At 40.6% G+C, this 72,089-nt stretch overlaps 3 protein-coding genes across 6 annotated transcripts in view; 2 read left to right on the forward strand and 1 right to left on the reverse strand.

The window, feature by feature from the left end:
• The first annotated feature begins 18,913 nt into the window (after positions 1 to 18,913).
• On the forward strand, positions 18,914 to 51,438 carry LOC122664670 (protein DENND6B). Of its 4 annotated transcripts, XR_006333368.1 has the most exons (4): positions 18,914 to 20,826; positions 21,004 to 21,196; positions 50,654 to 51,040; positions 51,143 to 51,438. XR_006333368.1 is itself a non-coding variant. In XM_043860602.1 (3 exons), the coding sequence occupies exons 1-3, from the start codon at positions 19,184 to 19,186 to the stop codon at positions 50,873 to 50,875; spliced, it is 2,058 nt and encodes a 685-aa protein (XP_043716537.1). In that variant the 5' UTR covers positions 18,914 to 19,183; the 3' UTR covers positions 50,876 to 51,438. The 4 variants fall into 4 exon arrangements, 3 of the variants coding, with proteins under 3 accessions (XP_043716537.1, XP_043716538.1, XP_043716539.1); XM_043860602.1 differs by having other exon boundaries at positions 50,654 to 51,438; XM_043860603.1 differs by having other exon boundaries at positions 50,660 to 51,438.
• Positions 51,439 to 64,418: 12,980 nt separating this feature from the next.
• LOC122665703 lies at positions 64,419 to 65,465 on the reverse strand. The gene has a single exon (XM_043861855.1). It carries the CDS (start codon positions 65,463 to 65,465, stop codon positions 64,419 to 64,421), a length of 1,047 nt encoding a protein of 348 aa, XP_043717790.1.
• A 5,418-nt stretch (positions 65,466 to 70,883) lies between these two features.
• The window catches only part of LOC122665211 (SUPPRESSOR OF GAMMA RESPONSE 1), a 12,648-nt gene continuing 11,442 nt past the window's right edge, over positions 70,884 to 72,089 (forward strand). The window contains exon 1 of the mRNA XM_043861298.1: positions 70,884 to 70,994. Coding sequence (XP_043717233.1) covers positions 70,987 to 70,994 — 8 coding nt within the window. The 5' untranslated portion in view covers positions 70,884 to 70,986. The remainder of the gene's footprint in view (positions 70,995 to 72,089) is intronic.

Consider the following 72,089-nt stretch of genomic DNA (forward strand, 5'->3'; position numbering starts at 1 on the left):
TCTGAAAACCCAGTGGTCAAATCCCAAAAACTATAGAATTAGTCGGCCTGGAACAGTTGGAATAGGGATTGGCCATAACTCACAACTGATTCCAATCCAACTAGGACAATTAGACCAAGAATTTTGAACTCAGAATTAGAGATCGAATTAGTAATTTCTGATACCAATCCAAATCTGATTGGAATTGGTGGGAACCAGTCTCAAAAACCATAGAATCGACCCTTAAAATATAATTTAATTACAAAACTTCCACATGTCATCATTACTGTATTACCAAACCTTCAATACTTGCCACTTGTCATCTTCCTGGATTTATCTTTCCTAAAACCACTAGTATGTTTAGTATAATTGATTTCTTTAATGAATATCAGAAACCAGCCATTAGTAATAACTTGTAAAAAAGTTATTTTATCTCATGTCATAGTTTATAGTTTTAATTTTTCCAATTTCAATACCAATATTAGATCAACAACTTTAGTTTATTTCATGATTGCCCTAATTGACTTTTGTATGAATAGCTTAATCAAAAGGGTCATGGTGGATTCAAACCACCATTCCTTGGAACATGTTTGAGATATGCGCATGCACCAAGTGCTCTACCAATTTGAGCTAAAGACCCATAAAATAGAGTTTGGTATTTACAAGTAATCGTGAGAATTTACCCAAAACTTGATTCAAAGAGAGTACCCACTAGCAATTTTTTTGTTTTCTTTTTTCCTTTTTTTTTTTTTTTTTTTTTTTTTTGTGTTATCCTGTGCTTACATTTCTAGAACACAACTCTAATGTGAAAATTAGGATCTACATAGCATTTCACTAAAGGCTCTACCTGTAAAGGTGCACTCCTACAGTGCTTGGAAAAATTCCCAAACCCATGACATCTAAAACACCTGACAATGTTCTCTGTCAAGGGAGAGGAGTTCCTACTGCTCAAGTCACTTGACTTTTCACTGATATGCAATCAAGCGTCCTATGACCATACTTATTGCATCTAAAACATTTCCCATTAAAACAAGTCTCAAATCTAGGTTGTGGTGTGTGCCAAGGTGTAGGGGCCATCCATTTAGGCCTCTGGTGGGTGAACCTATTGAACTTGTCATACCTAATTAGTTTCTTTTGGTATCCCCTGCCATACCTCTCATACCCACCAAATCTACCATGCTGTCCACTACCTCTGTTTTCTTCTTATATTGGAGTGTGGGAATACCCCATGACTCAAGGGCTTTCGGATCGAACTCCTCAAGTTGCTTGGTGAGTTCTTTAATCTTCTTTCTCTCCATCTTGAGATTTTTTAATGCAACCAGCTCAGACTCCTCCTTTTCATCAGATTTTCTTCATTAAATTCTGTGCAGATCAAATCTTCACCATTATTTTTTGTCTCCTTAACCTCAGATAGACTAACAATACATACTTCTAATGACCAGGTAAGGATGTCTGACACTAAATTGCCACTTGTTAACTGATCACTGTTATTATCCATATATTACTCTCTCTCTCTCTCTCTCTCTCTCTCTCTCTCTCTCTCTCTCTCTCTCTCTCTCTCTCTCTCTCTCTCTCTCTCTCTCTCTCTCACACACACACACACACACACATAGAAATTGCACACAATCTCGTAATGCCTTTGCAGAATTGCATGAGCCAAGTCTATTTTTTCCATTGTCACTCAGTCCACTCATAATTAATTCTATGACTCTCATAGAAATTGCACACTATCTTGTAATGCCTTGCATGCATGAGCCATGTCTATTTTTGTCACTATCACTCACACTCATAATTAATTCTATGACCGTGGTCTACCTTTGATTAACAAATCCTTTGAGAACAACCTTCCCCACTATATAGCTCGAGCCTTTACAAAGGTTGCCATCCTAGTCTTCAATTGTAGAAATTTTAAACCATCAAGCATTGGTGCTCTAGTAGAAGAAAATCTAGGAAATCTAATATCTACCATCTGTAAATCTCGCAATTTAAATACCCGAAGCGGTTAAGCTTTCTAGGCTTTGATACCACTTTTTATTCCCATGTTGACACTGAGAGGAGAAGTGAATCAGAGTCACAAAATTTCTCCAAAAATATTACCAACACACGTTGTAACTCACCCTTGGTATTCCCAACACCAATGGCACTTTCTCAAACAATTGAACAGTCACTGATGCAAACACATTGTCATATGCACTTCTACCTTGTCACCACAAATCGGTCAGGTCTACCAAATAGTGCACATCCATCTTGTCATCACTATAGCACTCCAGTATCAAAACAATGATAATGTAACCACAAAAACACAGTGTTTACTCTCACTAGTGATTTTTAACTATAAGCTACAACTCAGAAACATCTTATCCTGCTTCAACACATCCCTACACAAGTGGAAGGACAACAATCCCGTTTGGTATATTTTAACCACAACAACGAATCAAGAACATCGTTCTGCTTCAACCCTTAATGCAACAAAAGCAAGGACTACAATCCTAGCACTTAGACAAGTCCCAACTTGCTAGGTTTACAATGAAAGATCAAAATAATCAAATCCCCCTAATTACATCATGGTCTAGGTTTATCAACGTTGAATAGGAAATTGTGAATGTAGATTAGCTCAACCAGTATAATCCTACTAATGACTGTCTCCCTCGTGCGTAGGAATCAAACTATATGCGCCATGATCATCAAAATTATCATCTTAAACAACAAAATCCTTCAAAACCTTAAATTAGGGTTTCTCATATCTGAAACACCACTCCTGGGGTATTCCCACACTCAATAGTGTCTCTAGAGGAAAATCAATATGTTGTATCCTCCTCCATATGCACGTGGATTGAGAATTCTCAAAATATGTTCTTCTATAAAAATCGAGCTTTTTATAATATTTTCTTCATTTTTTCTCTTCACAAGGTCATTCCTCTCGTTTCTTTAAGCGTACAACAGTTCACAACTTGCAAAACAGAGTTATAATGAGTGAGATATCCCAGTTTCAGTGAACCCTACGTTCTAATTGCAAAATTGTAATTTTAAGGGTAATTCGTTATAAAAATGGAATCTTTCACGTTTCATGATGTTTTACCTAGAATTTTAAGATTTTTCTAGAAATAGAAAATTGTCAGAACACTGTGAGATACTAGAATTCACATCTGTTTGCCCAAAAAACTTCCAGTAGCTACCTTGAACTCATCCACACTCTCCCAATTTGCTCCATTTCTTCACAATCACACGGAATTCTCCATAACTCCTTCGTAAGAGATTGGAATGACATGAAACCAATTGCATTGGAACCATACCTCAATGAATGTAAAATTTCATGTAGAACACTTCTTCTAAAGCTTCCATTAAGTCTTCCAAAACTGGCTCCAAACAATTGTTACAACATGAACCTATAACATAAGTACTTTTATCAAACAAGGCCTTCATCTGCTTCTTCTACCTTCTTTTAAACACTGTATAAACATAAAATATGATGTGTAATACTGCAACCATGAACCATATATGCTCAAAAACCTTTGTAACATTACCAAACCCTATTTGCACAAAAAATGAATTATCTGCATTGCGAACTCACTGTCTGTCACTGCTAGAGCTGCCACTACTTCTGTGCATCATATATAATGTCACCGAACACAATAAAAGCCTTCCGAATATATTCAATTGCCTCTGTATTTATTCTATCTTTGTCAGATATGTATAGTATTGCCTTGTCACTATTTGCACTGCCATGACATTTGTATATCACCAAAACTATTTGTAGTTGCCAACAATGACAACCTATACTCTATTTGACTAACATAGACAATTGCAAATTATCAAAATAATCACAAAAAACACATGAATATGAAAATATATTAATTAATTTAATCAAATTAAATTGGTTTTGTGGACATACATCAAATCCAAGTAATCCAACAATCTCTCAGTTTTACATCAAAGCTAATGACCAACAATCCTCACACCAATGTTCTCAACATGTGTATTGAAAACTACAAGTATGAGTCCCTTACTTATAGGGTCAGACAATATATTCGCAAAGACAACTTTGGCAATAATAATATATATATTTTTTAACCCGAATATTCTCTTGGACCTGAGCTGGCCCCTAAGATTTTATTAAAAATTAAATAAAATCAATAAAGAGAATACAAAGTGGGGACATACCCACCTAACCCCAACACGAAAAAAAAGACTCACAAAAGCTCATTGACCAAGCTCTCTCCCTTACGATAACCCCAACAAAAGAAAGAGAGAAATTATTTCCTCAGAACTTGGAACCCAATCGATTCCTCCCGAATGATGCGCTTGAATCCAGGAGGAATATCATTTTTCAGTCTAAAAATAGTGCTTATTGCCAACATGCAAGCATAATTCACCAACCAATCTGCTACCCTGTTGCCCTCTCTAAAAGTGAAGGCAAACAAGGGATGAAGAGTATCAATCAAAGCAGCAATCTCGTTGAACTAGTACCACACCTTCCAAATGTTGCATCTTCTTATAGTCACACAATGCACCGCAAATGCCGAATCAGAATTCACATGGAACTCCCTAAATCCCATCTCAACCCAAAGCTTTAGACCGTCTCTCAATGCTCTAAATTCTGCAATAGAGTTCGTACATTCTCCATATATAGAAATTAGCGGAAGCCGCTAACACACGCCCTTCATGATTCCTTATGACTCCCCCACCCCTCCCCCTATCCCTAGTTTCCCCTTGCAAGCCCCATCAACATTTAGTTTCACTGCATTGAAGGGGGGACACCAAAAGACTGCAATAGAGAGATTAGATATTTGGCGAATCAGATTTTCCCTCAAAAATGAAAGTTTAGAGAATGAATCAAAGCATGGAACTTCTTTCAACCATTTTTTTTTTTTTTTTTCAGATGAATATTTCACCCAGTTTTTAACCGACTCAATGATCAAGTAAGATGAACTAGCTTTCCTATAGTGCCATTTGTAGTTTTCCTCTTTCCACAATTCCCAGATATTGTAGGAGAGAATTAAGCTGACAATGACCTTGCCAGAAAAGCAATCTACTCCTCACATTCTGTAAATGAATCACTTCTAATTCAAAAATTCTAGAGAAGAACCCCCATACCTTAGCAGCATTTGTTGTAAGATTTCCATAAGGTAGGCTAGCATAGTCCCACTTTATTTTAACAAAAATCGGTTTAGCTGTGTTGATGGGAGCTGCCTTAATGGTATGAGTCCAGTTACTATGTGTGGACCTAAAGTATTGTTTCCTTAATGGCATAGAAACCCTAGTTTCTATGCAGGGTTGGTCCCTACCCTCACCACTATAAATAGTTGTCACTGACCCATTAAGTGACTAACCTAAGAAAACCTAAAATTATGTGGAAGAGGACAAACCAGACCAACGCAGTTCGTGTGTGACAAGGATCGTCAAGAATTCAGCTGCCATAACCACGGATCCAGGTACGCCAAGAACACCTCTGTAATTCATTGTATGCTCATTGATCCCCATGAATGTTTCGCATGAATTTTTTTTATCAATGGTATCAGAGCCTGATCATGGTTGATCAATGCGGCTACAGTTCTTAATTTTATCATTGTTGTGTATGAATCGATCTAGCTGATGAAACAAAAAAAAAAAAAAATTTGGCATCGGTCATGGCCGACCCTATCTCAATTTTTTCAATCTGTTTTGGCAACCACAAATAAACAATCAAAAAAAAAAAGGGGGGGGCATTGCGGCCATGGTTGAAACCATGGCTGCAAAGAATCTCTGCAGAACTGTTCCCCATTGTTTTGAGAGCCAAACCGTGTGAAAGTTTTTTTTTTGTTGATTGGAATCTGGTTTATGGCCACTAGCAATATATTAATTTAACAAAAAAAATACTCTGCCACAGCCATGGCCGAAACCATGGCTATAGCTTACAGTGATAAAAAAAAAATTTATTTGATGTTTTTATTTATCACTGAAAGGAGAGGATCCTTCGCTAGGGTCATCCATGGCCGTCGTGCCCCTATCCGACCACCACAAAGGGTAGCTTAAGTTTTTTATAAAAAAAACCCAATTTTTCTTTTGGCCATCATTTTTTTTTTTTTGTTGGGGATTTTTTTGGCATTTGGCACTGAGGTTGTGGTCACCGGAGGACAGCGGACCTTCGTCAGTATTTTCCCTGGCCGTCGGTTCCCTGATTTGGCCGTCGCAAATGGCGGTGGTGGGTGGTTTTAAAAAAAACCCTAAAGAGGCAATACCTTTACATTGTGGTGTTCCAATAAGAACACTTTATGTGTTTGATTTGTACCTCGTTATGTTTCAAATTGGCACGATAGGGAAGTTTAATGCATGGTAACACTTAGTTTCGTTTCAGTTGTATTTGTTACATGTCTAAAGAGGACTTTTAAATGAAAATAAAATGAGCCCATTCGGTTTTTTGTTTTTTTTTGGTGGCTTATTATTATAAAGCCCTAAATTTGAAAATGTGTGATATGGATATAAGCCTGTATTAATTTTCTTTGTTAAAGGCTTATCATCATTTTATCCCATGTTTATCATATTGTCATATTGATTGGTCGAACCGGTGGGAGGATAAAATTATGTACTCTGAGTCGGTTATATGGTTCGACCAGTGGGACAATGTAATTTTGAACCTTGTTCATATTTTGACTCAATATATGGTTCGACCAGTGGGATAATGTAATTATAAACCTTGTTCAGATCTTGACTCAATTTTTTCTATTTTTGTTCAATTTAGGCTATGGATTATTTGTAGAAATTGTTTTTGATTGATTCTACTTACAGAAATAATATTGGTTGATATAATTCAAAGAAACTTTTCAAAGAAATTTTTTTGTTTTAGAATACTATTCATGGGAAACAATTCCATTTTGGAAACAGTTTTAGTAAAATTGATTTTTAAATTAATTTTAAGGTTGTTTTTAAGACATTTTTTAACCATTTTGATCATGAATCTTAAAGAGTACTTTGAATCGGTGGGAGCATAAAATTTAAGTCAAGGGTAATTTAATGTTCCATACACTGTCAGAAACGTGTTAAAGTATATTCTCAATTTGAGACTCCCACATAAAGGTCTGTTTGGCTGCATTAAGTATCTCTTGGCCTTTTAAGGTGTTGTTTAGATACATGAAGTAAATTTTAGTGCATATTAGTTATTTAATTGGTTAATCTTTTATGCTTTGTTTTTTCTCATGTTATGTCACATACATGTATTTTTGCAACATCACATTTTGGATTATTCTAAGTGTGGATTCAATGCCATAAGGTTGTGACATCTAATTATGTCACAAGGCAGTAAATAAAATCACATGTATATTATAATACATTAAGGAATTTGTGACATTTTGTATTGTCATGAGGTATTATAATCAATGATGTACATTTTTTGGTTATTTGTGACATTTAAGAAAACACAATCTTTAATGTCTAATATTTACAAGTTTGCCATTGAGGGGATATTGTTGTCACTTGTTCCATCATTAATTTATATCCCATAAAGTTATTTTAGACAATCTTATAAATATATGAAGACATTAAAATTTTAATTTTTGTAACTCCTGTACAAGATGGACATGATGATGTCCACATATAATTGATATTTTGGATCATTAAAGTAGTAAGCTTGGGCTTATAAAGTTACATATTAAATACTTTCATCATAGTTTTAATGAAACCTACTTGAAAAATTTTATAAATGGATTGACCATAAATTGTTTATGGAAATGAATAAAAAATCTTGCGATTTTAAGTTTGAAATAATTTCTAAATTCCAGATATGACCTTATGATTATTGAGTTTGGCTTCATTCTTAGAAATCGCTTCTGTACATTGATTCTATATATATCTTTTTCTGGACTTGAAAATTATTTATCAATACACATTACTTTCTGTGCTTACAGTTATTATTTTGGAATCTCCACAATGTCGTAATTATGAATCTATTGACTTGTTAATCCTACTATAGTGCACTAGTTTTTTCGTCATCGTATTCCATTAAGTTGGGTCGACTTAATTATCTGGCCCGTCGATTTATTTTTTGGGGCCAGTAGACCCGTTGCCAGTATGGTCTTTTGATTTTGACCGATTTTGATCTTTTTGGTTTAAGACAGAGATTCAAACTAAATTTATTAATTCAAAAGTGAACAAGTTTTAGATCTTATATGAAGTTTTCTTATGGTGTCACCATGGGAAGATAGAATTTTATCCTACTATGGGTGATAGATGGATAACACATTGATTTATATGCATTACACTTGTCTTTTATGAATTTTTAGCCAATTTGATGTTTTTCTTTACTTGCTCATTGGTGTTATACAGTCTGTGACATTCAGTTTCGTCACGAAGGATGCATGTAGCCTATTCTTGATATTGACATCCTGTGATAATTATAAACGTAACGAAAAGATTAATTTAGGTGAAATTTCTGTAAATATATTGGCTATGTGTGTTTATGATAAAAGTATTATTGATGGAGATGATTGAAATAAAATGGACATTTAATAGCAATCCAAGTCTGAGGTTCATGATTTAAGTGATTATGCTTCCACTCATTGGGCTAGTTACTTGGATTGTGAGATCATCATTGACTATTCAGATAGATTGCAGTCAAGAAAACCATATAGCGAATGATGTGCTCCAGCCACCACAGGTGAGTCATCATTTGGTCGATTTCGCTTGATGGTATAAGAGTGACGTTTTTAGGCTTCGCTACTTTGGAGGTTCTTATCTTGCCACTATAGGTGACAGAATCTTTAGAATGATGTTGTTGCAAGCGTTTCGCCTTGCTGTGAGAGATTCTACTGCGTGTTGGGCGATCTTGCCACCACAGGTGTGACCCTAATGACGCCGAATCTTTCTCCAGTTTGTGTTTTTTTACAGTTACTAAAAATAAAACTAGGATAAATTTGATTAATAAGCCCAAATTAATCAGTTTCAGTCATATTATTGGGATATAGATATGCTTTTAGTTATTGCATATTGTATGTTTTGGTAAATTTTGTGTGATCATGCTTACCAGCTTTAACTTCCCAATTATCTTCCATCAAAATCTTGAATAATTCTAATTTAAGGAATGGAACGAATTCTTTAATGTATTATGTGGCTATAATGAAAATGAATTTTTCCATTTTAAAGTTGAAAAACCTCCCAAGCCATTGGCTGACAGCTCCATTGAAGATATAGGTCTTTATGAAAAGTGGGAGGAGTCAAATCGGTTATGTCTGATAATCATAATATACATTATAGACATGACCATTAAGAAAAGTATCATTTTAATTGAGTGCTAAGAAATAGAAAATTCATTGTTCATGATGAACCCTAAAGAACACTTACATGGATTTTGTGTTGTTTACACTCAGTCCTTATAATAGTGTGAGTGTATTTGTGAGTATATTATAAATTACTATTTATGTCATACAAGTTGAGTTAAATGAAGATAAAATACTTGATATATTTTCTTGTATGGTATATTATTCAGTTATTCTTGTCTTAGTTTGACAACATTTATCTAAAGATCAGTGAGAGTTAGATAATCTTTTCTTGTATTTTATAGTGATGATATTCATGGTGCAAGTAATAATGTTACCATTTTACTTGAGGCAAAACAGTAGTAACCATTTTGATAAGAAGATCTTAGTGAAACCTCTTATGTTTAGGTATTAAGATTCACCGTAATAGAACTATATGCATGTTTGATTTATCTCAAAAGACTTCTTATGACACAAAACAGATTTACTAAGACTCAGTGAACTCAGGTGAATAATACTCTTTATGCATCTAATGTTGGTAGTTTAATGTAACCTCAAGAATACATATGGATTGATATCGCTTATTTTATTTTAAATAATCTTGGAGTAGCACATTAGTTAACTGCCAACATGACCTAAAAGACCACATAAGGATATCTGTTTAGTGATGACAAATGGTGCCATATGTTAGAAAATGTGTCTAATGGACACTGACTGCTTTTCCATATACACTCATTTTGATGTCACTGTTTAGACTCTATGGCTGAGGAATTTTTAACTCAGGGCTTTTGATATTTATGCTTTCTTGTTAGAGAGAAAATATGTGAATCATAAACTCAGTAGGGTATATTACTATAGATAGTATGATTGTTGATTCTCTCACTAAGGACTTGACTCCAAAAGCTTTTTAGGAGTATGTCAGTAATATGGAACTTGTTAGCTATTTTGATGCATTTTATTAGTGGGAGTTCTACTTATGTATATAGTGCAACTGGTTTCAAATTCTTTTTTTTTTGTGACATTTTATTCTCGAGAATATACATGCATCTTTGTTATGGTCATTTGTTTATGTGTATACACTTGATTAATTGCCTCATAAAGAATCAATTAAGATCATATATGGTGTATTTACCTCATTTGGTATACGGGGTTCCAAGCAATGCATGCACATCTAGTTATTAAGTAAATACATGCAGATTCTATTGTCTGCACTTGATTTTTTTGCCTCCTTCAGATATTTGAGGCTATGTGGTGTATTTGTCTCTTATGATATTTGAGGCCTTCAGTAAATACACGCACATTTTGTTCACTAGAAGTACCTCATTTGGTCTCGAGAACGTATACTAGTATGTTGGGACATTCGGACCCAGTCCCAACAAGCTTCCTTATGTGAAGTGTTTGCGTTTGTGCGATGTTTATGGTAAATGAGATTTTCAACATTTGTCTCATGGGGCTCATTCAGTTTTTTGAGCCTGGACCAATTTGGAAATTGCCATGTTGATCATTGTATCGTGCATTTTCCATACCACACTCTCATACTGTACAACCCAAGTCGGTAAGGCCATAAGCACTTTAACGTGTTAGGTCACATGTCTCTTTAGATGTGATGATCTACACTATTGGATGTTTGTAGTTTCATTCGGACCAAGGCATCAGGTTTATGTGTACTCCATTCAACACTATCTTTTGTAGCCACAATCAGTTTGTCTAAACCAGAGAGTCATTTTAAAAGGTTTTCAAAATCGAAACTTGCGACATATGCAACCCAAGTGGGAGATTGGAAGATTTTCATAAGGTAGGCTGACATAGTCCCACTTTATTTTAACAAAAACCGGTTTAGTTGTGTTGATGGGAGCTGCCTTAGTGGTATGAGTCCAGTTACTATGTGTGGACCTAAAGTATTGTTTCCTTAATGGAAAGGAAACCCTAACTTCTATGTAAGGTTGGTCCCTACCCTCACCACTATAAATAGTTATCACTGGCCTATTAAGTGATTAACCTAAGAAAACCTAAAGTTGTGTGGAAGAGGCTAGACCAGACCAACGCAGTTCGTGTGCAACAAGGATCATTAAGAATTCGGCTACCACAACCACGGATCCAGGTACGCCAAGAACACCTCCATAATTCATTGTATGATCATTGATCTCCATGAATGTTCCGCATGAATTTTTCTATTAGTTGTCCCCTCCACTTAGTAGTGAGAAGCTGATTCACCAGTTGGATTTCCACAGCAATAGCATTTAGACACCATAAGGATGCCCAATGCCTTCAATGCATCATCCGTGGGAATGCCTCTACTCATAATTTGCCAAGTGAAAAAGCCAATGTTAGTGGGTAATGTTAGATTCCAACACCACCTGGCGAAAGGCTTAAACTCCGAATGAGTTAATCGAATTGGTAGAGAATTTGTCGTCGCTTGCCGAAGTCCATACGAGTTTGTCTTCCTTGTTAGATAAACAAAAAGGGTTCTCAAGAATATCATCTCTAACAACCTGGGAATCAATCTGGATAAAACAGTCTTGACTCCAGGAACCATCACCATTCAAAAAATCTCTTAATCAAGCATCCAAGGCGAGGTTGAGGCCTCCATCCACATGGTCGATAAGGGACCCCCAGCCCGACCTGTTGTCAAGCCAGAACAGAATCTCACCCTTACCAGTCAGCCACCAAGAGTTAGAGATAAGGAGATCTTTGTGCAGTAAGGCTCTTCTCCAAGAAACCAAGCTTACTTTTCTCACTCTGCCCAGAGTAATGTTTTCATTTTTTTAATATTTTAGAACGAGCACCAAAGAGATTGTTCGGTCATTATTCTCCATAGCCCCTTCAATCTCAATGCTCACTGATATCTTCTAGATAATGAATCCCCAAACCTCCTCTACTTCTAGCCGAGTGCCCTTGTTCCACCCCCCAGTGATGACGCTTATCCCATTCGGACTGACCCCACAAAAAGTCTGCACAAATGGTGTTGAATTTTTAAATTACAGCCTTAGGGAGGTTCAACATGGATATAATGTGAATGGGCATCGACGAAAGAACACGGTTCAATAAAATAACTCTCCCTCCATAGACAATAATTTTCCTTTCCACCTTGCTACTTTAATGCGCATTTTAGCCAAGAAATCATCAAAAAAATTAATGTGAAGTCTACCTGCATAGAGTGGGGTACCCAAATTAGTGATCGTTAACCTTTTCTGGTGAAGCCAGTAACCCTTTCCACGATTCAACATTTTGCAGAATAGGAGAATGATCCGAGTAAGATCTATTGAGTTGCTCCACCTGAGTCATAGAAAAAGTTGAGGCTGACAGATTGTTAAACAAAGTGAAAGTACTTCCTTCAAATCCCCCATCAATCAAACTTGCAACATTCACAAAATTATCGAAATCCTCCAAAGAAATGGAACAAGCCCATCTCCCACCAATTTTTTCAGAAAGGCTAAAGATTGCATTAAAATCACCCCCTATTGCCTAGGGTAAAACGTTGGATGCAACATCTTCCAGAAGGCTATCCTAAAGGCTCCTGCGATCACCTTCCGAACAAATGGCATGCACAAAAGTGATGAGAATTTTAACTGAAGGTTGCGTGTAACATTCCAAAGAGATGTATTGAAGGTGAATTTTAACCACGGCAACTTGAACCTCATTTTTCCAAAATACCTAAATCCTATCACCGTTATTCGCGCCATTAGAGCAAACAGAATTCATTCCAAGTTTTCACATAATTCTTAAAGCATTATCAATCTGAATTTTTGGTTCAGCAATAGCCACCATATCCACCTTGGAAGTAGAGAGAATGGATTTCAAACTCCTAATGGAAGGCTTATTCCCCAATCCCTGAATATTCCAAAAGAGAATAATCATGGAGATTATAAAGAGATAGGCTTAGCAGTCCCCATGGACCTTGTTACCCGACGTGGTTACTCCACACTGCATTAGTTATCTAGGGCTGCTTTGCTTTACATTGAGCAGGACCTCCATTGGAGCTTTGCCTGTGTTCCACAACACCGTGAGAGTGATGCTATTCTTCAAGGTGAGCCGTGAATGATCTGAAAGCCTTGTTCACCACCAAGCTGGATAGATGCAGCTCCTCCACCGAAGTCTTCCAGTCCAAGCTAATAGCATCTTTGAAAGCAAAGGTGTCATCTTTCGTGAAAGCTTCCTGAGGAGCGTTAGCTCTTGGAATTTTGGGCCATAGAATAATTTCATCGTTTTTGTGAGAGCCCCAATGGTCCCCCTCTTCGTTCTCCTCTGTATATTGGTCTTCATCCGACTCCCCCTCTTCGTTCTCCTCTGAACATTGGTTTATACACGCCCTTGTTGCAACTGTTCTGGTACTCCCCTGTACTTAGACTGTATTTACTTAAATTCCCCTGTTCTTTTAAACTTTCTTTTCCGATTCCCCCAAAGAAGCAAACTTTTACTTCTTTGTTTCCCTGATACTTCAAAATGCCTAAATTACCCTTCTATTTAAATAATCCAACTCATTTTTTCACTTTAACTTAAATTGGTTCAACTTATTGGTTTGATTCAAACCAATTTACTGTTAAACCGGGGGAATCACAAAATTCGTTGGCTTCTTGCGTGTCTCACTGCTTTCTCCCACCTTAGAACAATAACAATGAAAAGAAGAAAAATCTCTCTCTCTCTCTCTCTCTCTCTATGTATTGAAAAATCAACATTGCCTTTGGATTACATTTGATAGTCTTAAAAGTCCTTATAATCATCATCATCATCATAATAATAATAATAAATAGAAAGAATTTCAATTTCTTGATAAAAAAAAAAACTATTTATTGATATATTTGAAAATTGAAAATTTTAATTTGAAATTGAAAAAGAATCCAACCAAAGACAGCTTTCATGGAGAGGGTAAATATCACAAAATCTTACCCTCCCAATTTACTTGTCTAGGTAATAGTTAGGGAAAGATAGATAATTTGATACATAAAAACAGATTTGACAGATGGCAAACTCATGTGGTCCTCTTTGACCTGACAAGATTGGCCTTCCATGATTAACTATTGAAAATAGAAAGGAAAATTTTTCAATACATGTTGGACTATTGGATCATATGGTCGAGATTATGGATAAATTTTGAAACTCAAGTGATCCAAAATACGGGTGTAAGTTTGGCCATGTAGGCCCAAGCCCGCCCTGAGCCCAAATAAGGCTTGGGATATCCTGGCCCTGAAAACAGGTCAGGATCGGTAATTTCTAGCCCTGAATTAAGGTCAAGCTTGGCCCACAATCCTGTCTTCTTCTTTTTCTCCCTGACCTGGCCCATCCCCTGCATCTCCCTTCCCCCTTCCTTAAAAGAGTTAGACCAGAAATTCATATTTCATCTTCCACCCATGCCATGCATAACGCTGAAGGCTGAGATGGACAAGGGACCATATCATGGGTATCCACTCTCCAATGGTTTTTAATTTCAATTATTTCTATTGAATTCTGATATGATACTCAAAGCGTATCATGTTCTATACGTATTTCCAGTCCCAAGGGTGGGCATGATATGCATAGATCTTTTTAATTTAATAGATGTTCGAGTACCAATATTTTTTCATTTGTAATTGGTAAATCCTTTATTTGAGTGAGTGATTTCTAATCAACCAACAAATCTGACAGCTTAGCCAGTTCAGAAGGCCCGATCAATACTCCTCATGTCTAAGGTTAGTTACTATCAGGGCCAATTAGGGTCCACCTGGCCTAACCCTGAGGGTGGGTCAGGGTTGGATTTTTCAACCCTGAGTCAGGACCGAGCCATGCCTGAGCCCAGCTAAGAGAACTCAAGATTGGACTGAGGTTTTAAAAAACCCGACCCAACCCAACTTTGTTGCAACCCAAAATCCAAAATGTGTCAAACCAATTTGGCAGTAGGATTTTCAATGAAAATCTAATTAAAGATTGGCTAAAATAGTCTTCCATTTTGTATATTTTTTTGGGGGTAAATGTTGGTTGGAATCATCTCAATCTTTTCACATAAGAATTAGGACAAAGACAAGGAAAGAAAAACATCTCTTTCTATCTTTCCATGGAAAAAGGTAAACATCCCGTAGAGGAAAGAGATTGATTTGGGTTTCTTTCAAATGGCAAGATTACCAAACCAATTAAAACATTGATGCATGATAATAAAGAATAAGATTTGCTAATCTAGAGAACCTCAATTGTTGCTCCTCCTCTAGATAATGGTTCTTCCTCCAATGAGCACACAAGTAAAGATGTTTTTGAACCTTCTTGATGCTTCCAAGGTTTTCTAAGCCAATGTAACAATCTTCTCCAAGGATGTAAATCCAAACCGTCAAAATCCTAGGGTTTCACCAAACCCTAATTCTCAAAAACCCCCCAAAAAATTGAGCAAGAGAACAAAGAGGAGAGAGAGAAAGAGAAAGAGAAAGAGATTCGGCCAGAGGGAGGAGAGCCTTGAAAACTGCATCAAGGTTAGGGCACGACACCCCCCCCCCCCTTGTCTTTAAATAGGTGGGACTCTTCTGTTCCAATCCTTGTGAGAGTCTGACTCTCTCTCTCCTTCGCCATTTGTGCATGTACTACTTCTCTTCTCCTTTTTTGCTCCATTCACCATGATCCTTGGACTCATCGATGATGCCGACGACGATGACGATGAACCCACCCCTTTTTTCAAGGTTCATTACCGCCCCGTCTTTTCCATTTTCTTTGTTTGTCTGTTTGCTGGTGTTGCTGACCCAGGTGCTGGTGGCACTGAGTTTATCGTCGACTCAGAAACTCCAGCCGCTGTTCTACCTTCACCATACCTATCCTATCGCCGAACGAATCTCCATTCACCGATCCAGCAGATCCTTGAAGATCTGTTCGAAAGTAGGTTGTGGCAACGTTCTAGATGGTTTTTTAACTATCTATCAAAGCTCCACTCGTCGATCCAGTAGAACTTTGTCTTTCTAGCAGGTCTATTTGAAAGTAGACTGTGACAGCGTAGCGGCACGCATGGGAGGTCTGGTGTTTTTGGTCTGTTCGGCGTGTATGGGCCCCTCTCTATTGGCACGTATGTGCATGCGCTTATCTTTAGCTGTGTCCACAGCTTTTTCTCTAGGGCTATGGTTATAATCCATCCCCTACTCTGGATGATCCAGTCAATGGCATGTGAGACCGGGTCAATTTCCACTCCTTGATTTTGGATACCGTATATCCATACCTTGTGTTTATTAGGCTCTCTATCTATCTTATGTATTTTGTTTTCCTTTGTTTGGCGTTGGGCGCGCATGAATGAATAACCCTCTTTTCTACCCAAAAAAAAAAATTAGGGAAGAAGCAGAATCTAAAAGCGAAAGTAAATAATTATTTATTTAAATTTTAATGGATAGTAAAATAGTTGCATCAAATCTATTAAATTAAATAAATATATTATTTAATTAACAAATCCCAAAAATACCCTTACTTAATAATACTTTATTATGTACCAATCCTCCACTAATCAACGGTGTCGTTATAAAATCTAGGGCATGTATATCAATACTGTCAAGCCACATTCCATAGTCCATGTCTACATTAGAGTGTCTGTGTACGTGATTGGAAACCGCAAAACATGATTAAACATTTTTAATCAAAACATATATATAATCTATCATTTTGTGTGAGAATAAGTTTTGCAAACCATTTCTAAAATGGGACACGATCTGGATTCTCATTCGACCATCCACATATAATTTTTCTTTGACGTTCTCCAATCAGGCTATGGAGATCTTGTTGAATGACTCTTTCACTCACAAAATGTTCACTTGTTCCCAACACATCAACTTTGGTTCTTAGTAGAAGTGAAACAGCTGGGTTGGGCCGGTGTTTTTTAAAACCCTAGCCCAACCTTGAGTCCTCTTAGCTCAATCCAAGCCCAATCCAACTATAGGTCGGGCTAAGATATCTCAGCCCAGGCCCAACCCTGTGAGGCTCAGCCCAGCCTAGCCCCGACCCTGATCGGGCTGAGTTAGCCCTGATTGACCCTAATTTTTGGCAAGGGCCGGGTTGGACCTTTGACCCTGATTTTTTCTAGGGCTTGGTTGGCCCAGACTTACCCGACTTTTTTGCTAGTTAGGTCGTCCTATGCATTAAAAATTGAGACATACATGATTGGGTATTGGTTTGTTTCATACTCAATTGACTATTAGATTTTCTTTGAGTTAAAAAGCTTAGCCTATCCTTAAAATTGTAAATATTTACATCCAATAAATAAATTAGCTTTTTTTTGGTAAACAAATAGATAATTAGATACTAAAAAAATTGCAAAATGTAAACAATAAATTATAAAGCATAATCTAACATAGGGCCGGGCTAGGCTTCGCTCGAGGCCTCAACCCTGGCCCAGCCTGACCCTAACCCAGGGCCTGAAAATTTCAACCCTAACCCGCTCTCAGGGTTGAAAAATCTAGTTCAGGCCCTGTTTGAGCTCAGGGTGGGCCAAGGCCGATAAGGCCAAACTTACACCCCTAGCTCTTAGAACCTCAGTCATTGATGAACCAAAGTACGTGTTCGCATTTTGCAATAACAAGGCTCTCTTAGGTAGTGGGTATCAGTTATACATGTGTATGAGTGTATCCCAAACTTACATTTGGCAGTAACACATGGGGATTCAATACAAACATATTCTTTGTCAATTCACATCCATATGTATATTCAAATTTGTACCTGCATCAACCTATCTAGGTGTACCCAATACGACAACCATGTGATAAGGGTGCCCAACCTAAACCCAAGTCGTGACTACCATTTAAAGTGTGAACTTAAGGATTCAATGCTCAAAAAATTTATATGCCATGTGATAAAATTAAGTCAAAACAAATAAACAGTTAAATTTAAAGTAAACCGTGTTTGGATACATAAATCCAACATTAAAAGCTAAAGTAATCTTCCAAATCCAAATGGCATAATTCTTCTCTAGGGTGCCGCCATAGAGAGCAGTTTCTTAAAAATTCTCATATAAAAACATGGTTCAACAATTGTTGGATTGGATAGGATTGGATTGGATTAAATGGGAAGCCATATTAGGATCTTTATCAGGATAAAACAGAATGTTGTGAAGCTTACAGCAGGATTACAGACCCTTAAGTGATAATTATTGGATTTAAATCCTTCATTTTGATTAGAGAGTGTAGTGTGCACCTCACCCGAACTCATTTCATATGATCTTTGAGATATTTGCACAACCTGACTGATCGTGGTTGTGAATATCACTCTATATCTTTCAGGTACAGATACCAATCGAATGGTCCATACAATGGAAGTGTGTAAACTATAAAGTCTGACATACTCTACACCTGTTTTGAAATAATTAAAAGCAGAGAGAGAGAGAGAGAGAGAGAGAGAGAGAGGGGGGGGGGGGGGGGGGGGAAGGAGAATGAAATCTGAATGGACCATATCACATAAAAAATTCGGGAAAAGAGAAGAAGATGATATCGACCCACCAAATGTTTAGCCCAAATGGAGGAGGCGAAAGCCATGATTTTTCCCTTTTTTTGGATGAGAAAGCAATGATTTTAGTTTGTCTGGATGATTATGAAATCTATGCCTCAAGAGGTTAGATAATCGCAAAAATAAAAGAATCAGATGAACGAACTCAACTAAAAAGAAGTTAGAAACTGAGAAGGGGAGAGCCAGATAGGGAGCCAGAGAAGGGAAGTGTGTTCCTCGCCTGTCACAGAAACCAACAAATGATCTCCATCTTCATGGAACAAATGGGCATTCGTTCCAAGATTGTTTGCTACAAGCTTTAGCGCTGATTTGTTGAACGAATTGAGGTAAGAAAGCTTACAGCCCCGTAGATCTTCTCCAAGTTATTATCATTGAATGAAATCTTACGGACCCTCTTCGATTTGATTGATTTTCGACCTAGAAGTATTTACATTTTAGAGTGACAAAAAAGAGGAAAAGACAGATAACGTTTTGTAGAAATTGTAGCTGAAGATGTTAAAATTAGGCCCTTCCATCAAATCCCTCTGAAGGTGTCAAGCAGTGAAATGAGCCGTTCTCCTTCGTTCTCTTTGAAGGCAGAGCCCAATTCTAAGCTTGACCCAAAAGCATTGAGGCGATGGGTTGTTGCCTTCTGTATCATTAGGTTTGATCTCGAACAAGGTCAGGTCATTGAGGAGTGTTACCCGCCTGATTCTATAACTCAAGATGAGGAGCTTGAAATCGCCTTCAGTTCTTTCCCAGATTCAGTGTCTCAGCACCACAATCGATCGAGCATTCATGATTGTATCTTCTTCTTCCGATTACGAAGGCGAGAGAATTCTCATTTGACCCATTTGTCTTCATCTGAGATAACTGAGGGTGAAGACAAATTGGGCTCTCCAAGGTCTCCAAGGTCCCCAAGGTCCCCAAGGTCATTAGATGATAAGGTACTCAGAAGGTCAAGCAGTAGCCGCAGGTCCAATCCTCCAGGGTATTTGTATGGTTTTGTGTTCAATAGGCAGAGGCAGGATGAGAGGTTAAAGCGAGGTGGAGAGCAGAAGTCTGTGGTTATCTTATCGTACTGTCCATACTCCTGCGTTTTCAGGCGTTTGTTACAAATCTTGGGTCCTTTGTATTTTGACATTGGTAAGGCAGCTGTGGAGCACATAGCCCATTATATCTCAATGTGGCCTGCCCCAATGCCTGGGAAGTTAATGGAGCTCCCAATTGGGAATGTTGCATTGAAAGCGAACCTGCCACCAGCTCATAGTTTGCCATTGGAGTATGGAGTCTTCTTGTCTGATGAGTCTGCCTCCTCGATGGCTCCTATTCTTCCTACGAATCAGTCAGTTCCACAAGGGCTCTTCCATGATGCAGATATTTTTGGTACATTCCGCGGGCTTCTTTTGCAGCTTTGGGTGCTGTGGGAGCTCTTGATTATTGGTGAGCCTATTCTTATAATAGCACCAACGCCGCCTCAGTGTTGTGAAGCTGTTGCAACTCTTGTAAGTTTGGTGGCACCACTCCTGTGCAGTGTCGACTTTAGGCCTTACTTCACCATCCATGGCCCGGATTTTGCCCGTCTTAACTCACTCACTGAAGGAGAGCCTTTCCCTCCGATGGTTTTGGGTGTGACAAACCTCTTCTTTTTGAAGGCTCTTCGAAATATCCCTCATGTTGTTTCAGTGGGTAGTCCTGCTTCTAACTCAAGCAGGGTTCCCTTTTCTACTAGGTCCCCTGCTGGAAAAGTTTCTGGTAAACTGGAAGGATTTCGTCAACAGCTATCTTTAAAGAACTTTTCTCCTTCAAACTTGTTAAATGCTGTGAAGTTGAGGAGAGACGGGCCTCTTTGTCTGATGACAGAACACAAAGAAGCCCTTTGGAGCACCTATGTTGCAACAACTAAGCCAGACACTGCTATCTTGAATAGGCTTATTGATGCAGGGATGTCCCCAAGGGTTGAGGAATCTATGTCAGTTGTTAACAATGAGATATTACGCCGGCATTTCTTGGAGCTTACAACAAACTTCCTTGCTCCTTTTGGACCATACTTAAGAGCTACTACTCCTTCAGAAGGAACTTCTCCCTTTGTAGATCCTCCTCCTCTTCTTTCATTTAATACTGAAGAATTCATTGCAAACTTATCAGCAAGGGGACCTGGGAAGTTCTTATCAAAGAGAATGAAAGCTAACTGGCTGGACCTATACAGGTAATGCATAGTAAATGCTACTGGATTTCATAGTACTTCCACTGGTTGTTGATCTATAGTGTGTTTTCCCCCAGTGTTGTGTTTCACTTTGATTCTGCCTTCTGAGTTTCATATGTTGGTGATTGGTTCCAGGAATGAATTCTTACCGCTGATTTTTCTTTTGTTTTCACCTCTCAGGCGCTTTTTAAAAGGGCAGAACTTTATGCCATGGTTTCAAAGAAGGCGTGCTGTTGCTGAACAAGAACAGCACAGATTATGGAGGCAGGCTAGAATAAAGACTGACATTCAGCAATTTATACCAAATATGTCTGAACTGGAGATTGTTGATTCTTTCAATTCCATTGAGAAACACTTACTTGGAGAGATACAGGTAACCTCTTCTTCCTGTATGCAGATATTTTGGTCGTTTTCCCCTGTGCAGCATGCTGTGATTGTTACTATAGAGTTATTTCTGTGATACCTAATAGTTGAAACAGGGGAGAAAAATGCCTGAATTTACTCTCTAATGTGTGTATTAGATTAGAAAAGCAGATAATATACGCAGTTTTCTGGTCGTGCTTCATTGAGATAGTATATGCTAATGTGATGAAATAACTATTAATATATAGCTTAGTTATTTCATGCTGAATTCTCTGTGCATATCCACAGTTTTTGTTAATGTATTATGTCACAGTTTTCAAAAAATGTGGGTGATGTGATCCTGGGTTCAATAACTTTGATTATGGGTTCGCTAGGGGCCCACAAGAACACTTAATGACTCAATTTAAGGGGGTAATGGCAAAACTGTAATTTTTGGAAACAGTTTAAGGTCTTTTTGGAAGAGGAAACAGATTTGGGACAGAATGGTAATTTAATTTAAAAGGGAAGGACAATAGTGGGAATTCAAATGGTTGGTGATAAGGTTGGAACAACTTAATAAAGGAAGGGTAGTAATATCAGCACTAAGGGCTTATCTGTAAATTTGATGAACGGTACCTTCGTCAACCTTACAATGCCTAGCAACCAGCGGTAGAGCAGGAGCCACTTCGAAGGAGAAAACTCTCATTGGGGCATCAATCGACTTGAAACTCTGAGGTAGGATTCTACACTCTTGTGTCTCTTAAAAGCAAACAACAATATGCCTAAAAGTCTGGTAAAACAACAACATGCCTGAAAAATCTGGTAAAGCAACAATAAATTTTTGCAACTCAAATATAGGGGAATGTAAGGATTCAGCATGGATTTTGATTTGGAACTCTTTATTCCAGCAAGGTTTTGGGCTGGGATTTAGTAGATAGATAGTCTCTTCCTAAGGAACGGAACTTGCTCCCAAAGTATGAGAAGGAAAAAGGAAAGATCAAAGGAGATCAATCCAACTTCGTGGGGTTGTCAGTGTTGACCAGAAACAGAGTTCAGAAATAATAGTGATGGAAAGAAGAAAAAGACGAATAAGAAGGAGAGAAAAAGTGGGGCTGGGGAAAATAGAAGAGAGAGGGAAAGAGACTCACACCTGACCCGAGAGGAAAAGGAATCAAACTAGGGAAGGAAAGAGAGAGAAGAGGAGGAAACCAAGAGCACCGATCTGCTCTGGTAGCAGGCCACACAGACATACTCAAAACCAAAAAACTCAATATTTTATTTTTTTCATCTAATCTCTGTTTTTTTTTTTTGGGGGGGGGTGAATGGGACATTAATTAAGAGAAAAAACAGAGTACAATGACAGAGCCTAAAGGCTAGATGAAAGGGGAACCCCTAGTTAAACACCAAAATATCTAAAAAAATGATGATACATAAAAAACCAGGGAAGGGGAAAAACAATTTAAACATAGGGTGATACACCAAAGGCCAGGGAGGGGCAGAAACATCAATAAAAGGATAAAAGGATGATACATCAAAAAGTCAGGGATGGGAGTGAAATTAAAGGGAGGTCCCAATTTGAGGCAAAATCCTATTTCTTAATGAGTCTGGGCTCAAAGACCGAATGGATAGAACTATATGTCTGATCTCAAAAGAAATATCTTCCTAGATTTGTTTTATAGTATGCAACGAGGAGGTCCATCTTCTTTTATTTCTTTCCCACCAAATATGATGAGCCACAACACTAAAGGCAAGCTTACTAATAATGTCAAAGATTGACTTACCATTGAAAATTTTTAAAATCCACCTCCATTTTCTCTAAAAGGGAAGGATAGTTTGATGATGAGGCCAACATATACTAAAGACTCCTTTTCAAACAGATCTAGAGAAAGGACAAGAAAAGAAAAGATGGCCCACATTTTCTTGGGACCAACATAGGAAACAGTTTGCTATAAAAAGGTTTCTATTGAGTAGAAACTCCTGAGTAGGAAGAGATTGGGTCAAAGCATGCCAAGCAATAAAACTATGCCTAGGAATATTCGAATTAAACTAGACAATCCTGTGCCAAGAAGCTTTCTGGGATTTTGATCTAATCAAATTTCAGGTACAGGCAGAGGTGAATTTTGTTGAAGAATTTGCAAGCCGTAGAACTAAATCACCACTCCCTCTTGGTCTCAACAATGTGGAAGAGAGACTAAACCAAACCTCAATCAAATTATTGTAAGTGCTAGGCCTAGGACATCAAATTTCATCATGGATAATGGAGGAGACCTTGGTCATCCTATTAGATCCAACATCATGTCTAATTCGGTTTCCATATGGAAATGAGAAAACCATTAGGATGCAAATTATCAAGCCACAGATAAGTATCACATCCATCTTCAATGCTTGAACGAATGGTGTCTCTGACAAGATATCTATACGTATTTTCTCCAAGCCCAAGAAGCTTTAGTTGGGCATGTGGTAGTCGAAATAGAGTCTGATTTTAAGTATCTTGAGTATACCCAGTTAGTCCAAATACTTTTTTGTCTAGACAGTATTTTCCAGATAAGTTTTATGATGCCTGCAATGTAAGCTTCCTTTACTAATTCCCAATCCGCCTTCATTTTTTAGAAGACAAACTTTAGCCCAACTAATAGAATGAAGGAAATGAGGATTTTTCCTGAGCTTTCCAAGGAAAGAGGACATTAAAGATTCAATCCTAGAAATGATGGATGCTAGCAGCCTAAAAAACCAGACCAGTAATTATATGAATTTTGTGTAACCAATCTGATGAGATCAAGGCAGCCAGCAAAAGATAGAATCTTACTCTTGCATATTTATAGTCTCTTTCGAAGCCTATCTAAGATCGGGGAGCAATGATGAGCTGATAGCTTCAAAGAGATCAAAGGAAGACCCAGATGTTTAATGGGAAAAACACCTTCAGGAACACCCAAGATGTCTTTTAGTTGGCCTTTGACATCATCAAAGACCCTAGAGAAGAAAGCCAAGGATTTAAGGGGATTAATACGAAGTCCAGATATACCCGTAAAGGTATCCAAAGCTTCCCTTAATTGAAGAAATAGAGGAGGAAGCCTTGGCAAAAATCATAAGATCATCAACAAATGCTAAATGGGTAATCTTGAGGGCCTTGCATTTTGGGATTGACTGGATTAGATTCTGTATAGTTCTAGCTTCCAAACACTTGGACAGACCTTCCATAGCAATGGAGAACAACAATGGAGAAATAGTCTCAGAGTTCATGTCAACAACAACGACAACAACAACAACTCAGCCTTATTGCAACTTAATGGGGTCGGCTACATGGATCCTTGCAAAGTCAATAGAATAAAAATAATTGTAAAAAGATGAGATCACAACAACATTGACAAAAACTTAGGGAAAACCCAACTACATGAGACAAGGCCCAAATTATGTATGTCAATCAGCTCTATTTGAGGCCATACTTGAGACCATAGTTGTCTAGGCGTCGCCCAAGTGTCCAGGCGCCTTTCTCTCACCTTGATTTCTAGTGTGACCTAGGTGACCTAGGTGACGCCTTGTTGGTGTCGCCTAGGCGCCTTGGCAACTATGCTTGAGACAAGGCCCAAACTATACACGTCTTTCCTCACTACTTCTCCTAGGGTCAGTCTAGGCCTGCCCCTAGCTCTTTTAGATCCTTTAATCTGAATCAAATCACTCCTTCGAACTGGTGCATCCCAAGGCCTCCATTGAACATGACCATGCCACCTCAAATGACTCTCTCATAGCTTCTTGAGTATAGAGGTTACTCCCAACTCAGCTCTATAATGGTCATTCCTTACTTTATCCTTCCTGGTTTTGCCACACATCCATCTCAACATCCTTATCTCCGCCACACTAACTATCTACGTGTCGTTTCTTCAGCGCCCAACATTCCGCACCATACATCATAGCCGGTCGTATGGCAATCCTATAAAATACCCCTTTGAATTTTAAAGGGATACACCGATCACACAGAATGCTAGTTACACCTCTCCACTTCAGCCATCCTATTTTAATTCTTTGGGAAACATCATCCTTTATATCGCCTTCTTTATTTACGATAGAGCTAAGATATTTAAAATAATCACATTGAGGTATCTCTTTATCCTCAATCTTAACTACCTCATTAACCAACATATTGTGGCTAAAGTTGCACACCATGTACTCGGTCTTTGTTCTACTTATCTTAAGACCTTTTGACTCCAAGGCAGATCTCCATAACTCCAACTTGGTGTTAATCCCTGCTTTTGTCTCATCCACCAACACTATATCATCACAAAAAAGCATACATCAAGGGATCTCATCTTGTATGTCTCTAGTTAAATCATCCATGATAAGCGCAAACAAATAAGGGCTTAAGGTTGATCCTTTATGTAGTCTAAGCGTAATTGGGAACTCACTACCTTGACCCCCTACTGATTTTATGCTAGTCACCAAGCCATCATACATATCCTTAATTATGTACACATATTTACATGGCACCTTCTCTTATCTAGTATGTGCCAGATTAGATCTCTAGGGACTCTATCATAGGCTTTACTTAGGTCAATAAAGACCATATGAAGATTGTTCTTGCCCTCTCTAAACCTTTCCATGAGTCTTCCAAGTGAAAATATAGTTTCCATTGTGGATCTACTTGGCATAAAACCAAATTGGTTCTTCGAAATGGTACATTGCTTTCTCAGACGAGTATCAATAATTCTTTCCCATAACTTCATCGAATGGTTCATTAGCATTATGCCTCTATATTTACTGCAGTTCTGAATATCACCTTTATTTTTGTAGATTGGGACCATAATGCTTCTTCTCCATTTGTCGGACATTTTCTTGGTACTCAATATCCTTTTAAACAGCTTGGTTAGCCAATCTAAACCACAAAATCCTAGGCTCTTCCACACTCGATTGGGACTCTATGTAGGCCTGGTGTCTTGTCTACTTTCATCCTTATAGCTTCTTTGACTTCAGACACCCTAATTTTGCGTATATAATTACAGCAAGTGGTGTCATGACAAATAATACATCCCTCTAGGGCATTATTTATCATAATGTCGTCATTTAGTAGACTGCAGAAATATTCATTCCATCGCTTCATAATTTCTTCATCCCGTATTAATACATTACCATCTTCACTTTTAATACAACTAGCATAGTTGATATCTCTGCTCATCCTTTCTCTTGCTTTAGCAATCCTACAGATAGCTTTTTCCCCTTCCTTGGTGTTCAGATTGTTATAAAGATCATCATATTTCTTCGCCCTTGCATTCCCAATAATCTTCTTCGCTTCATTTCTGGCCGATTTATAGCTCTTTAGATCTTCTACCTCCACAGTCCTTTGCCATGTCTTAAAGCTAACTTTATTAGTCTTAATGGCTGCTTGGACCTCATCGTCCCACCACCAAAACTCCCTAGGGGGCATGACGTTTACCTTTTGATTCCCCTAATACCTCTTTAGCAACTTTCTTAATACAAGCCATCATCTCGTCCCACATCAAATTAGTGTCGCCTTCATGGTCCCACTTTCCTTATTTGACCACTTTATTTGTAGAAGAAGTCAAGGAATCTCCTTTTAATCTCCATCACTTTATCTTAGGGTGCATAAGTTCCTGTATCTTATGAATCTGCGAGGTGAGACACATATCCAGGACTACCAGTCTATGTTGAGTGGTAAGACTCTCCCCATGTATAATTTTACAGTCCGTACAAAACAATCTGTCGGACCCTCTTGTTAAAAGGATATTTATTTGGCTGGTATGATGTCCACTTTTGTAGGTAACCAAATGCTCCTGTCTCTTTTCAAAGAAGGTGTTCATAATGGATAAATCGTAAGCTACTGCAGAATTTAAAATAGAGGTCCCCTCCTCATTCCGTTCTCCAACTCCGTAGCTTCCATGAATGCCTCCATAGCCTCTACGATCTCTCCCAATGTGACCCTTCAGATCACCCCCTATTATGATCTTATCTCCTTGACTAAAACCTTGCATTAATCCTCCCAACACGTCAGAGGTAATTTCATGTAATAAGGGTACTTTGGGTACTAGGCTATTTAGGTTGCAATGTGTTTTATTCTATTTTACCTTTTACCTCCCTTACCTATCTTATATTAGCATGGGGGTAAGGATGTAATTTCCCTTGTGGTTAAGTGAATCAATATAGGGGAGAGATGAAACATACTCTCCCATAACATTCTACTGCCACCTCTCTCTCTCTTCTTCTTCTTCTCCAACCTTCTACTCTCATCTTCTCTCTTGTTCTCTTGCAACCTTTGGATTCCAACTTGGTATCAAAGCCCATGGTTTTGGTTTGAGAATCTCACTGTAAGTTCTTTGCTCTGTTTTCTCTCTTTGGAACCCTAAGTTACAAAGCTGTTCCATGAAAGAGGCCATTATGCAAAAAGTTCGAAGAAATCATGAGATGAGCTTGGATGAAAACTATAGAAGCACCAAGAGAAGGTCTCATGTGAAGATGTGGATGTTTGCAGCTCAAATTGACAAAGACCAACTCACCGAAAGTGATGCAGGACGACTTGAGATGGAGCTCCAATCGGGTATGGTTTTCAGCCCATATCCTGGGTTTGATTAAAACCATTGAACCAGCCTAAGTTTGGTTCAACTCCTGGCCCAGTCGGATCAGTCTTTTCTCGGGAGAAATTTTAGCTATCAGCCAGCCTGTATTCCCCTCCCCTCTCATCGATCCAGCAAATATTGTGGGAGATTCTTCATATTTATTAGCCATTAATTTGCTGATTTATAGGGTGTTTAACAGATTTTGTGGGAGCCTAGGAGGACAGTTATCAATCAGCACTGGAGTAGATATAATGATCAAGATTGTGTGGGCCCCATGGCCAGCTCGCATGGAGGGAATAAAGGGAATAAAATAGGAGATCGATGGAGAGAAGGATGCTGTCTTGCGTGAGAGATTTTAGAGATAGGTTGTTAGTTTCCTATAATTTTGTATTATATCTAGTCCTTGCGTGGGTGCTTAGTAGATTTAAGCTAGTTTCTTTTTTTATTATATTTATTTATGTAATGGGTAGTTTCTATTTTTAGGACTCTAATTTCTCTTTATATATGATGTAATTCCCCATCATTGAAATTATGGAATGAAGAATGAATTGAAAAAAAAGTAAGTTTATGCGTATGCACACCCCCCCCTTTTCTTCTTCTTCTCACGGCTTCTTCTTTCCCCCCCTCCCCTCTGATTTCTTCTCAGATTTCCCCTCTCCTATTCTGTCCCCCATTATCTGGTGTCAGAGCCGAAGGATCCCATCTTCTTCCTTCCCTTGTGATCTTTCTTCTCCATTCTATTCTTCTTCCTTCCTTTTCTTCTCTATCCCTCTTTCCTGTTACAGTTTTGCGGTACAGTGAAGAAAAACAAACCAAAAAAAAAAAAAAAATCAGTCCTGCTGTCATACAAGATCAGTCCCTGATTTATTAAAACTCGAGGATGAGTTTTTTTAAGAGGGGGAAAATTGATGCAGGACGACTTGAGATGGAGCTCCAATCAGTTATGATTTTCAGCCCATATCCTGGGTTTAATTAAAACCATTGAACCAGCCTAGTTTGGTTCAACTCCTGGGCCAGTCGGATCAGTCTTTTTTTGGGAGAAATTTTAGCTATCAGCCAGCCTGTATTTCCCCCCCGCCCAATCGATCCAGCAAATATTGTGGGAGATTCTTCATATTTATTAGCCATTAATTTGCTGATTTATAGGGTATTTAACAGATTTCGTGGGAGCCTAGGAGGACAGTTATCAATCAGCACTGGAGTAGATATAATGATCAAGATTGTGTGGGCCCCATGGCCAGCTCTCATGGAGGAAATAAAGGGAATAAAATAGGAGATCGATGCAGAGAAGGATGCTGCCTTGCGTGAGAGATTTTAGAGATAGGTTGTTAGTTTCCTATAATTTTGGATTATATCTAGTCCTTGCGTTGGGCTTGGTAGATTTAAGCTAGTTTCTTTTTTTATTATATTTATTTATGTAATGGGTAGTTTCTATTTTTAGGATTCTTTATATATGATGTAATTCCCCATCATTGAAATTATGGAATGAAGAATGAATTGAAAAAAAAGTTGAGTTTGTGCATGTGCACACCCCCCCCCCCCCTCTGATTTCTTCCCAGATTTCCCCTCTCCTATTTTGTCCCCCATTATCAAGACTAAAGTTACTGCCAGCTTTTTGCTTGGGTTTCTTTCTCTCCTTCATCTGGTACTGTTCGGAGCTGGGACAGGGCCCATATGAATCGCCCATGGGTCCCCTCCAATTCCCCCATGGTCTCAGTTAGTGAAGAAAAAATTTGTTGGAGCACAACTCGTTTCCTTTTGGTTTGACAGGTACTGCCAGCATTGTTCATTCCTTCTTTTTTGTTCTTGAAATGTTGTGAATGAGCTTCTGGTTGCTTTGGGTTGGTGAGCTATGTTGTCTAGAGCTCTTGAGTAGTTATGAGATGATGCTACACCTTGAAGAGTGTATTTGAGTTGTCTTTGAAGGCTTTTATACTACCATTCTTTCTTACATCTAATAAAGTGTCTAAGAAAAATATATTATTAGAAGGAAAGTTTAGGTACTAAATGCTACATAACAAACAAGAACCTGTTCCTGTATATGCAGTATTGCTGACCTCTCCCCAACACGAGAAACTCGTGTTATAAGACAGCCTCTATCGTTCAGAGAGGGTTGTGAAGTTCTCAACTTTCCTCTTCTGCTAGTTAAGGTTCCAGACCTATTCATCCATCGATATGAGACGTTCACTGATTATGCGAGGGCACAGATATCCGCGTTGATGGGAGAGGGTTTCTTAAGTAGTTCTACCCGATAGGGGTAGGTTTGTCCTCTTTTATATTTGTTCTCCCTTGGCCGATTCTTATTTGGGTATTCCTAGTATGAATCGGCAAGGGTAGCTTTCCTAATTCTACTATGATTATTGTGACTCTTTGAATATAAATAAAGGAGCTTGGTGATCCATATTGATCGCTCAAGCATTCAGTTCTAAGGCTGTTTACATGGTATCAGAGCCAACTCTGATCTAGAAGAGCAGCTTTCTCGTTTTTTTTAGGTTTTCTGTTCTCCACCCTTCTCGGTTTCTGGTTTTCTTCTTCTCCACCACTCTTGGTCTCTCTCTCTCATTCAGGGCAGCAACTATGAGGTGATCTAATGAAGATTTAGCTGCTGCCCTCAATGTCACCTCATTGAAGATCAAATACCCTTGGTGTGATCAGAATGTGCCGCAGGTTTCCTCCAACCTTGGGGATCGAGCAACTACTTCAACTCAAGCTTGATTTCTGTTTTTTTGGAGATTGATTCTTGCCATTATTGGTCTACACCCTTCCTTGATTGAAGACTGCAGCTTTGAATCAACACAAATTCAGATTCAACCTTGCGATTTCTCTCATTCAAGTTTTTTTCCTAAATTTTCCTAAATTCAGGGTTTTTTATTGGCTCATCAGAAGGAGCTAATTTTTGGAGGACATCTTCCCTACCACTAGAGGGAAACTCGATCTCAGTTTCAGCCTATTCTAACGGCTGAAAATTTTGCAATCTTAAAACCCAGGATTCTACTCGATTCTGACATCTGCCCTGCTAGGGTTTTTTATTTATTCATCAGAAGTTGCTGATTTTTTGAGGACTTATTGCATATTACCTGAAGAGAATTCGATCCAAGTTTGAGCCTATTCTGACAGTTCAATTTGTGGGAATTTCAAAATCCGTGTCTTCTACACTTTCGACATCATGTCTGATCTTACTTCAGCTGACTCAGATGGATCTGCTCATCCAGAGTACCTTCCTTTTGCTTCTCCCACTAAACTAGATGGGACTAATTATTTGATGTGGTCAAGGTCTACTTACCTTACTATTGCTGGCCGTGGCTACACAGGACATCTTACAGGCAGCCTTCCCAAACCTGTTGATGAAGGACCTGGCCTAACTCGATGGTTATCTAATGACTCTATGGTAATGCCATATCTTATACATTCTATGCATTCTTCCATTGCACCCGGTTATCTTCTCCTTGACACTGCTGCCTAGATATGGAAGGCCGCAAAGGATACCTATTCCCAGGTTGGGAATGATGCTCAGGTATATTAGTTAAGAAAAAATATTCATGACACTAAACAGAATGAGTTAACTATCTCTCAATACTATGCTGAACTTCGCAAGTGCTGGCAAGAACTTGATCATTACTCTGATTATCAACCCACTACTGCCAATGACATTGCTGCGTACTATGACTTTTTGGTTGGCCTTAATGTTGAATATGATCCAATTAGGGTTCAGATTCTCAACAAGGATCCTTTCCCTACACTGGAACAGTCCTATGCATTGGTTCATATTGAAGATCGACAACGTGCAGCTATGCTTAATACTACACCTCCGAATCGATCAGCTCTACACACTGGGACTGGTTCTACTCCTTCTATTACTGAAAATTCTAAATCTGAAATGGCAGCAGTCAAATGTGATCATTGTGGTAAGTTGTGGCCACTAAGGCCACATGTTGGAAGAGACACGGAAAACCAGCCGACTTTGAAGCTAAGCGTGCTGCTCGGAAATTGAAAAACAAAGCTAATCATACTGAGGCTGTCACTACTACTCCTCCTACTGACATTGGACTATCCAAGGATGAACTTCGGGCTTTCCATTGTATGTTACAGGCTTCCGCTACTTCTACTACATCGACTCCTGCCAGTTCTTTCAACCCTCCAGGTTCAAATTTAGCCCACTCAGGTATTTCTTTTGCTGGTCATTGTGCATCGGTAGTCTCTTCTCCCTGGATCATAGACTCCCATGCCACTGATCATATGACTAGATCCTCCAGCCTATTTCATCGTTATTCTCCTACTTCTGGTAAAGATAAAGTCCGAGTGGCTAATGGTTCTCTCTCTTCTGTCTCTGGGAAAGGATTTATCAATTGCTCTCCTTCTCTAACTTTATCATCTGTTTTACATATCCCTAAATTTACTACTAATCTTCTATCCATCAGTAGTCTTACCCGTGATTTAAATTGCAAAGCAACTTTTTTCCCTTTCAGGATCTGACAATAGGGGCGACGATTGGATGTGGTAAGATGCATGGTGGATTGTACCTGCTTGATAATGGGAGTCTTAATTCACCACCACCACTTCCTTCTCCTATTCGTCAAAGCTCATTAGTCTCTTTTGAACTTCAATAATGGCATAAAAGACTAGGTTATCCCCCTTTAGGCACTTTGTCTTTTTTTATTTCCAGCATTAGTTAAAGAGTGTAATAAGGACGAATTTTTTTGTGAGGCCTGTGTTTTGGCCAAACAACATCGCTCTACTTATTCTATTTCTAATAAAAGAAGTTCCTCTCCTTTTAATCTTGTTCGTTCTGATGTTTGGGGACCTAGCCGAAAACCTTCCCTCAAAGGCCATCGTTGGTTTGTTTATTTTATTGATTGTTATTCTAGGAGTACATGGGTTTATTTAATGCATAACAAAAGTGATGTCTTCTCCTATTTTCAAAATTTTCATAAGATGGTTCAAACCCAATACAATGCCACTCTCAAGATATTGTGGAGTGACAATGGCAAAGAATATATGGATGGTTGGTTCGAACACTATCTTGCTGCCCATGGAATCCTCCATCAGACTAGTTGTGTCGATACCCAGCCCAAAATGGTATGGTTGAAAGGAAAAATCGCCACCTCCTTAAGGTGGCTCGGGCTATTATGTTTGCCCATTTTATTCCTTCCCAATATTGGGGAGATGCTGTCCTTACTGCAGCCTATCTCATTAATAGGCTGCCTACCCGAGTCCTTGACTCACAAACCCCTGCTACTTTATTACAGGGATATTCCTCCTTTGGCGTTCCACCTAAAGCTTTTGGTTGTGTCTGTTATGCTAGGGATACTAGATCCCCATGCAAACTTGAATCCCGTGGCGTCCATTGTATTTTCTTGGGATATTCTCCATTCCAAAAGGGTTATAAATGTTACCACCCCCCTCATGCGTCGTACCTTGGTCAGTATGGATGTTATCTTTCATGAAGCTCTCTCCTATTATCCATCTACACCTCTTCAGGGGGAGAATTTCAGGGAAGATGTGTTGGTTGAGCTTCCTGTTCAGAACCAGCTGAATATGTCTCCTGTACAGAACCAACCGAATATTGACCCCAGCCCTCTTGAGCCTTCTGCTCCTCCCCTCCCTCCTGCTGAAGACAGAGAGGATTTTCCCCAGGGGGAGAACTTATATGATGCTGAAAATCCTATTGCTGAAAATCCCCTTTAAGGGGAGTTGACTCCAGTCCAACAAACCATTAGGGAATTTCAGAAGAAAATTAATGATTCTAATCTCAAAACCTACCACAGGGGACATTCCAAAAACACGCAGCTCCCATCCACTGGAGCACCAGTACCAATCCAGTTGCCGGCCCTGGAACCAGATCATTCTCCAGGTAACATCTCTTCTCCTTCTTCTCCTAACTTACCTATTGCTCATCGCAAAGGTAATCGGGCTTGTACTCGGCATCCTATTTCTCATGTAGTCTCTTATGATTCCCTTTCTCCATCCTTCAGTACGTTTGTCTCTTCTCTTTCTGTTGAGTTATGTTACCCGATATTATAAGGGTAGTTTTGGTATTTTTCTCCTTTTATTTCCCTATAGCTATCATGGTCGTTTATACAGGGTTATTAATGTAATTTCATTGCTTTTATGAAAGTTATAAATATAAGGGCTGAATAATCACATCGATTATTCTAGCCATTCCCTCAATATTGTTTTGATAACACGGTATCAGAGCCACTTATTCTCTGATCTAGGTTTTCAAAACCCACCACCCTCCTTGCGAATTTTTCTTCTCTCTTCTCTCTTTTTTGGTTCTCCTTCTCCCATCAGGGCAGCACTAATGAGGTGATCATTATGATCTAGCTGCTGCCCTCCACCCTACCTCCTTTTTTATGCCCCTATTTCAGATCGGTAGGTGCTGAGAATTGTCTGCGATTGGGAGATTTCATCTTTTTTTTTTAACAGGACTCTACAGATATTTCGGCTGCTTCTTCTCTTGTGGGATCTTCATCAGCAACTGTTCTCTTTGGCCGATTGATTGAAGACCCCTACCTCTTATTGATCTCTCTTCTTAGGGTTTTTTTCAAAACCCTGACACTAATCGATATCTGGGTTGGGTTGCTTGTTTCTGCTGCAATTGCTTGGCATCATTGCTGCCTTCATTCAGCTTCATTCCCAGCCTTCATATCTGGGATTTTTTGCTCCAATTCAGCCATCTTCTATTGGGGTCACATTCCCCCCCTTCTCGGTTCCAGATTTTTGGAGTCCTTTGGCTGGTTTGCACCTTTTTGATCCTTTGTTGAGTGACTTCGTTGCCTGCTACGATGACTGGATCTGATTCTTCTTCAGCCTCTTCTGGGATTGATGGCAAGCCCCAGACAGAATTTCTTCCCCTTGCTACACCTATCAACCTTGATGGCTCCAACTACCTGAAGTGTTCGAGGTCTACCTATTTGACAATAGCTGGCCGTGGCCTTACTAGCCATATTCTTGGGACAACAAAAAAGCCAGAAGAAGAGGGTTCTCAGCTTGACAAATGGTTGTCTAATGATGCAATGGTTATGTCCTACTTGATCCATTCTATGCAAGGGGACGTTTCCGACAATTTTCTTCTTCTGGGCACAGCCCTTACTATATGGAATGGTACCAAAGAGACTTATGGTTGCACTGGGAATGATGCACAGGTCTATGAGATTCGCAAGAAAGTAATGCGACTACTCAACAGGAGCTCACCGTCTCCAAATACTATGCTGCCCTAAAAAATCTGTGGCAACAATTGGATCATTACTCCGACTGTCAGCCCTCTACTGCTATTGATATGGCTGCCTATCGCAAACACGTTGACAAAATACGTGTCTATGATTTTTTGGCTGGCCTAAATATGGAGTATGACCCTATTCGGGTGCAAGTGCTTGGCCAATCTCCTTTTCTCACACTAGAGAGCAGGCCTTTGCCTTGGTTCATAATGAGGAATCTCATCGAATTGCTATGTTGCATTCGTCTGCTGTTGATCGCTCTGCCTTGCAGGCTGCTTCCAGTGCTCCTTTTATTACGACTACTGATGGTGGTACTGCTGCCCCCAAAGGGCCTGTCAAGTGTGAACATTGCAACAAGCTATAACATACTAAGGCTCAATGCTGGAAGCTCCATGGGAAGCCTGCTGATTTTGAAGAAAAGAAAGGTCGTGGGAAGTCTAAACCCAAGGCTCATCTGGCTGATTCTCCTACCATTGCTGCTGCTGCCCCTTCCTCTGACATTGGGCTTAGGATGAGCTCCTAGCTTTCCGTCGCATGCTCTAGGCCTCTTCCGCTGCCCCTACTACGGCATCTGCACCTGCTGCCCATCCTGGTTCTCACTTTGCCTCAGGTATTCCAGTCAGTAGCCTGTGTGCATCAGCTGTATCCAGTCCTTGGATTATAGACTCCGGTGCCACTGACCACATGACTGACTCCTCCCATGTGTTTCACCTTTATTCTCCATCTTTTAGCAAAGACAGTGTTTACGTGGCTAATGGTTCCCTTTCTCCTATTAATGGAAAGGGTTCCATACGCTGCTCTCCTACCCTTTCCTTAAAATCTGTTTTGCATGTTCCCTCCTTTTCTACCAACCTTCTCTCTATTAGTAATCTTACTAGAGATCTGAACTGCAAACTGACATTTTCCCTTCTCATTGTATCATACAGGATCTGGAGACGGGGCGCACGATTGGGGGTAGTAAGATGCAAGGTGGTCTACTTACTTGACACGGGTCAGCCTTCTACTTTGCATTTGACTTCCTCTTCAGCTCATCATTTACAGTCCACCTCGTCACCTGAACTTTTTCTCTGGCACTGTTAGCTTGGTCACCCATCCCTTAGTACTTTTGCTCTTTCGTATCCCAACTTGATCAAGCAATGTAATAGGAATGAGTTTTTATGTGAGGCTTGTGTTTTGGCCAAACAGACTCGTTCTAGTTATTCTTCATTAAATAAAAGAAGTGAGTCTCCTTTTGCTTTGGTTCATTCTGATGTGTGGGGCCCTGCCGTTGTACTTCCATTTCTAGTCATAGGTGGTTTGTCTCCTTTATTGATTGTTATACTCGTGCCACCTGGGTATACATGATGAGCCATAAAAGTGAAGTCTTCCGTTGTTTTCAGTTGTTTCATCGTATGGTTCAGACCCAATTCAATGCCACATTGAAAATTTTACGAAGTGATAATTACAGAGAATACATGGAAGGTCAGTTCCAACTTTTTGGCTGAACATGGTATTGTCCATCAGATCAGTTGTGTTGACATACCTGCCCAGAATGGGGTTGCTGAAAAGAAAAATCGACTTCTCCTTGAGGTGGCCCGGGCCATTGTGTTTGCACGACAGGTTCCTTCCCAATACTGGAGTAATGCCATTCTTACCGCTGCTTATCTCATCAACCGTGTACCTACCCGTATCCTTGATGGTCGTTACCCAGTTGACCTCCTCCAGGGTTCCTCCTCCTTTGTGGTTCCCCCCAAAGTGTTTGGTTGTGTCTGCTATGTTCGCAATCATCATCCTCATGGGAAATTTGATCCACGGAGCATTCGATGTATTTTTCTGGGCTACTCTGCGACCCAGAAAGGATACAAGTGTTATCATCCACCTACTAGACGTACTTTTGTCTCCATGGATATTGTCTTCCATGAGTCCTTGGCGTATTATTCTCAGACACCTCTTTAGGGGGAGCAGGATCCAGGTTTTGAAGATGTGTCTGCTATTCTTTCGGCTCCTATTTAGGGGGAGCCCTCTGTAACTTCAGCCCCTATAGTGGTTCCCCATCAGGGGAAGTGTAGACCAGTCAGTCAAATCCCTATTGATAAAGTCTATACCCGGGAGTACAGAGGACAAGTTGAGACTACCACCACCACCATACCACCTCTACAATCGTCTGCACTTGATCTAGATTCAGACCCTGCTACATCATCTGGTAAGGGTCCTTCTCTTGACTTATCTATTGCTGTTCGTAAAGGCGCTAGGTCATGTACCCAACACCCCATCTCCAATGTTGTTTCCTATGATGCTTTATCTTATCTCCTTCCTATCGTGCATTTGTTTATTCTCTTTCCTCTGTTTCTATTCCTCAGAAATGGCAGGAGGCAATTGCAGATCCAAAGTGGAAAGCAGCCATGATGGAAGAAATGACAGCCTTATTTAAAAATGAGACATAGGAGCTAGTTGTTCTTCCTTCGGGTAAGAAACCAGTCGGGTGCAAATGGGTATTTGTTGTCAAGCAGAAGCCAGATGGAAGAGTGGATAGATATAAAGCCAAGCTTGTGGCCAAGGGCTTTACTCAGACTTATGGGTTCAACTACCAGGAGACATTTGCCCCAGTTGCGAAGTTGAACACTGTCCGGGTCTTATTGTCTTATGCTGTCAACCTTGGCTGGGACCTACAACAATTGGATGTTAAAAATGCATTCCTTCATGGAGAATTGGAAGAGGAGGTTTATATGGAAGTTCCTCCAGGTTTTTCTTCTGACAAGACCCATGGGAAAGTTTGTAGGCTAAAACGGGCACTATATGGGTTGAAGCAATCTCCACGGGCATGGTTTGGTAGGTTTCATAAAGCCATGGTCTCCTGTGGATACAAACAGAGTAATGCTGATCACACACTGTTCATTAAGCGAAAGGGAGAAAAGGTCACTCTTCTTATAGTTTATGTTAATGACATAATTGTGACTAGTAATGATGCAGATGAAGTTTCTCACTTGAAGACTTTCTTGGGACGAGAATTTGACATAAAAGATCTAGGACAGCTAAGATATTTTCTTGAGATTGAAGTTGCCCGTTCTCCCAAAGGCATCTTTCTCTCCCAAAGAAAGTATGTTCTAGATTTACTATCAGAGACTGGTTTGCTTGGTTGTCATCCTTATGACACTCCTTTGGAAGCTACTACTCACCTGCAAGAGAAGGATGGTGAACCTGTTGAAGAGGGCAGATATCAACGATTGGTGGGAAAACTGATTTATCTCTCCCACACCAGACCAGATATTGCTGTTGTTGTGAGCCTAGTAAGCCAATTCATGCATGATCCTTATTCCACTCACATGGCTGTTGTTCTTCGTATTCTCCATTACTTGAAATCAGCTCCAGGAAAAGGGATCCTTTTGTCTCCTCATGACCATCTTCGCATTGAGGCTTACACAGATGCTGACTGGGGTGGTAATCCTGACAGGAAGTCTACTTCAGGCTATTGTACTTTTGTTGGAGGAAATCTAGTCACATGGCGGAGTAAAAAACAAAATGTTGTGGCAAGGTCTAGTGTTGAAGCTGAATTCCGTGCTATGGCCCAGGGCATATGTGAGTTATTGTGGCTTCAGAGTTTACTCCTAGACATCCGTGGTTCTGTTCATCTTCTAATGATGCTGTACTGTGACAACAAAGCAACAATTAGCATTGCCCACAATCCAGTGTAGCATGACCGTACCAAGCATGTGGAGATCGACAGACACTTCATCAAAGAGAAGTTAGAGAGTGGGCGGATTTGTATCCCTTTTGTGAAGTCTGGAGATCAACTGGCTAATGTCTTCACCAAAGGGTTGAGTGGGAAGTTGTTTCATCCTAGTCTAGTCAAGTTGGGCATATGTGATATCTATACCCCAACTTGAGGGGGAGTGTTGAGTTATGTTACCCGATATTATAAGGGTAGTTTTGGTATTTTTCTGTATTTTTCTCCTTTTATTTCCCTATAGCTATCATGGTCGATTATACAGGGTTATTAATGTAATTTCATTGCTTTTATGAAAGTTATAAATACAAGGGCTGAATAATCACATCGATTATTCTAGCCATTCCCTCAATACTGTTTTGTTAACACTTTCTGCTGTTCGTACTCCTCAAAATTGGCAGGAAGCTTTTACAGGTGGAAAGTGGAAGGCAGCAATGATGGAAGAAATGAAAGCCTTACAAAAGAATGATATATGGGAGCACTTGTGGTTCTTCCTCCAGGAAAGAAACCAGTTGGAAGTGGGTGTTTGTGGTGAAACAAAAGGTAGATGGCACTGTGGATCAATACAAAGCACGATTGGTGGCAAAGGGATTTAGTCAGACTTATGGGATCGACTATCAGGAGACCTTTGCACTAGTTGCAAAGCTGAGCACTGTCAGAGTACTACTATCTTGTGCAGTAAATCTGGGATGGGAACTGTAGCAGTTAGATATGAAGAATGCCTTCCTCCATGGAGAGCTTGAGGAGGAAGTGTATATGGATATTCCACCGGGTTTCTCATGTGATAAAACCAGCGGCAAAGTGTGTAAATTAAAGCGTGCTTTATATGGGCTGAAGCAGTCACCCCGTACATGGTTTGGACGGTTTTCACAAGGCTATGGTTTCTGTGGGTTATAAGCAAAGTAATGCTGATCATACCCTCTTTATAAAAAGGAATGGTGAAAAAATAACCATTCTCATAGTCTATGTGGATGACATTGTGGTCACCGGGAATGATAATAATGAGATCAGCAAATTGAAGACTTTCCTTGGCCAAGAATTTGAAATAAAAGATCTGGGAAACCTAAAGTACTTTCTAGGGATAGAAGTTGCTCTGTCTTCTAAGGGCATAGTTCTATCTCAAAGGAAGTACATCCTAGATTTGTTGACCGAGACTGGAATGCTAGGGTGTCATCCTTTTGATACACCTATGGAAGCTACTACACGGCTTAAAGAAAAGGAGGGTGAACCTGTTACAGAGATTGGTCAGCAAGCTTATTTATCTATCTCATACACGACCAGATATAGCCATTGCTGTGAGTATGGTAAGTCAGTTCATGCATGATCCTCATTCTTCTCACATGGTTGTTGTTCTTCGAATTCTCCGTTACTTGAAGTCAGCCCCGGGAAAAGGAATTCTTCTGTCTCAGAATGGCCATCTTCGTGTTGAAGCATATAATGATGCTGATTGGGCTGGATCCTCTGATAGGAAGTCCATCTCTGGCTATTGCTCGTTTTTGGTGGAAACCTTGTTACATAGCGTAGTAAAAAGGCAGAACGTAGTGGCAAGGTCTAGTACCGAGGCAGAATTTTGTGCTATGGCACAGTGTATTTGTGAATTGCTATGGCTCAAAGGCTTAGTGCAAGATCTTGGTGTTCCTGTCTGTCTTCCCATGATGTTGTATTGTGGCAGCAAGGCTGCCATTAGCATTGCTCACAATCCTGTTCAGCATGATCGTACCAAGCATGTGGAGGTTGATAGGCACTTTATCAAAGAGAAGTTGGAAGAAGGGTTGGTCTGTGTTCCTTTTATGTAGTCTGCTGACCAACTAGCTGATGTGTTCAAGGGATTAAGTGGAAAAGTTTTTCATCCTATTCTTGTCCAGTTAGGCATGTTTGATATTTATGCTCCAACTTGAGGGGGAGTGTTAGAATAAGTAGTTCTACCCGATAGGGGTAGTTTTGTCCTCTTTTATATTTGTTCTCCCTTAGCCGATTCTTATTTGGGTATTCCTAATATGAATCGGCAGGGGTAGCTTTCCTTCCTCTAGTATGATTATTGTAACTCTTTGAATATAAATAAAGGAGCTTGGTGATCCATATTGATCACTCAAGCATTCAGTTCTAAGGCTGTTTACACTTTTATTTAATTTAATTTTTTTTCTGTGATAAATATGTAACCTGCTTTAAGAATGAGTTGGAATATTTGGAAACAAGAAAAGAGAGAGAGAGAGCAGCAGCAGCAGCAGCAGCATTTCAATTCCCTAACCATTTCAATTTCCTAACATCTTGTGTTCCAAAAATAAACTAGATGTGTGCGTGGGAACTGGGAAGATGAGGTACACTCTATGATGACAAACTAAGACTAGGAGGTAAGGCATCTAAAGTGGGGAGCATCTTGAGCTTGGGGGAAAAAGGGTGTGTCATTCCCTAATTGTTCATATTCATCTCAAGGAGGTCATATATGCAAAGATGTCCATTGTCTATGTGGATTTTTTTCTTTCTTTCTAGTATTGAGCCATCATATTGGTATTTTTGGTCTCTTTCCTTTGGATCTATTTTTGGAAGGTCAAAACATATTTGTTTTATTGTTATTTTGGTATTGTTTGAGGGCTTATTGAGTGACCTTTGCGATGATACCTTTACAATCTCCTATCCCAAAAGCTTGATTTATTAGGAAGGGCACACATCAATGTATATCAAGTTATCAACACCCCCTGCAGTTATAGGCACACACACATGGCTCTGCACGTGGCACCAAGGGTACAGGGCTCAGGGACACAACAATTGTTCTTCATTGTGCTTCTGCTAGAGCTTTATTAAAGGCAAGGCTCTGTTAGTGTTTAAAGTAGATTGGGTAATGCCAGCAAACACGGTAAAGGTGAATCAATCTTGAACCAGTGGGAAATCAATTGCAGAAGGATTGGTGATATGGGGACGAACAAAATCAATAACAGAATTCTTTTTTTTTTTTTTAATTAACATGAAAGCAAAAATAAAAAGGATATGACTTGGGCATCACACCTAAGCTGATCAGTTGTTGTAGTCACTTGTGAAAAAATAAAAGAAAATGCGGTGTTTGAGATTACACATTGAAGATCCTTCACCTTTTTGTCCATGTCCATGTAATCCCCAAAAATTATGAAATTTCACCATAATTTTTGTCTGTAATACGGGGGCTGTTGATTAGAGAAATTATGGTTAATCTTTCTAATATATTACTACATGCACATCATATTTTAGTGGTATTATGCTCAGTACTTGTGTTGAATTCTTTTAGGTGGTACATTAACCATTCTGTTGTACATTGCAACTATTGTTTGCTTATAATGCAGCCAAGGGGTCCTGGTGGACTGCTAGCCTAGAATTTTGTCTATTGTGAAAGTATGGAATTACTTGAAATATTGAGAGAGTGAAGAAATCTCACATGAGAGAATCAGACAGCATAAACGGAGAATATGAGTATTTTCTAATACATTAAAGCATGGAACGGCTCATCCTAGCAAGGTGCTGCTGATTCTATTTCCTACATTGATATGCAGTATGAGATGTTTTCTGAAACATTTAGTCGTAGGGATTAAGTCAGATCTTTATTGTTTATAAGGTGTATCGCAGTCACTAAATTGATAAGCTGCTAGTGCTCTCAAGAGTCAAAATTACTTCAAGTTTCTTTTTTATTTTATTTTATTTGGGTATATATATATATTTTTTCTAGTAGAATTATATTAATCAGTTTTAAAAATCAGTACACCATCCATAAATTATAAGAATGGCAATGGATGGTGAGGAGGATGCTAGGGTTTCGGTTGCTGAGGTTTGTGAAGTTGTGGAAGATGTTCCCTCTCCTAGGGCTTTGATGCAAAAAGTCTGCAATGGATCTATCTTGAAGGATCCTGTTAGGGTTTCTATGGAGGTCGGGGTGTAGGTTCTGGCTTGGAAAAATCAGCTAGTGTTTCGGAGGATGAGCTTAATTAATCGGATGATGAAGGCGCGACTCCTGCTGCGGTTATTGCACTTGTGACAAGATGCTTTGCTGCTGTTGTTGGAAGCAAGGGCCCTTGCGGGTGAAGGATCAGTTACTGCGTCTACAAAGATTGGAACCGTATTTCGATATTAATTCTCCACCGACCATAAGGAGGCTCATATGGATTAGGTTTCCAAACCTACCACAGGAATACTGGCACGAGGCAATCTTGATGTCACCTGCAAAGGCTGTGGGGATGCCTGTGGCCATTGACATACATAAAAGAGAGCATGTAATGGGTCACTATGCCAGGGTGTATGTTGACATTGAAGAATCTGTGACTCGTGTTGATGAGATTCGGGTGGAGCAGAATCAATGGGTTCGTCAAAAAAAAAAAAAATTTGTTCAAGAGATTATCTATGAAAATCCACCTTCCAGATGCGGTTTCTGTTACAAATATGGGCATTCAGCACATCAATGCAGATTGAAGAAGAAGGGGGAGGCAACGACTTTTTTTTAAGGTAATGATATGGTGAAACGGGGGATTCGGAAAGAAGTCAGATGGTGATTTTTTTGGGTTGTCAAATTCTGCAAGGGTTTCCCCAAAAACTAATATTCCAAGGGTCCTTGTGAGGTTAATGAGGATCAGTATTGTAGGGATATGGTGTTGGAGATCAGATTATGAGGTTGTTGGCATCTGAAGTTGGCGATGAGACTCTTGTTGATCCATCTTCGCATGATGTGGCTGACATTGATTTGAACGCAGAGCCCATTGCATGATGTGTCTTATACAGGAGCTGTCGTACAAGGGATTGTCCATAGAGGTTCTCATGATACAGATGGGTCTCTCTCGATGGAGGGCTCTGGTGAGCAGAGATGTTTGGCATTCCTTGTGAGAGGAGCATTGTGGCAGTCTCAGAGTTGGTGAGGCGTTATCTGAGAGGAATGAGTGGATGATCCTCTATGGTGAAATATCTTGTTTGAATATGGGCGGAACAGAATCCATTCATTTTTTAGAATTAGAAGTGGTTGATTTGGCAGCAGTTCAACTTGAAGCTGATTCTGACTTCACTCCAGTTCCTAAGAAAAAAACCAAGAACTAGTGATCAGAAAACTGGTAAAAAGGACAGTCAGGTGGATCGAGTCTTGCGTCAATCATTTTGTGTTAAGGTCGTCCCTCATCGTTTTCGTTGAATGTTATATTTTGGAATATTCAGGGAATCAATCAAAGCAAAACCAAAAAGGTTTTGAAGTGCATTATTAAGGAGAATAGACCAGATGTTATTTGTTTGGCTGAACCAATGATTAACAGTAGTAAGTTCCCAATTCGCTACTTTAATTCGTTAGGCTTTTCCACGGAGTTTGTTTTTAATGAGAGGGAAAATAATGTTCTGAATAAGCACCAACCTGCCTGCATAAGAGAGAAGTCTGCCTTTCCACAGCTGAAGCCTTTTGCGGATGAGATCAAGCATCGGGGTACAGTGGTGAGGTGATAGCCTAGCTGGAATTAAAGGGAGACCCAAGTACTTGACAGGAAGCTGTCCCTCTTGGAAACCAGATCTCTCAATAAAAGCCACTTGGTCCAAATCCGAAACCCCAGCAAAGAACAAAAGAGACTTTGAAGGGTTGATGCGAAGGCCCGATAACTCATGGAAATGCTGAAGACAGAGCAAAGAAGATTCTAGAGAGGCAATGGAAGCCTTAGAGAAATCATCAGGTCATCTGCAAACGCCAAATGAGTTAGCTTGAGAGCTTTACACTTTGGCAAAGGAGAAATGAGCTGCTGATCTGTGCTAATTTGGATTTTCCTGGAGAGGGCTTCCAAAGCCAAAGTAAACAAGTAGGGGGAGAGGGGACAGCCTTGCCGAATTCCCGCTGAAGCATCAAAATACCCTGTCGGGGCTGCCATTAACTTACACTGAGAACCTTGGGGAGGAGATGCAGGCCTGAATCCAGTTGACAAAAATCGTTGGAAATCCCATCTTGGTCATCCCACCTTAGAGAATCAAAAGCCTTATGGATGTCAATCTTCAAGAGAATAGAGGGGGAGTGATTTTTCCTATCAAACCCTCTGACAATATCATGACAAAGAAGGATGTTATCTGAGATGTTTCTTCTTGGGATGAAGGCTGATTGGTTGTCACTGACAAGGAGATTCACTACACTTTTAAGCCTTCGAGCAAGAATCTTGGCAATGAACTTGTACAGAAGATTGCAGAGAGCAATGGGTCTGAAGTCATTCATAGCAGATGCCCCCTCCTTTTCGAGAATGAGGCAGAGAAAAGTGTGATTGATACCCTTGACCTAATTAGGATTAAAGAAGAAGCTTTCAATAAGAGCAATAAGGTCCAATTTGATGATGTACCAAGTAGCTAAGAATAATCCCTTACTAAACCCATCCGGACCATGAGCACCAGACACCTTGAGAGAATGGATGGCTGCCACTATCTCATCTTCTTTGGGAATGGAGCTCAAAGAGTCAAGGTAGGCCGAGGGAATGAACTTGTTGAGCAAGTCATTCGGGATTGGAGAAGAGTCCATCTGAGTGCATCTGAATAATCCCTTAAAGTGCTGAACCGCCAAGTCCATAATGTCTTTAACTGTTGAAACAGTAGTACCATCTTGAGCTGTGAGCTTAACAATGGAGTTATAATTGACTCTGGCTTTCAAAGAACAGTGGAAGTATGTAGTATTGGAGTCACCCAGGTCTAAGCACTTGATTCTAGATTTCTACTTGAGGAAACTTTCTTCACGGGCTAGCAAGGAGGAGAGCTCAAAGGAAATCTCCTTTTCCTCTTCAGCTAAAGCACTATTGAAATTGTCAGACTGCAACCAAAGCTGAATAGAGGCATGTCTTGCCTTGCAATCCAGGACCTGTTGGGGGATGTTGCCAAAAGTGTTGATGTTCCAATCTTTGAGGGCAGCCTTAACATTTCTGAGCTTTTTGGAGAGGGCAATGAGGGGGATAGAGAAAGCAAAAACAGGCTTGTCCCAAGCTTCTTGAACAGTGGGTAAAAAAGAGGGGTGTGAGGACCACATGTCGAAGAATTTGAAGGGTTTAGGACCAAAAGAAGTGAAAGGCTGAATAGCAAGGGAGATGGGGGAGTGGTCGGATATGTCTGAATTGTCAAAGGAAGCATGGGAAGAGGGGAAAGCTGAAAGCCAATCTTCATTGACCAACACCCTATCCAGCTTGCAAGAGATTCGATGAATTACAGCTCTTTTGTTGTTCCAAGTAAGGGGGAATCCGGACCACCTCAGGTCATTTACTCCAATATCCTCAATACACTCATTGAAAGAATTTATTGCTTCCAAATCCAAGTGGTCTCCTCCTTGTTTTTCATAGCTGTACCTGATGACATTGAAATCACCTCCCAAGCCCCATGGGAAAAGCCTGACTTGGCTAGCAATAGATCGAAGATCAGTCCATAAGGGAATCCTTTGAGAATGACAATTGTGGGCATATTACCACAGTGAAAAAGAAAGAGAAATGGCCCGGGCAGTCCGAGAAGGAAAGGTGAAGGAATTGAGATGAAGAGGACAAGAGAGAAATAGAGACTTTGCTAGGGTCCCAAAGAAGCAAAATTCGGCCATTAGGATGGTGGGGGTAATTGGAGAGAAGAGACCAGCCGGGGACAATAGAATTTAATATTTTTTTAGAGTTTGGCTCTTTAATGTGGGTTTCTAAAAGGCAACAAAAATTGGCACGAGATAAGCGAAGACGAGAGCGGACAACAGCTTGCTTGGAGGGGGAATCCTTGGATCATTGGAAAGCAGAGGGGAGAGGCACCAAAGGCTCAGAGAGCCTGGACATAACAGACCTGGAGCGCGTTTCACTACGGTAGCGCCTACAGTAAGAGTAGCTAAAGGGGGAAGCCAAGTTGGACAGATGGAAAGAGGTATTGCGAGGGAGAGAAGAGAGATCAGAGGGGTTTTCGGGTGAAGGAGGGTAACCAGTCGGACTGGTTAAGGGAGGTGGATGGGTTAAAGACCCACAAACCTGAGAAAGAAGTGGAATTGGGTTTAAGTGAGAAGGGGTCCAGCCTAAGGTCTAGAGAGACCAAGCCAGGCGAAGAATTGAGCCCGAGGGGACCACAAGGGATTTGGAGATGGTAGGGCCCAAAGGCAGAGGGCAAAAGGCATTCGTATTAACCAAATCCAAAACCAGAGATTTAGTCAAGAAATCACAGTTCGCAGACAAAGCTAGGGAGCAGTCGAGGTAGCAGCGCAGGACGCCAAAGGGTTGGTACCCATGGAGTTTAACGGCAACGAAGCGGCAGCAGCTGTAGCAGCGTCAGGAGAGCCAAGAATGGAAAGCTCCAAAGTAGGGTTTTCCGACATCCTGGACCTGCTATGAGGAATTGCATCAAATTGGAGCTTTTCGGAACACGAGCTAAGGTCTGAGTCTTCATCGTCCTCAGCAGGAGACAACAGACTACATCTATGATCACAGGGGGAAAGCTGCTGTTTCGATTGAAACAAAGACCCTTTCTCTTTCTGACGGTGGTTCCGGTGCTGGATTCTGGAACGAAGCCTTCCACGGGAGACATGACGAACACCATTGATGGTTTTGAGAAGCTCAGACGCCTCCACTTCCACAGCAAGGGGAGTAACAGATATGTTCTGGGCCTTTGGAGTACAAAGATTTGAGCCATGACCAAAGGTTTTGCAAACCTCGCAATTGAGAAGGCTTCCATTCGTAATGAACCTCCTGATCGAAGGAAAAATCTTCACCCTCCTTTACTGTGATAAAGGAGGGGAGAGGGTCTTGCGCAGAAACCTCAATGCAAATCCTGGCAAAAGCCAGCCTGTCCTTTCTTCTGGTTCTTACATCTGAAAAGAGAGGGGTACCAATAACAGAGCCAACGGTGCTGAGACCATTAGTGCACCAGTAGTGAAGAGGCAACCCAGGAAGAGTAACCGACAGAGGGATGGTGGAGGGATCCACACGCCAGAGTTGCTGGTGGCGGTGCCATTGACACAAAAAGATTGGCTTCTTGCCAACCAACCAAGGTCCACCCTCGAGGGCACGAATCTTATCAGCTTCAGAGGAAAATTTGAAGATGAAAAAACCATTGTCTAGGAGAAAGGTATCCAGGGTACCACGAGCTCGCCATTGCTTGCTAAGAGATAACTTGACCGTGTGGAAGGGGGGGCCTGGAGCCAAGGAAATGACCGACAAGGCAATTCTCCCAAAGTTTGGCTTCAGTATCCAAGAAGTCAGGGGGGCAGAAAGCGACCTTGGAGGAGCCAATAGAGGCAGGGGTAACAAAGTGGAGAGGAAGACCATCCGAATGAGGGCCAGCAACAAGCGTGAACATGCCAGTCCAAGGAGAAGTCTGGCCATCCAGGGGACTCGAGAGGGGAGGAGGGGGTGGAGAGAGAGAGAAAGGAGGAGGAGACGGCATACCACAGGCGAAGGGAGATGCAGAGGTCAGATTACAACACCGGAGATGCTGGTGTGCCCATCTCTCTGGTCATAGCAGGAGGAGACGGCATACCACAGGCGAAGGGAGATGCAAGATGCTAACCCGTATCCACCAATCTTAATTTCTCCTTCAATAGTACCACCAGTTTTTCTTCCAGAAAGAACATCCATAAGGGTAGTCTTCCTAGCTCCACTGACACCCCCCTACTGATAATTTGATAACTCAAAAAGGAGTACCCCTGGTTTCTAGATGTGACCTATGTCATGTTGCTTGTGAAACGATAGATCACATTTTTCTGAATTGCCCATTTTTTCGGTCTCTTTGGAAGAGGTTTGCTGGCCTATTCGGGTTTGCTTGGAGATCTCACAATTCTATCATGTATTTGTTTCAATGGTGGCAATCTCTTACGTGGGCTTCAAAGCTGAAAGAGGTATGGAAAGCAGGTTGAATCTTTATCCCTTTTCACATTTGGTTAGAAAGGAATTTGCGTCGCTTTGAAGGGAAATCTAAGACCTCTCACCAGATTTTTACTCTTCTCACAAGAAAGGTTTTGGAAGCAGCGCCATTGATGAAGTGTTCGGTAAATTCTGTGTATGACTCTATTATTGGTAAGAGTTTGGGGCTGGTTTTCCCTCGGCCTCAAGCTCCTAAAATTTTGGAGCTTATATGGTGCAAACCTAAGAGAGGGTGGATCAAGATGAAATACTGACGGGAGCTCTCTTGGGAACCCAGGAAGGGCTGGAGCAGCATATATTTTTAGAGACCATGAGGATCTTCTTGTGGGAGCATTTAACCATTATTTGGGAGTTTGTACAAATAATGGAAAGATGTTTACCTACTGAGGAGGCTCATGGAAAGATGTAGAGCTAGCAAGAAGGGTCTGCATTTGGTCTTTATTGATCTGAAAAAAGCCTATGACAGAGTCTCTAGAGACTTAATCCAGCATGTTCTTGTGAAGAGAGGAGTGTCAAGTAAATATATTGATGTAATTAAAGATATGTATGAGGGCGTGGTGACTAGTGTGAGATCTATGGGAAGCCAGGGCAAGGAATTCCCAATTACGATTGGGTTTCACTAGGGATTGGCTCTAAGTCCTTATTTGTTTGCGCTTATCATGGATGAATTAACCAAGAGCATTCAGCATTCAAGACGAGGTCCCATGGTGTTTGTTCATCGCCGATGATACCGTTTTGGTAGATGAGACTAAAGCAGGGATCAATGCTAAGTTAGAGATGTGGAGATCAACTCTTTAAACAAGAGGCTTTAAGATTAGTAGATCCAAGACGGAGTATATGATGTGTAACTTTAGTCACTCTATGATGGATAATGATATAATGAAAATTGAGAGAGATACCGCACAGTGACTATTTTAAATATCTGGGGTCAACCATAAATAAAAGAATGTGACATAGAGAAGGATAATGATATAATGAAAATTGAGGAGAGAGATACTGCACGGTGACTATTTTAAATATCTGGGGTCAACCATAAATAAAAGAATGTGACATAGAGAATTGAAGAGGGATGGATGAAGTGGAGAGGTGCGACCGGAGTACTTTGTGACCGACGTACCGTCGAGCCTACCAAGCCGAGATTGACGACTGGAACAACTCCTTCGATTAGGCCTCTCACCGAAGAGTAAGTATGCGAACCAGTATCAGCCGACGAAAGAGCATCTCCCGTTCTTTCTCACAAAGCAATATACCCAGTTTCTCCAGATCCAGAAGGTAGACCCCATATAGCTGAGATTTCCTTTGAGTTCCTAGGCTGGGCCTATTTCCTCCTACTTCATTTCTCTTTTCGCACTTCTCATCTCTTGTGTCTTCATTTCTTCTTTTCTCTTTAATTTGCAAGGATCCATGTAGCTGATCCCATTTCGATGGGGTAAGGCTTAGATTGTTGTTGTTGAGAGTTTGTACAAATTTTGAAGCAGAAATTTCAGCTCTCCTGCTCGGTTTTCAAAAGGGTAAAGACATGGGAATGACAAACTTCTGGGTGGAATGTGACTCATCATCAGTGATTGGGTCAGTTCTGTCTAATTCTGTTCCTTGGTTCTGTCGTCAAAAATGGTGGGCGTTGAAATCGTACATTGCCTCTATTGCGTGGAAAATTACTCACTGTTACAAGGAAGCAAATGGGGTGGCAGACATCCTTGCTAAAGAGGCGGCTACTCATGGAACCTCTGAAGCTTTTTCCAATCTCCCATCTCGTGTGGAATGTATTGATTTGGGACGCTCAATCACGCGCCAAATTTTGTTTTGGTTATTAGTTCTTGTTAGTTTGTTTTTGGGATCTGGTTTCCTGCTGATGGCATTGCCGAAGGTAGGATCCCAGATTTATTTGGGATACTTTTTTGTATCCATCTGGGTATATGCCTAGACTTTAAATCTGTAAATTCTTTTCTTTTTTCTAATATATTCTTTCTGACCTTCAGCAAAAAAAAAAAAAAAAAAAAGTGGAATCAGTTTTTATTAATTCTTATAGCAACTAGAAGGTATTAAGTGAAACTGAGGCATGGAAACAAGGCAAATATTAGTTTCATCTGATTCACTGATTGTTACAGAAATTTGTCCATATATTTGTCTCATAAATGTAGCTTAATATTGTCTCTCAGTTCAATTCCTCTCCTCTTGTTACAGCAGTCTGGAAGGGGCACTGCAGACTCTGCAGCAGCTTGCCAGAAACTGAAGGGAGATCTGCAAGCAGTATTTAATGTGCTTCCCAAGGACATGCAGCAGCTTCTTCTTTTCAACCCACAAAGGGCAGCCCTTCTACAAGGTAGCCTTGAACTGACAAAGCTTCCCGGGCGTCCTTCCATACAACTTGGGGTCATTTCTACAAGCTCGCCCAGGTAAACCTTGGTCTTGGTCTGGTCAGTGGCATCTTGGTGCTCCAATGAAGAGAAGGTTGTCATAGTGCTGAAAGGAACACGGAAATTGCTGTCCTTTTTTGTCCTTCATCCTCTCCTTTGCCAGATTGGTTTGAGCTTCTCTGATTAGGGACAAAACTAATTCTTTTAGGTTGGACCAGCATGCTTTTTCACTGCTTTTCTCTTATTCCTGCTTGGTCTCCTTGGCGGCATGCCATCGCTTTTAATAATTGTTAATACTTGCATCTAACAGAAGCGAGAGATCCTGCCAGTTAAGGAGTAGTGAGACTTAACTCACTACATTGACACTGAATATTCATATCAAATTGGCACGCAAATTACTTGGTCAAGGGAAGGAGGGAAGGATCAGGAAGAGAAGCATGTTTCAGAGTACATTTAGTATTTCAAGTTCTTTGGATCTTTGGTCTCATTGCTGTGCAAGAGACATGGCCTTGTAAAACCGTGAATCTGGTCTTCAGGGCACCCTTGATGCAATCAACAACATACCCTTATAGGCATCTCAGTTCCAATGAAATTTGTTTTGCACCCTATTTGTAAGTTTTAACAATGTAGACTTACCTCAGATGCATTTTGTGAATAGTATTAGTTTCCTGCATCTGATATATCTTCCGAAGGTGAATGCTGTAACATGACAGAAATTAATTTGGAGGAAGATTCCTTCTCCCTTGGTCCCTGCTTGCCCATCTCCTACTGGGAATCAAGGAATTCTAAATGAACCCTTGAGTTTGCCTAGAATTGGCCTGATTCTAATATGCAAGAGTAAGTCCGAGTAGAACACAGTTTGGGACCCCCATGGTCAATGTGTGTCGTGGTAAAATTTGACTGGTGAATATAGGGTCATGGTGGAATGGACTTGGGTTTGTTGGTGATACTGTATATACCTTCTTAAAAACCATTGTTTTAGAATCTAATGATCCTTAGCTCTCCGGTCAGCTCTATTCGAAATCACAGAAAATACAAGGCCTAAGCTATGCAAGTCTTTCCTTGTCATTTCTCCTATGGTTATTTTAGGCATGTCCTTGGCTCTTTTAATTCCTTCCATCTGAATCAAATTACTTATTTGTATTGGAGCATTACAAGGTTTCCGTTGAAGATGACCATGCCACCTCAAACGGCTTTCTTGAAGCTTATCATGTATCGGAGTTATTCCCAATTTAGCTATAATATGGTCATTCCTAATTGTATCCCTCCTAGTTATGCTACACATCAATTTTAACATCCTTGTCTCCGCTATACTTAGTTTTTCTATATGACGTTTTTTTATCTGCCCAATATTCCACACCATACGTAATCATCAGTCGTCTGACAGTTTTATAAAATTTTCCTTTAAGTTCTAACAGAATATACTAATCACATAGCACTCTGGATGCACCTTTATGTTTCATCCATCTTTTTTTTTTTTTGTTGAAACGGAGTTTACTGATGAGAATAACAATGTGTACAATTTATAGCTTCAGACGAAAAAAGTCTTGAAAGCCAAGGAATGGAATGTGGCCATTTTGTCTTACACATGATACACAGTGCCTTCCTAATCAAGAACATAAACTTCTATATCATCTACTTTATGTATGATTGAGCCTAGATACCTAAAATAATATGAGGGCTACGTAGCTCTGACACCCAAAATAAAGCCCTTCTTCTGAAACAGAGTTGGAGGCTCCTCACAACAGGTCTCTATTTGACCCCTACACCATCGAGAGAAGAGGCTCTTGGACATGGAATAACATTGCAAGCATCTTACCCGTTCTGAAAAATCTGATTTCTCGAAAGATAATCTTCGGAAATGACACGTTCTTCTGGATTGATCCCTGGTTTCAACAAAAACCATTGATCTCATCCACCGCATGTCGATCCCTTTCAAAAGTTCAGAACGGTTTTTTATGGTGATTAAGCAATGATGCAATCCCTGTTAGATCCCATCTTGCAAAATAAGGAAACATAGACTCTCTATGCTCTGTCTGCAATGAACAACAGGAAACAATGTGGATGCACAGAAACCTGGTCACCATGAAGGAAGCTCCTCCCAACCCCTAAGACAATCTTAGACATCATAAACCAGTGGATTGTCGATTTGCGTTTTTCTCCCTTTCACTCTGAAGACAAGGAATTAGTCATCACTAAGAATGGTAATGCATTTACTCCTATGCACAATTCCGATATTCCAAATCTTATGCAACCTATTTTAATCTGTGCAGGAAATTTTAACAAGCAGTTGAACAAGGCGGGATGGGCTTTTGGGGTTCTGATTAAAGGAACTTTTGTTTTGGTTGAGTTAGACAACAGTCATGCAGATAATAGTATAGAAGCTAAAGCCAGGGGTCTTCTAACCGGTCTGGCTTTCTCTTTATCTTAGGGATGACATAATTTACAGATCTAGAATGCATCAGTGGAACTACAAGAAGCTTTCAAAGAACCTCTCACCTCTCATATATTTGGGAAGTCTTTCCACATCTTTGAACAGTTGCACTCTCTTATTCATATATTTACTTTTTGTAATACTGGGATTAATAGGGTTAATGACTTGTTTAATATGCTCGCTACCAAAACGAGTAAACTGCATCAACAAATTGGCTGGCGAATTATGCTTGCACTTCGGCAACCAGCACCCTTTTTAGTTCAGAAAATGTTCTTCCTCTTGGACTCAATCGCATCATACGTGAGGATTCGATTGGGATCCCGATTTTGAAGAAAGTAATCCTTTGGTGGGGTTTTGTATGGGAGTGAGCCTAATCAATGAGTGTTTGTGAGTCTTTAAGTACTCGGGTTGGGGTAAGACGGGTATGGCCCCCCCTTGTTTCTTCTTTCATTGATTCTATTTGATTTCTAATAAAATTCTAGGCGCCAGTCCGGTCCCAGAGAATATTCGAGTTAAATAAGAATTAAAAAAAAAACTGCATCAACGAATATCCACCACAGGATCTGTAATAAACATTATTAATCTTTTTTAATATATATATTTTTCTTTTCTTCATTAAAAAAAAACGTCTAAGGGATCTCCCTCTCATCGATTTTCACCACCTCATTAATTATCATAGTGTAACTAAAGTTACGAATTAAAATCCTCTGCAGTACCGGCGGGGCGGCAATGCACATCCGACGGCACAGCAGAGGCCAGGTGGCACACATGGCCTTTGTTATGTCTTCGGATGTGCACTACCGCCCCACCGGTACTGTAGAGGATCCTGGTCCTAAAGTTACACACCATATACTCCGTCTTTGTTCTACTTATTATATGATCTTTGATTCTAAGGTTAATCTCCATAACTCCAACTTGATGTTAATCCTTGCTTGTGTGAAGGGGTGTAAATGAATAGCCGAAATCCGTTTCCGTATCGGTATCCGTATTCGTTTAGCACTATCCGAATCCGTCCGAAAGCTAAACGGATGCGGATACGGATAGGCTATAGTTATCCAAAAAGCTATATTTACATGTAAACGGATAAAATATCCGATCCGAATCCGTGTCCGTATCCGTTTAGCACTATCCGAATCCGTCCGAAAGCTAATCGGATGCGGATGCGAATATAACACTATCCTAGCCGAATTTCCGTTTACATCCCTACAGTTGTGTCTCATCCACCAAGACAATATCATCAACAAAAAACATACACCAAGAAACCTCAATAGCATTGCAAACATGTTCAATAATATAAGTAAACTACTAAAGAGAGATAATTCTCTATGAGGGAGTGTGGCCCCTGGCCCTCTACACGTGTGGAAGCATTAATAGGGTGGGCATTTCTATATTTTATGGGGGAAGGGGGTGGAGTGTTTATTTCGCCCCCCTATGTCTTGGTGCAACGTGCAAACTCCTCCACAAAGTTCTTTTTTCCTTTAAAAATATGACTAAACTCGCTGATTTTATAATAACTCGACTAAAAACACTTAATCTTATTTGACTTGGATGAGTCATGGTCAAGTCTTGGTTTTTTTTTATCTAATCGAATTTACATGACTTTTGATCAGGTTTCTCAATATTTTGACCTGACAAAAACTATATTTTCAATCATGTTATGTTGGAAAATGGAAATTATGAAAGAGAGTCAAACCAGCAAGCCGGAGACTAAGGTACCATTTGATAACGTTACGCGTGTTTCTGTTCCGTTTCTCATAAAAAAACGTATTTTGGTGTTTTTGTTTTGCGGAATAATGTTTCTTAGTTGCAAAATGGAGTTTGATAAATCTATTCCAGAAACGTATCCAGAACACTTTTAGTACTGTAAAGGTGTTTGATAAAACCTGTTTCTGCAATAGTTTTGTAATGGTTACTATAAATTTCAAAAATGTCATTAATGCTATAATCCATATAAAGTCAATGATGTTAGGACATTAAAAATTCATATAAAGTGTACATTAAAAAAAAAAGACAGAGATGCACTATTAGGTTACTATAAATTATAGAAATGTCATTAACACTATAATTCATATAAAGTCAACGATGTTAGGACATTAAAAGTTATCACAAATCCATATAAAATGTATATATCTATAAGCAATTGGAAAAGATGGTTAATCAAGATGAAATTAGTGAATATCAATGTTGTGCAAAGATTTTTGCCGGAGTGGAATCTACCGGTCAGCACAACTGATATACTAATAACTCAATGGAATGGGGAATAACGGAGACGAGACAGCGAAATTACTCTCTTTATTGAACACTGATTATTACCCATTGAATTCTTCTTTTACATGAGGGTCTAGCCCTTAATTTATAGTGATGGATGGGATCTCGGGCGATCCTTGCTATTTCAATAGTTGCCTTTACTAGGTGTACGGTTTTAGGAAACTCCCATTCTGGTTGGGATTGCTCCGTGAATCTTGGGATTTCCCCAATTCTTGTCGCAAGTGGGACCTTCTCTTGGTGGTTACGTAACTGCCATATTGGGGCCCAATTTCATAACCGCCAGGCGTGTGGGAGTCTTCAAGCACGCTTGCAGCTTGCATTCCTTAGTGAATCGTGGGGAGTCCACATGTACGGTCAAGATTTGAAGTATAAATTATGGCGTATCATTTGCCCCCTACTCCCTTTACCTCGGTTGAGGTGTAGGGAGTAACTTGATATGCATCGTCGGTGGGCCTTGACAAACTGCTGGGAGCTCGGATGGCTGGTCTGGGTCTGGCTAACACGGGGCAGGTCTAGTTGGAGATGATTCTTTCTCTGTTGGACATCTTTACCCTTCATAGGTCATATATTCATGCGCCGCTGTTAGCGTGTGGGAGCGAAATATCTGTCACTTTTTTTGCTTTTTGAGGGGAGATTGATGGGACGTCATAAAGTTTAATTTTTGAAATCCCTTATTTTCCCGGTGTTCTTTGATGATGATGACCTTCCTTCGAGGTCTAGGTCCTTTCCTTTCCCTATCATCTGGTCCATTGAAAATGATTGAGCATTTGGATCTAACGAGAGTTACGAGGGTGTCTCCAAGGGTATAAAATGTTTCAACTTTCCTTAGTTTTCTCATCTCATTGTCTTCAAGCTTCTCTGTCAAAGATACTTCTTCGAGTTCTGCTCTAGCATCGTTCTGTGCCTTCCTATTTCCTTTAATCGCAATCTTCTTCTTTCCAAGTAAGTGATTTTCTCTCTTTCTCCCCTTCTTTTTTATCTGTATTTTCTTTTTCTTCCTTTTTGTATTTGCCTCGGGGAAATGGGAAAATCCAAGGGAAGTTTTTCTTTCAAAGATGACTCAGAAGTAGAATCCCTGTTAGATGAGGGTGAGAGATTATTCCATAGGCTTAACCAGGAAGGAAACCAGGGAATCTCCCCTCGATCGCCTCCAGTCAGAGGTGCAAGTTCTAGAATCTCCGCATTTGTTCCTCGGAGCTCCACTAGGGCATTTGCCGGCATCTCCAGCCTTGAGTCCATGAAACAGCTAGGTAGGAAGGGTTATCGAGTTTGGCAACTGCAACAGGACCCTACTATTGGAAAAGTGGTTGATGAGATTCCCTCCATTCTTACTGATTATAATCTTTCGCAGATCCGACATGTCTATGCGATTTCAAAGGAGGTTGTTTTTAGAGTTCCATCTCCCGAAGATAGATTAAGTCAGCCCCGACCTCGGGAGGTGAGGCTTATTCTTGACGCTTTTGAAGCGGGGCTCCAATATCCCCTTTCTCTTTTTGTGGGCCGACTTCTCAGGCATTATAAGATCGCTCCCAGCCAACTGGTTCCCAAAGGTTGGAGATGTGTTGGAGCTTTTTTAATCAAGTGCTTTTGGTTGGAGAGATGTCCTTCCATTGCCCTCTTCATCAGGCGCTTTACATTGAATCAAAATAGCAGTCATCCCGGATGGTATTATTTTTGCCAACGCGGTGTACCAGTAGTGGGTTGTCTACCTTCGTCCAACCACGGTTGGAAGCAGAGGTTTTTCTGGGCAATCTGCGAGGGGCCTAAGTGTCCCACCAAGTGGAGTTACCCTGATACCACAGCTAGAAATAAAATTCCATCCTTGGACTCCGAGGATCAGGTGACTCTGAAAAAGATGATAGGTGATAGTAGTCATATTAAGGCAAAGGTCATTGATGTCCAGGATATAGGCGAGCTAGAGCGGGGTGAGCATTTCGGGAATTCTCCCTTTTCCCTTTTTGGGGTGTCTCTGGTAGTATTATAATTTTTCTTTGCTTGATACTTTCCTTTTGTTGGTTGCAGTGGAGTTTCCTTTGGATTCCCTTGGGTTATTCATAGAGAGGGAGGACCTTCAAGTTGTCGGGGACAAAGTTGTGGCCTCCTCGGATAAGAGTAGGAAGAGAAAAGCATCCTCCACCGAGCTAGGCAAGGATTCCCTGAAGAAGGGATTGTTCAAGCTTCCTCCTGTGCCTTTTTAAGGTCCAGAAATCATAGAAGCTTCCTCGGGCAAAGAGAAGACTCCTGACTCGAGCTTGGTTTCTCGAGAGGAGGGGTCTTCTATGGTCGAGAGAGCCGAAAGACCTTCCTCCCCCCTCCAAAACCAAAAAGGATAAGGGCAAGGTCAAGGCCAATCTCGATGTGTTTGTTCCCCAATGGTCTATTAGCAACGACCAGAGGGTGATTGGCAATATGGCAGCGGCCGAGAACATGGCCCTGAATTATGTTACTCCAGCTGACCAGGACTGGCTTATCGAGATGCCCGATGAGACTTTGGAGAAATCCACTCTTACACGGGCTTACGAGGTGATGTTTTATCATCGGTTTGTATTCTTATTTGTTTCTCCTTGCTTATTAATTCTTATCCCATCTCTATTTTAGACGGTGGTTTTATTTCGGAGTTGGTAGAGTGCAAGAGGAAAGTTGCCTCGGTGTATCAGGAGTCCGAGAGTGTAATGACGGAGTTGAGGAAGGCTGCCCAACACAACGAGGAACGGGTTTTGGTTCTAAATACCCAGTTGACTACTCTGAGGTAGAGAAAGATTCCGTAGTGAAAGCGTTGGAGGCAGCTTAGGAGAGTCTGAAGGAGGCGATGGAGCAAGCCCAATCTTCCGCGACATCTTATGGGAAGATGAAAAAGAAGCTGGGTGAGAAGAAACAACGGCTTCGTAATCTATAAGCGGATCTTGATAGTGTGAGGGCTCAAGTTAATGATACCGGGACCAGGGCCCTCGATGAATATCTTAAATCCGAAACTTGTAAGGTTCACCATATGTCGACGGCATCTCTGACGATGCTGAAGACGGCTTACTCCATCTGGGTTCGAGTAAAGGAGAGACAACCACATTTTAACTTCGAGGGAATAACCGAAGTGGAGTATATGCTTGAGCAGTTAGAGCCTGGTGCCTACAAGCCTGCCTCTTCGGTTGGAAAATTGGACATCCCTCGTCCCTCTTCTTTTGTGATTCCTCAAGTGCCTTCCAACGAGGTCGGTGGGCGAAGCTCTGGGGTCAGTCCTGATGAAGCTATTGTTGGTGATCATGGGCAGGCTGTAACTTTTGTCCCTTCTGAGATGGTCCCCGAACAAGAGGTTGTGCCGAGTATTGAGTAGGGAGAGGAGAATCCTCCCCCAGCTCCGTCGACCACGCCAGTTGCCCTCGTGACTTCTGAAGATGTTGTAGATGCCTCTACGGTTTAATTTCTCTGTTTTGCCAGATACTTTTGTTTATCATTGTTTTTTTTTTGTTTTTTTATTTTTTTTGTGCATGCTAACCAATGAAAAATGGTGATAGGACTTCTTTGTTATTTTGGATTTTTGTCTTGTTGCACATCCGATTATGACTCCCTACCACTTTTTGCCTAGGAACATCCTCCTTTGGGCAATATCGTAGCTCAAGAAGCTTCAGAGCATGAGAAGGAATTGCAATCCCGGATAGTGGCATACGACAGGGCGAATGCCATACTACGGAGGCAAAATTCTCAGTTGGAAGCAGAATTAGAAGAGTACAAGTCCCTTGAACGCTGGGAGAAAGATCTGCTGGCTAGGCTAGAGCTTGCTCGGGACATTGTAGATAATGTCAGGGATTATCTTTGGGCTGAGAGATATGCCGCGACGAACCTCACTATCAACCACGTAGTTCAATCACCTGTATTTGAGCGTTACTGTGCAGATAAGGCTTTGGAAGGTGCTCAGCATACATAACCGAGTGAGGGAGGTTGCCCCCCATTTCAATTGGAGGAAGATAAGATTGGGTTTTGACCCTTGTGTTCCCATGCAAGAGGTCGTTCTTGACCCCTCGGCTTTGTCCATACCCTTTTTTCCTCCTCCCAAGAATGTTCCAGGGCCTTTGCCCCCAAATCCTCCTCGTCCCGAGCTCAGATACCTGAAACTGTGATTGTTATATCTCGGGCAACTGTTGTCGTTCCTCGAATGTATATTTTTTTTTTTCATGCTCGAAATTTATTAAATCTGTGTTACTTTTTTCTCTTATTGAGTTGTCAAATCCTTCTTTTCTCTTGGCTTCTGGTGATGTTTGTCTTTTTCCTTGACATACATATTCATCATGATGCCAATCCTTTTTTCAGTGATTTTTGTGGATTCCCCATGTTAACATTTATTGTATCCTTGTTTGACTGGCACTCCATATACTTTAGCATTAACGGGGCTAGTGGAGAAATTGAATCGTTGTCTAGGTAACTACGCCACTTCTAGTTTTTGGAGGAACGCTGATCCATTGGGGTTGAAACACGTGGCTTTGGGTGTAACTTCCCAGTAAGTGGGATAGTTGTCCCTTTAATATTCTTTTTGCCTTTGAATCGTTGTTTTGCCCTATAAGTAGGGCTAGCACCTTTCATACATTTGCTCCTCAAGGAGAAATGGGTTCTTCAATGTTATCTTTTCGCTGTTGTTCCGTAGAAACTCTACGCTTCTTATGGTGTTTTGGTTGCCGTTGCTTTCTAAGATGCAGAGGTTGCATGTTTTCGAAGGTTTATCTTCTTAGAAGTATTACTTTCGGCTTCAATCTTCAATCGACATTTCTCATCACAGCTTCGATCCTCAATCGACACACGGTGTCCTTTGGGTTGACGGGCCCTGATGGTGCTTCTCTGTGTGTCTTCCCTTTGCCAACTCTTTGGAGAAGAAAAGTTGCATCGAAGAGGTGGAGAATCTTCAGGAGACTGCTTGCCGCCGACCTTCACTTTTAACTTATTTAGTGGGCAGTGGTGTGGATCTGTCAATGCGTTGGAGAACCTAAAAGCCATTGTTCTGCCTAGTCCCCTTTTGGCTCCTTACTTTTGGTGGCTTGAGAGGAATAGAAACAGGGCTATTTTGGTGCTTTAGCGTGCTGATGGTGAATCCCATTTGGCAAAGTTGCCTCCTCTTAATTCTCGGGGTTGCTCTGGAGCAGCTGGTGCTATCTCACTGACATCGAGCTTGGTATCGATCATTGTGAAGCTGTCGTGTATGCTACCCCTGTCTCACACTTCGCAACCCACGTTGCTTAAGTTTCATCAGCCTTCTTCTACTCGGGAGTGCGAAAACTCTGTAAAGAGGTCTTTCTCCGGGCGGCGTGGTTGCGCTATTAGTTTACCACATTTTCTCCTTTTGGTGAACTGGCCTTGAAACTGAGCATAGTTTCTTCATAGTGTTTGTAAACCCCACTGTGTACTTGTACTTGAAAATTATAATGGCTTTGTAACCTTGTACTTGAATCATTACATACTTATACTGGTAGACTGAAATGCTAATAAATGAATTTTTGTCATCCGAGCAATTTTCTTCGCATATCTGGCTTTTTGCTTCCTTGGACTTATATTCTCGTTGGATGTTTTACCTCCGTGATCGGATGACAACCTCCTTTAGTTTTTGGAAACGGCCTTATGGTGCAACTCACGATTATAGTCAGTTGACCATCATCTTTACTTGGAAAAACGCCCCTATGGTGTAACTCACCGTTATGGTCGGGTGACCGTCGCCTTTGCTTTGGGGAAATGCCCCTATGGTGCAACTCACCATTATGGTCGGATGACCATCGCCTTTGCTTTGGGGAAACGCCCCTATGCTGTAACTCACCGTTATGGTCGGGTGACCGTCGCCTTTGCTTTGGAGAAACGCCCCTATGGTGCAACTCACCATTATGGTCGGGTAACCGTTGCCTTTGCTTTGGGAAAACGCCCTTATGGTGCAATTTACCATTATGGTCGGGTAACCGTCGCCTTTGCTTTAGGAAAACGCCCCTATGGTGCAACTCACCATTATGGTCGGGTGATCGTCGCCTTTGCTTTGGGAAAACGCTCCTATGGTGCAACTCACCATTATGGTCGGATGACCATCACCTTTGCTTTGGGAAAACGCCCATGTGGTGCAACTCACCATTATGGTAGGATGACCATCGCCTTTGCTTTGGGGAAACACCCCTATGGTGTAACTCACCATTATGTTAATTGCTGGCACATTATTAGTAACAAAAAATAATAATATTACAAAAAGTTAATAATATTGCAAAGAATCATTTTGTTTGCCATTAACTTGCTTGATTAATCATTGATGTCTCTATCGGCCATGGCCTGAACTTTCAACAAATGATAACTTGAGATTCAAACAATTGGGAACTGACCTTTATTGATAAAATTTTTGTAAGTTCTCTACATTCTAAGATCGTGGTATTGGTGCCCCCTCCATGGTCTCCAAATGATATGCTCCGGGGGCTACTTGCTTGGAGATTCTATATGGTCCTTCCCAGTTGGGTGATAATTTTTCCATAGATCTCGGGTCTGAGGCTTCTACCTTGCGCATGACCAGTTCTCCTTGGTGGAACCTTCTAGGTTTCAACTTTGCATTGTAGTGGCGTGTTGTCTGCTGTTGGTGTACTGCATTCCTTACTCGAGCTGTTTCTCTGATTTCTTCCAACATATCTAAATTTGTCCTTAGCTCCACATCGTTAACCTCGGGATTATAGAGTTGTACCCTCAATGAGATTTCTCCTATCTCCACCGGGAGTACTGCTTCTGTTTCATATGCCAGCATGAAAGGGGGTTTCGCTAGTTGCCAACCTCGTGGTTATCCGATATGCCCATAGAATGTTAGGCAGTTCTTCCACCCATAATCCTTTGGCTGTTTCCAGTTTTTTCTTGATCCCATCTAATAGAATTTTATTCATTGCTTCTACCAGCCCATTGGATTAGGGGTGGGCTACTGAAGTCTTCCTTAGCTGAATTTCATACTGGTCATTAAATTCTTTGAACTTCTGCTCAAACTGCTTTCCATTGTCAATGATGAGGGTTCTTGGGATTCCATACCTATAGATGACTGAATGTAGGAAGAATTTCCAAACTTTTACTACGGTGATTGTTGCCAAGGCTTCTGCTTCTATCCATTTAGTGAAATGGTCAACGGCCACCACCACGAATTGCCTGCCTCCAGATGTCTTGGGGAAGGGTCCCAATATGTCTATTCCCCATTGGACAAAGGGCAATGGACTTGAAATTAAAGTGAGCTCGGTTGCAGGTTGACGCCCGATGGGTGCAAACTTTTGACATTTCAGGCATTTGCGGACAACACTCATTGCTTCTTTGAGTAGATATGGCCAAAAGTATCCTTGTCTAATGACTTTATGGGCTAGTGCCATGCCCCCAAGTGTTGTCCACAAATGCTGGTGTGTATCTCTCGAAGAACATATTCAACCTCGGATGGTCGAAGACACTTCAAGTAGGGCATTGCAAATGCCTTTTTATATAGTGTTCCTCCTATCATCATGTATCAGGCGGCCCTCATTCTGACCTTCTTTGCTGCTTCCTTATCGATGGGTAGTATGCCCTCCTGGAGGTAGTTGACTAAAGGGTCCATCCAGCAAGGTTCCACCTCGATTGGCAATACTTCCTCGGATTGTTCTATGCTCGGAGTGCTGAGCACATCGAGGTACACTGTTCTGCCCAGGTCTTAAAAATCTGAAGTTGCCAACTTAGAGAGGGCATCTGCGGATGTATTTTACGTCCGAACTACCTGAAGTATTTCAAAATGGTTGAAGTTTGTGATCAGGTTCTGGACTCTTCTCAGGTATTGGGCCATCCGAGATTCTTTGGCCTCATACTACCCTTTAACCTAATTAACTATCATCTGTGAATCACTGTGGACGGTAATACGCCTTACCATTAGGCTTTGTGCCAGTTTCAACCCTGCAATCAGGGCCTCATATTCAGCCCCGTTATTGGTTATCTGGAATTCAAACCTCAGCGCGTACTGCACAAGGAACCCTCCAGGGCTGGTTAATATCAGACCTGCCCCACACCCTTGGGCGCTAAATAAACCATCCACGTATAGTATCCATTCTTCTATTATCTCCTTAGGCTCCTTGGTGGAAGGGATTTCTTCTTCAGGAAGTGTACATTCTACCACAAAATCAATCAAGGCCTGAGCTTTTATGGCAGTTCGGGGTTTGTAATGGATGTCGAATTCCCCCAACTCCACGCACCACGCTACTAGTATTCCTGAGTGGTCAGGTTTAGCTAGTATCTTCTTCAAAGGCTGGTTGGTGATTACTTCAATGGTGTAGGCTTGAAAATAGGGCCTTAACTTTCTAGCCGCCATAACCAACGCATAAGCGTATTTTTCTATATTGATATATCTGGTCTCCACATCCAGGAGCACTTTGCTGACATAATATATAGGTTTTTGGACCCGTCCGTCACCTCCGACCAATACCACGCTAACAGCAACGGCAGTGATGGCTAGATATAACTGCAATGTATCTCCCGATTCTGGTTTTGACAAAAGAGGTGGCTGCGCCATATATCTTTTTAGCTCTGTGAAGGCTTTCTGGCATTCTTCGGTCCATTCGAAGGTGAGCTTGGTCCCTTTGGTTTCGCGTTCCTTCACTTGATTCTTAAGAGCCTTGAAAAAAGGCAAACATCGGTCTCCCGAGGTCAAGATAAATCTTCCGAGAGCGGCTATTCTTCCCGTGAGTTCTTGTAATTCCTTAACCCATCCAGGCGGACGCATCTCTAGTATAGCCTTGATCTTTGCTGGATTTGCCTCTATCCCTCTTCTTGAGACCATGAAACCGAGGAACTTTTCGGATGTGACTCAAAAGGCGCACTTGGCCTGGTTCAGTCTCATCTTGCTTTCTCTTAAAACCTGAAATGCCTCATTCAAATCTGCAATGTGATCTTATGCTTTTAAGCTTTTTACCAACATATCATCTACATAAACTTTCACATTACGGCCTATTTGGTGCCTGAAAAGGTAATTTATCAGGCGCTGGTAGGAAGCTCCGGCATTCTTTAATCTGAAAGGCATGCGAATATAATAGTATGTATCCCTCCCCGCGATAAAAGAAGTTTTCAATATATCAGGTACATACATGCTAATCTGATTATACCCTGAGTAGGCATCCATAAAAAAAAGTATTTCATGGCCTGCCGTGGCATTTATCAATAAATCAATACGAGGTAAGGGGTAGTAGTCTTTAGGACAGGCTTTATTCAAATCTATAAAATCAATACACATTTGCCATTTGCCGTTCGGCTTGGGCACCATTACAACATTAGAAAGCCATTCTGGGTAGATAGCTTCCTCGATAAAGCCGGCATCAAGCAGCTTGGTTACTTCCTCAATCACCTTTTCTTGACGTTCCGGTGCAAAGGTTCTCTTCTTCTGGAACACTGGCTTGGCGGTGGGGTAGACGCTGAGTCTGTGTTCGACTATCTTCCTATCTATCCCAGGCATATCAACAACAGACCAGGAAAATACGTCTGCATTGGTTCTAAGGAAATTTATGAGGACGATTTTTCTTTTGCCAATTAGGCCTGCGCCTATCTGGACGGTGTGCGTCGCGTCCCCTGCTACTATCTCCACGTGGACCAGCTCCTCGGCTGGCTCACTTCTTTCTTCCTCACCGATATCTCGGTTGTCATCCAAGTGGATCAGATGCATTTGTGGCTCCTTTCCTTTGGTTCTTAGGTATCCTTCATAGCAGCGGCGGGCCGCTACCTGGCTTCCACGACATTCTCCCACCCCGTGGTCAGTTGGGAATTTCATGACTAAGTGTGGGGTTGAGACCACCGCCTGCAGTGCATTGAGTCCCGGTAGCCCCAATATTCCATTGTGCGTGGAATTCACCTTTACCACCAGGAAGTTCATCATCACCGTAGAGAGTTTGGGTTCTGTCCCCATGGTAACCAACAGCTCAATCGATCCTTCCACCTGGGGCCCCATTGAAACCGTATAGGGGAGACTCCACTCTTCTCAGCATCTCGGGTTTCAGGAGCATCTTTTCAAATGCATCATAGTATAGGATGTCCACCAAACTCCCGTTGGCTACCAAGATCCTCCCTACCATGCAGTTGGCGATAACCATCTTGATTACCAGGGCATCATCATGGGGAGATTGAATATCCACCAAGTCTTTATCGGAGAAGGTTATGGGATGATCAGTTCTCCTCTTTTTAATTGTTACCTCGGCTTACAGTACATTTCGAGAGTGTTGTTTTCGGGAGTTTGAGGTTTCTCCTCCCATACCAAGCCCACCAAATATGGTTGTTTTCTCCCTTAGGGGTACATTCTCGGTATGGGGCTTACCTCGGTGTAGTTCCTCTTTATCAGCTCTAGGGGGTGATCTTTGTCTTCCTTCTGTTTCCCAAGCACGATAATCTGGTCTGCGGTCGTTCCCTTCTTTCTTGACAAATCAGCTTATGCGCCCTCTCTGGATGAGAGCTTCTATCTCATCCTTCATCTGTCTGCATTCCTCGGTATTGTGACCGTGGTCCTGATGAAAGCTACAGTACTTATTCTTGTTGCGCTCATGTGCTGGCTTGACCATTTTGGCTGGCCAACGTAGGGTCACCTGGTCTTTGATTTCATTCAATATGTGTGCTCGGGTATGAGTCAGGGCCGTACAATCCGGCTCAGATTCCAGATCTGCAGCTTTGGGTACCCAAGCTTTCCTGTCATCTTTCTTTTTCCTACCATCCATGTCATCTTGATTGCGCTTTGCGCCAACTTCTCGGGGGGTTTCCTCCTTCTTTTCTTGAGTTTTCTTCTCGGTTTTATACTTTTCACATCTTCAAAACAACTCATACATGTCTCCTTGTTCATCCATGATTAAGGACTTTTTCAACTCGACATCTCGGAATCAGCTACGCAACGCCTGAAATTTCACCATTTGATCCAAATTTCGTACCTCCAGGGCTTCTTTATTGAATCTTGTAAGAAAACCCCTGATGGATTCATCGGGACGCTGCTTTATGGCAGAAAATTGGCGGTTGTTTTCTTGTGTACTCTACTGCTTACAAAGTGAGCCAAGAAGGCCCAGCCCAGATTTGTGAAATTAGAGAGAGACCCAGGAGGGAGCCGAGAGAACCATTGCCGCGCCGCTCCCTTCAGGGTGGAGGGGAAGGCCCTACACATTATAGCGTCTGAAGCGCCTTGGAAGAACAAGAGGGACTTGAAAGTTTCCAGGTGTTCCTCCGGATCGGTGGTGCCTGCATATTGCTCTATGGCTGGCATTTTGAACCCCTTTGGGAGGGGCTCGAAATGAACCTCATCTGTGAATGCCAAGTCCGTATTGAAGTGAAAGTTGTGGATCAGGGCTTGGTTCTTTCCCCTTATGACTTCTTGAATTTGGTCTTGGAGTTCCAAGACTTTATCGTTCAGGGCTTGCTCTACCTTTGTCATATGTGAATCTTGATTCTTGGGGTTTCCCCGAGCTTCTTTATTCCTTCGTTGAGTGTTGTTTGCATTGCTATGGTTCTCCCTATGCTCCGGTGAACGAGATCTTTATTCGTTTGGCGGCGGAGGAGGGGATAGGGGAATCCCCTGTAAGAGACCTCTTTGCATCTCCAGCATCTGCTCCATCTTGTCATCCCAGCGGGCCTGCATCGCATCGAATTGTTCCACCGTCACGTAGCGTGGTGGATCCCCTGGGAGCCTTGGCTGACAATCCTCCCGACACGGTGGGTCCTGGTCTTCTGGGATTAGATCTTCACCTCCTTGCGGGGAAGCAGTGGAACGGGCTAAGGCTCCTCCCAGACCAACGGTAGAAGGTCCTGGAGGAGGAATAGCCGTGGCGGCGACGGAGGATTGAGTGATCCTCGATTGGTTTCTTGTATTGGTCATGGTGGAATCTTCGTAGGTCTTCGTTCCCGATTCCCACAGTGACGGCGCCAAAAAGTTGTGCAAAGATTTTTGGTCGGAGTGGAATCTACCGGTCGACACAATCGATATACTAATAACTCAATGGAATTGGGAATAACGGAGACGAGATAGCAAAATTACTCTCTTTATTGAACATTGATTATTGCCCATTGAATTCTTCTTTTATATGAGGATCTAGCCCTTAATTTATAGTGATGGATGGGATCTCGGGCGATCCTTGCTATTTCAATAGTTGCCTTTACTGGGTGTACTGTTTTAAGAAACTCCCATTCTGGTTGGGATTCCTCCATGAATCTCGAGATTTCCCCAATTATTGTCGCAAGTGGGACCTTCTCTTGGTGGTTACGTAACTGCCATAGTGGGGCCCAATTTCATAACCGCCAGGCGTGTGGGAGTCTTCAAGCACGCTTGCAGCTTGCGTTCCTTAGTGAATCATGGGGAGTCCACGTGTACGGTCAAGATTTGAATTAAAAATTATGGCGTATCAATCAATAACAAGAACTAACACCATTTCCTACTTTTTTTTATGGATAACACATAATCTCTAAATTCTAATAATGTACAGAGACACAGGGATGATCCTTGGCTGCGCCTACTACCAAAGCAATCAACTTGCTACAAGATCTCAAACAAAAGGCTGAGAGTTGTCATTCTCAAATTACCTTAACTAACTATGCTTTGAACTGTTGAATAAAAATGGTCTTAGTGGATTTGAATCGCTATCTCTTGAAACATGCTTATGTTCCAAGTGCTCTACCAACTTGAGCTAAAGACCCATCAAGTAGAGTTTGGAACTTACAAGTAACCATGAAACATTGACACAAACCACATGACAGAATCATAATTAGAGAAATCCAGGTTTTTGATCTAGAACAATGGCTAGTTGAGTGAATCTTATAACCTGCAGACACTAGTTCCAAAATTTTAAGAAGATCTGGAACAAAGGCTGAAACTGAAACTCTTACATGATAAACTGCCAAATAATGACTAGACTTTGGTTCTAACAGAAAATAGTAAAATGAAATCAACATAGGAGGTGAAACTAAGTATGACAGATGCTTTAAAATTAGAAAATAGTAAGTGCAAATGAAGTTAGAAGCCTGAAGGTAAACGGCCAAATTGTATCTTCCTTTTTTTTGGGAGGTGAAAAAAGACTAGTTGTATTCATTAGACCAATATTTAGTGCATATCCAAAAAGAAGATTGAATATCCATAATTCACATTCGATTAATCTCTAGGCTCTAACTTCCTTAACCTATAGTTTAAACACCCCCCGATACACACACAAAAAATAAATAAATAAATAAAATCCCTACCCCACCCCATCCCCATCATTTTGAGGTATCGGTATCATATCGTAAGTATTGAGGTATCGGTATCATATCATCCGTATTGGGTGATACACATTGGTTTTTCACGTCAGCAATCTTGATACCATGCTAATATCATGTTGATGACATGATACGAATAAGGGTAAAACAGTTAAAATCCATTTTTTAAAGAAATTTAAAGGCAAATTCGTTTCGATTTGAGATTAATATCGTATCAGTTTTGTAGATAACCGATACCCCCGATTCGATACCATGAACTAAAACAGTAAAAAATGTACCCCACCTCCGCCGCACACGCACACATTCACTGTTCGATTTAAAGAAAGACTCCCACTTCAAAAAAAGGCTTCAGCCGACTTGCAGAGGAGGCACTTTATTGGATTACAATCGAAAGACCCCGCATTTGACGGCGTCAAAAAGCGATCCAAGAAAGATACTACAACTGCCCTCTCGTTATCGTCACCTCTACGAGCATGATTTCCACCGTCCCTTCGTAATCAAGAGACACGTCTCCCACGTTATATGGTGGAAAGCGTAATTTCGTACATCAGAGAAGAAAATAAAATCTCGATCCTAGTGCATCATATTGTGCTCCCAGGTGCGATGGATTGTGTACTATATAGACTGTAGAGTGTAGTCCACTACTCCACTGACACCCTTTCATGATTTCTCTTTCGTTTCTTCTTTACCAAGAAACTCTTATTAGGGTTTTGTTTTCCCCTAAATTTATTTAAATAGATAAGCGCGAAGAGGTTTGAAGGCATGATATGCTAGGGCAACCTGTTGGATGGCCGAGAGTTTAGTAGATACTTCAGGTTGATAGGTTCCACGTGTTGATTAAAATTCTCTTTAATTCCCACATCAGCGATTGCTGTGCAGTTTGGGCCGAGAGATTGACACTGGCAGGTGCAACATCCAATGGTCTGAAGTCAATTGAGTCATTTTCTTTTTTTTCTTTGCGAGCTTGGCACCATTAGATGTCTTGATCTTTCAACCTTAAATTGCATTGCACTTTTAGGGAATTGATGAAGATTTTTCCCCTATCCGTTGGTGAGAAGAAGCAAAGAAAATAAACTTAGTGAAAAGTTAGATTTATCCCATTGAGTCTTATTTGGTTCGTATTTTTGTATAGAAGAAGAGGAAATGCTTTGACCAAAAAAACAAAAAAAAGAGAGAGAGGGAATGCAGAGCAGTAATTTATAGTTTATGATACTAAAAAGGTGTTAAAATGAAATCAAAACCGACTGTTTATGATCTAATCAAACTAGATCATAGAGAAATAAGTTGATTATGATTTCATACCTTTTTTTTTTTTCTGGTCTGATTTTAATTTGAATAGAAAAATTAACCAGGTCTAAATTGAAAATAATCGATAAAACCAGATTGCATAGAAATCGGTAAAATCGAACCAAAATAAACTCAATTTTTTGTATTGCTTTATGTTCAAGAAAAAATTGGTTCAATATTTCTGAGATGGCTTTTATGATATTAGAATGTGCGGTAACAAAATCCACAATATATATTGAGATGATAAGCTTTATTCTAAACATATTTGCTTATGCTCTCACATTAAGTGTAAAAGAAATCGAATTAAAATACACAAAGGTGAAGCCAAACGTGAACAAACACTATAAACAACATGTAAACAAGAATTAAACACATTACAAATTGGAAGTGCAAGCCATTTTTTAAAATCGGTACTTCAAACCGTATGTAAACTAGATATAAACGTGTAATAAAAACCAAATAGAAACTAATAAAACCAGGCCGAATGCAAAACGGTTCTAATTTTAACTAATTCTTATGTAGTTCGATTTTAATTTGCACATTGTCAAATGTAAAATTACATATTTGGGAAAATCTGATTCCCACCCCACTACTTAAACTGTCAAAACGGGGCCTTAATTGTGAGGTTTAAATGTTTAATTATGTGGTTATCAGGTCTTTTGTCAATTGAGCCAACCCGGTTGACCGGTTAGACTTCTCTCGTCTTCTTCCGTCATGTTTCCTTCGACACACGTGTTGCGAGTTGCGACCAAAGGTAAATAAGGAGTTTGAAATTTCGTCCTCCTATATTTGCGTCACCGTAGCATATTTGTTTTCGAATTTGACTCTGAGTAATAAAAAAGTGGGAAAATGTTAGAAAACTTCTCAAAATGTTTCTGATCGGAGCGGAAGGAGGTCAAGGAGGAGGCGAAGAAGAACGACTGATGTTTTTTATCGCTTGATTTGCTCACACCCTTTTCCTGAATATGTCTGGGTATGTTCCTGCCCTCTATTGTTTTGATGATAACAGCAGAATCTACTGTGTCTGTTTAGTGGGAGAGGGTGTTTTACTGATAATAGCAGATTCTACTGTCTCTGCCTCTCTGAGTACTGGGAGAGAAAGAGTTTTGCTGCAGAATCTACTGTCTCTGGTTACTTTGGTGACTAAATGTTCGCATTGTTGGGTTGAAAGTCTAAATTCTGTTTATTTTTTGTTTTTTTCATGTTTCTCTGCATTTTTTTTAGTGTAAGACTTAATTTTCAGTTAATCCGATGGGGTTTTCTCGATGCTATGCTTAGATCGTTGATCCTTCACTGACATTTACATTTTTCTTTTAATCGTTCATACTTCAAAGAGGAGTTACTCTTCTTTTACTTTTTTTTTTCTGGGTAAACAGTGGTAATATAATCATCCGTATATATTGGATTCCCACTTTCCAAAAAACCATAGAAAGTCTCTTCCTTTGTCCCTGTTCCTGCAAGGTGGTGTCTGTTTACCAGACGGTTCAAATGCCTGGGTGTTATATTTCATATGAAATAATCAGTCACAAGCCTTTGCTCTTGGACATTTTTTGGTGAATAAAAAAAATCCGAAGTGTAAATGATGAACTTTCTAGTTAAATGGACAAACCCTTTATTAGGAATATATGTTATGGAGGATTTTTTTTTTTTTTGGTTTTAATGAGAAGGTGTTGTGGAGGATGTTGATGGTGAGAAGATTTTTTTTTGGTCTATCCTACCCTAGGGCCCATAGGCCAACTACAAGCTAAGGGGAAGAGAGGGATGCCTTTTTGGCACAATATGCAATCCAGGAGAGTTGACACAATGATGTATCAGTGGTGTTTTGCAGAACTCTTGTATGACTGTAAATTGTCATGAAATCATTAACGCAACTCAATGTAATGTTGTCACCATAAGGGAATCTTAGTTCATTTTCTTCTCAAGGAATTTGTTTTTTTAATTGACTTTCATGATTCTTCACCTCAGTCTTGTCCCTGTATGATGATTCATCATGGGCATGAACAATGATAAAAGTTGAAGTAAGCATTGAGGTATTAATAAGTGGACATTCCATTGCCTTGTGTCGTAT

Source organism: Telopea speciosissima, chromosome 6 (genome assembly GCF_018873765.1).
Source record: "Telopea speciosissima isolate NSW1024214 ecotype Mountain lineage chromosome 6, Tspe_v1, whole genome shotgun sequence".
In the NCBI taxonomy this organism is placed as follows: Eukaryota; Viridiplantae; Streptophyta; class Magnoliopsida; order Proteales; family Proteaceae; genus Telopea; species Telopea speciosissima.

Excerpts from the sequence above, each read along its gene's own strand:
- LOC122664670 (XM_043860602.1), top strand. The coding sequence starts at position 19,184 with ATGAGCCGTTCTCCTTCGTTCTCTTTGAAGGCAGAGCCCAATTCTAAG. Across the intron at positions 20,827-21,003 it reads AACTGGCTGGACCTATACAG|GCGCTTTTTAAAAGGGCAGA; the intron begins GTAATGCATAGT and ends TTCACCTCTCAG. Across the intron at positions 21,197-50,653 it reads ACTTACTTGGAGAGATACAG|TTACAGCAGTCTGGAAGGGG; the intron begins GTAACCTCTTCT and ends CCTCTCCTCTTG.
- LOC122665703 (XM_043861855.1), bottom strand. The coding sequence starts at position 65,465 with ATGGGGCCCCAGGTGGAAGGATCGATTGAGCTGTTGGTTACCATGGGG.